The 72,089-nt window shown below is 44.0% G+C and overlaps 2 protein-coding genes and 1 pseudogene across 2 annotated transcripts; 2 read left to right on the top strand and 1 right to left on the bottom strand.

The window, feature by feature from the left end:
* Positions 1-15,696: 15,696 nt before the first annotated feature.
* On the bottom strand, positions 15,697-16,435 carry LOC123428711 (annotated as a pseudogene).
* A 6,684-nt stretch (positions 16,436-23,119) lies between these two features.
* LOC123428709 (40S ribosomal protein S25-like) lies at positions 23,120-24,857 on the top strand. The gene is made up of 4 exons (XM_045112886.1): positions 23,120-23,317; positions 24,291-24,380; positions 24,492-24,626; positions 24,735-24,857. Exons 1-4 carry the CDS (start codon positions 23,120-23,122, stop codon positions 24,855-24,857), a joined length of 546 nt encoding a protein of 181 aa, XP_044968821.1.
* A 12,877-nt stretch (positions 24,858-37,734) lies between these two features.
* On the top strand, positions 37,735-39,049 carry LOC123428708 (DJ-1 protein homolog E-like). The gene is made up of 2 exons (XM_045112885.1): positions 37,735-38,400; positions 38,495-39,049. Exons 1-2 carry the CDS (start codon positions 37,735-37,737, stop codon positions 39,047-39,049), a joined length of 1,221 nt encoding a protein of 406 aa, XP_044968820.1.
* The last annotated feature ends 33,040 nt before the right edge of the window (positions 39,050-72,089 follow it).

Here is a 72,089-nt window from a genome sequence, read left to right as displayed (position 1 = left end):
GAGGGCACAAAAAACAATCTATCTTGCACCTAACTTGTAACAGAGAACACTTATTGTTCGATAAGCACGTGAAAACAGTGAAACTGACAAAGTTAAGCCCAGCAGTCAGGCTGACATGGCGAAGACCAAAAAATGTTGACCCAATGATGTGACAAATGAAAAGTGGACCCCACCTGTTAATGACTAGAAGGTCTTCTTCTTCCTCAAGTCTTTTTATGTGACAAACAAACGTTACACACATAGTCCTTTTGGCTATAACAAACAAAATATGGATTTGTTTGTCCATGTTACGTGTGATTTTATCATTTTCGTACAAACAACCTAACATGCAGGCCTATTTGGCTAAAAAGGAGTTGTTTTTCTACATCACTGAAGTTGCCTCCGTTGCATACAAAATTGCCTAAGTTTTTTTTATCAAAACATATTCATATGAGATCTAGTTTTGAAGCATTCGTTCGAGAAACCCAACTACGAAAACGGATCTCAATTTTGATACTTGATTCAAAAGGAGGAAAAGTAATTAAATGTGTTGGAGGAGAAAACTAGCACTAGTGGGGACGGGGCCTTTAGCCCCGGCCCGTAAGGGGCTTTAGTCCCGGTTCACCAACCGGGACTAAAGGGGCGGGACTAAAGGCCTAACCTTTAGTCCCGGCCCTGTTATAAGCCGGGACTAATGGTGCTCCACGTGGGCGCCTCGTAGCGCCCCAGGGGCAGGACCTTTAGTCCCGGTTCGTTACATGGACCGGGACTAAAGAGTTTCAGATTTTGCTTATTTTTGGGTTTTATTTTGAATGAAATTATTTTTGGGTTTTAGGGTTTTAGGGTTTAGGTGTTCGGGAGATTAACGTGATGCCTCGTTTGGTGTTCGGGAATTAGTTTTCATATAATTTAAATAGAAATAATTATGCATATATATATAAGATTAACTTATCTTACAAGCGAGCATATATATACAATTATATGGAGATCTAAATTATCGGGACTAGAGCCCGTCTATTCGATTACATGGACGAACATCAGCAATGGCCCCTAGTTACACTAAATCGTCCTTTGTCATCTATAGCTTCCGTCCTCAGAAATCCCGCAAGCTCCTCTGCAACAGCAATCGCGCGTTGCTCCGGTAGGACCTTCGTCCTCATGGCCATGTGCTATATAAGAAGAGGAGATGAATATGAATATCAATCATGATAACAAAGAATGACGGGTAAAAATAGAGGTGTGAATGTTCATTGCTTACGTCGAATCTGTGATCCTTGTGCTCAGAGGTAAACGTGCGAATGGTCTCCCAAACATAGTATCCGCATAGATGCGTTCCCCGTGGCTGCTGGTCGCACTTTACGAGAATAGAATATACATAATCAAAATAATAATCTAGCATCATAAATGTATTGAAAATAGAAGTATATCATACTACTACTTACCTGAGCCGCTCTAAAGGTCAGCTTCTCAGGAAAGTTACCGGGAGTCACGCACTTGAACCGCTCCAAACCGTGCCCGACAAGGATAATGATTTGCTAAGTTTTTCATTAATTTATATATCAGAAAATCATCGAAAGAGACCGATAGAGTGCAAGAATGATTGAAATTACCCTTGGAGCATGTCCTGGAGGCTTTGGAACTGTTCCAAGGCTCTCGATAATGGGTCGAAGGCATCAACTCTTCCCTTATCAATTTGAATGTCCAACAGAATCCAGTGGAAGCTGCACATGTATATATATATATATATGTGTGTGTGTGTCAGTAACTTATCAATTACACTTATAAGTGAATGGACACAACAGAGTAAAGACCCTCACCTGAAGTTGTATGGAAACAGTATGTGGTCACAGAAATTTTGATCTATTAGAAACCTTAGAAGGTTTTCCTCCGTTTCCTTGGGTTTATCAGTTAGCGTCGCTATATGTATTTTATCTGGGTCAATAAACCCAATATTTAGGATGTTCTTACTTTTACAATCCAGAATCTTCATTTTGCATAATAGAGTACAAGTTATATATAGACAATGAATTGAAATAACTAAACAAGTTATATGTAGACAACGAATTGAAAAACTTACAGACAATAGCAACTCATAAGCGATTTCTCGAGGGCGTCGCCATTGTACATCTGGAAGAGTTCATCAAAGTCGATATGGATTTCTTTGGGGCGGCCGTAGTACTCCCGTGGGACACTCAGCACGATCATCCTTCTCCCATTCTTTGATTCACTTAAGTACCATTGATGCAAGTAACGCATATTTGTTGGGAGATCATCTTTGCTGACCAAAGGCTCTCCCATGACAAACTATGGCTTAGGGGCTACCACAGCCTTGGGTATCCTGTCGTCTTGGGAAGCCAGCAAACCTTCAACCGAGATTACACATTCAGCCACCCACTCCTTTGCTATTTCAAAAGCTTGCCCCTGCACCGGAGGGGGAACATTCTTGGTTAACACCTTGAGGGGTGGGATCTACTGTTTGTCCTGTTGTCCAAGCCGAGGAACGTCTGATTTTTTCTTGCTTGTAGTTGAACTTGATTTGCTCCCACTTGCACTTGCACGTGATCTGCTCTTTTTCAATTCCTTCTGCAATGTGCGTGTATAGTCATCAGGCTTATGGTGTAAGTCATACTGTGATGGAAGGGTCATGAAGTCTTTTGCCCATGCTATTTGCTTCTCGGTGTATTCCGGGCGGGGCTCGGGTTCCTTCTTTTTCATCTGCGCATCATGATGTTCCTTTGCTATCCTGGCGTTTTCCATGGGGGTACGATCATAAGGTCTGATAGGAAGATTAGCATGAGGTACCTTTGGGAGGGGCGACCGTTTGCGCTTTGGGGGGCTCCGTCGCTTAGGAATCGTCGGCGGAGCGTTCTTGGTGGCACGCTTCCGCTTAGTATCCTGTGCGGGCAGCGGCGGAGACGGACGACCCAAGTACGGCGGCGGTGATCGAGATGGACTCGTGTTTGCTGGCCGACGTCATGTGGAGGGCTTGGAGGTAATGGAGGTGTAGGTGACCTGCGACGACTCGGAGGCGGTGTTGTCCTTGGGGCCGAGCCTAGAAGCTTGATGTAGTTCTTGTCCCATAGGATGACTCCACCTAGTACTTCTTCGAGTGTCCTCTCATCTTCGAGTCCAGCTATGTCGAGCTCCATATCATGAAACCCCGTCATGATTTCATCCACCCCGACTTTAGCAAAGCCAGCTGGAATCTCACGGCCATGCCAGCGTGCATCAAGGCCAGAAGGTAAAGCTTGTCCGACGGCCACCTTCATGGATATGTTCTTGAATTTCTGATGGAGTTCACATGATGTTGACTCCTTGATTCCATCCATGGGGTAGCCGGGACCGCCCTCTATCATTCTTCGTGCATCATCGGGCGGGGCCTCAGATTCAGCCACGCTGCTTTTCCGCTTAGATGGGGCGCCCGTAATATCAAGTGCAGGATCTTCCTGGCACGCTACTCCTCTAAGCTCATCAATCTGCTTCTGTTGCTCGTTAATCCTGGCAAGCAACTGGTTGAACTTGTCATTCTCCTCATCCTGCTGCCGCTTCTTTGCTCTCTCTCGGCTTCTGTAAGTGTCTTGGTCTCTGGCAAACCCAAGCCACCATGGGTAAGAAGGACCGAAGCCTCGCGTTCGTCCTCCATGTTCGTCATTGCCGAGGACCAGTGTGAGCAAATCTTTTTCTCTATGTGCAGTGAACTTTCTTTTTCCCTCCTTAATTTCTTTCACTATCCTTTTCCAACTCTCCCTCGTTATCCTAAGACCGTCACTGCAGATGAGGTCCCCTGTTTTTTCGTCGTACGACCCACCATGCGCAAGGAACCAATTTCTTGCTCTCAATTCCCACTCATCACGGAGTGGTTCAGGTACGATGCCTTTATCTAGTAGATCTTGCTCTTTCTTATCCCACTTTGGGATGGCAGTCTCATAGCCCCCTAGCCCCAGCTTGTGGTGATATTTCTTCTTGTCGGCATTTATCTTGTTCTTTTCTGATAATGCCTGGGCATCTTCTGACTCCTTGTACTCTTGAAATGCCTTCCAGTGATTCGCCTGCTTGGCTAGATACCCCTCGAATACTGGCACTTTCTTTGTCTTCAGATAGTTTTTCCATAGCTTCTTCTTCCAGCTACGGAACAGTTCGACCATCTTCTTTAGAGTCCACTGCTTGACTTTGGCCCTCAGTTTGTTTGCGGCGTCTTCATTCTCACATTCTGGCAGGTTGAAATGTGACATGAGATCATTCCAAAGATTATCTTTGTACCTTTCGGCGACATAGTCACTATCGGCTGCCCCTTTGCGCTTGTTCCACTCCCGAACGCTGATTGGGACATGATCCCTAACGAGAACTCCGCATTGCTTCTTGAATGTGTCAGCAGCATTCTTAGGAAGCTTGGGTTCGCCCGTAGGCAATATCACCTCAAAGGTGTAATGCGTCCGTGCATCCAACTTTCTAGTCGGGCCTCGTTTCGTAGCTTTGCTCGATGTGGAGGCCTAAGAGGGAGAAACATTCGTCAAATCAATGTATATGTATACAATATAGAGCTATCTCCAATATTTTTTACATATTACAAGTGATTGTCTAACTTCATATGTATACCTCGCCGGACTTTATTATTTCTTCACCGGCTTCTCCATCAGTGGAGCTATCACCTTCTCCGTCATTGGACCTATCTCCTGCCCCATCGGCTTCATCTTCGTGTCGCTCGACCTCCATTCCATATCCGGAGGGGTTTAGATATGACAACGGAGATTCAGCTGGTTCAACGTTGGGGCCGTCTTTGATTATATCTTCGAGAAGTTCTTCCTCTTCGAGGTTCCTGATATGTGGATCCATAGTTCTGCAAAAAACGGACATTTGATCAGGAACTCCATTCCAAAACAACTTTAGTCTCGGGTCGTGGCTCCACCCGGGACTCCTAGATTTCTACATAGTATTCAAAGTAGGAATACTTTTCCAATCTGAGCATTCAATAAGCAAAACCAAATCGTAAAATAAAGTAGTATTCAAATTAGCATGCATTCAATTATAAGGAAATACATCATCTCTTTTGTCCGTACATCGTGGAATATTATCACTAATACTCCTCGAATACTATCATACATATAGCATCACTGATACATCTAGAACCGTAGCGCCTGACGGGTATCGGCGCGGGTGGTGGACACCCAAAGAGAAGGAACCATCACAGGATCATAGCTCAAGTGAGATCCCCGAAGAACCTGCCAGGTATGCTCGAACCTGCCCTCCAACGCAACCATGTAGCGACGGACGTGCTCATCCTCCTCGCTGACACGGTGACGTACCACCTCCGCGGTGTCCGGAAGCCTCGGCACCCTCACTGGCCCACGCGACCGCCACCAAACAAGGATCGGGTCAACGACGGGCTGGCTCCTCACCAACCTACGCCCCTCGGAAGGTAGCACCTCCCAATACCAACCGGGCAGAGCCCAGTCCCGGGCAGGGCCCCTCTCATCAAGCAGGTGTCCTCCGTCGAGTCGACGACGAGGATGCGGGATAGGCATCGTAAAATGAACTAAAAAAATAAACTAGTTCTAATAATTTTCTTGCTAAAAATAAACTATTAACACTTAAGCATATACAATAGAAAAATTAAACTATTAACACTTAAGCATATACAATAGCAAAATTAAGCAATAATCTAAGAAACACTATTAACACTTAAGCATATACACTATACAATATTTCTTCTTCTTGTAACCCTAAACTAATTTTTCCTCTTCTTCTATTTCTCCTCTTCTTCTACTTCTTCTTCTACTTCTACTTCTCCTCTTCTTCTACTACTTCTCCTCTTCTCTTCTTCTACTTCTCCTCTCCTCCTCTTCTAATTTTTTCTCTTCTTCTACTTCTCCTCTTCTTCTATTTTTCCTCTTCTTCTCCTCTCCTCCTCTTCTTATTCTCCTTTTTCTTCTTTTATTCTCCTCCTCTTCTTATTTTCCTTTTTCCTAATTCTAAATATTACTAACCCTAATAATCTAGCACAAACCTAATAACAATAGGAATTAAATGACAAAAAAATTCTTTTTCTTCTTTTCTTCCCTTTTTTCTTCCTTTCTTCTCCTTTTTCTTCCTTTCTTCTCCTTTTTCTTCTTTTCTTCTACTTTTTCTTCTTTTCTTCTCCTTTTTCTTCTTTTCTTCTCCTTTTTCTTCTGTTCTTCTACTGGCCGGAGTGTTGAGGAGGAGGGGGCGGGGGGCTTACTGGCGGGATGTGTCGACGGCGCGCGGCGAGGAGGACGGCGGTGCGCGGCGAGGAGGGCGGCACGCGGCGAGGAGGACGGCGGCGGCGAGGAGGACGACGGCGACGGCAGGCGGCGGCGAGGAGGACGACGGCGACGGCAGGCGGCGGCGAGCAGGACGGCGGGCAGCCTGACGGCGTCGTCGAGTTCGTCGCTGTGCCGCAACGGGCAGGAGAACGAGAGGAAGAAGAAGAGAAATGGACGATTTGGGTTGGAATTTTTCGAAGTCCCGCTTATATAGGTGGATCTTTAGTCCCGGTGCGTGGCTCGAACCGGGACTAAAGACCCCCTTTAGTCCCGGATGGAGCCACGACCCGGGACTAAAGGCCCTTTTTCGGGCAGACCAGAAGGCGGGAAGGAGGGGCCTCTAGTCCCCGTGCGTGGCTCCACCCGGGACTAAAAGGGGTCTTTAGTCCCGGGGCGTGGGTCCACCCGGGACTAAAGCCCCTCCTCGGCTGCACGATAAGTTTAGTCCCACCTCGCCCAGCGAGGGGAACTAACACTTGTTTATAAGCCCAGTCGCAGCTTCTCCATCGAGCTCCTCTCTAAAGCAGGCTTACGGGCCTAAACTCACTGAAAAATTGAAACTATATTCGAAATTATGGAGAAAATTCAACCTGAATTCAAAGTGAGTTCACTTTGAATTTAGGTTGAATTTTCTCTATAAATTCTCATATAGTTTCAATTTTTTTCTGTTTTCAAAATTCATTATTTTGACTATCCAAACTATTATCTATTTTGTTATTTTCAATTAAAAACTATGTTTATTAAAAATTCTTTTAGCATATTTGAGAATTTGACAAAACTATGATAATGAAAAGTGTTTGAAATTGAATAAATAATTCAAAACTATTTTCTATTTTCAAAAGTAATTATTTTGACTATCCAAACTATTAACTATTTTGTTATTTTCAATTAAAAACTATGTTTATAAAAATTCTTTTTGCATATTTGAGAATTTGACAAAACTATGATAATGAAAAGTGTTTGAAATTGAATAAATAATTCAAAACTATTTTCTATTTTCAAAATTAATTATTTTGACTATCCAAACTATTATCTATTTTGTTATTTTCAATTAAAAACTATGTTTATTAAAAATTCTTTTTGCATATTTGAGAATTTGACAAAACTATGATAATGAAAAGTGTTTGAAATTGAATAAATAATTCAAAACTATTTTTTATTTTCAAAAGTAATTATTTTTACTATCCAAACTATTAACTATTTTGTTATTTTCAATTAAAAACTATGTTTATTAAAATTCTTTTTGCATATTTGAGAATTTGACAAAACTATGATAATGAAAAGTGTTTGAAATTGAATAAATAATTCAAAACTATTTTCTATTTTCAAAAGTAATTATTTCGACTATCCAAACTATTAACTATTTTGTTATTTTCAATTAAAAACTATGTTTATAAAAATTATTTTTGCATATTTGAGAATTTGACAAAACTATGATAACGAAAAATGTTTGAAATTGAATAAATAATGCAAAACTATTTTCTACTTTCAAAAGTAATTATTTTGACTATCCAAACTATTAACTATTTTGTTATTTTCAATTAAAAACTATGTTTATTAAAATTCTTTTTGCATATTTGAGAATTTGACAAAACTATGATAATGAAAAGTGTTTGAAATTGAATAAATAATTCAAAACTATTTTCTATTTTCAAAATTAATTATTTTGACTATCCAAACTATTAACTATTTTGTTATTTTCAATTAAAAACTATGTGTATTAAAATTCTTTTTGCATATTTGAGAATTTGACAAAACTATGATAATGAAAAGTGTTTGAAATTGAATAAATAATGCAAAATTATTTTCTATTTTCAAAAGTAATTATTTTGACTATCCAAACTATTAACTATTTTGCTCTTTTCAATTAAAAACTATGTTTATTAAAATTCTTTTTGCATATTTGAGAATTTGACAAAACTATGATAATGAAAAGTGTTTGAAATTGAATAAATAATGCAAAACTATTTTCAATTTTCAAAAGTAATTATTTTGACTATCCAAACTATTAATTGTTTTTTGAGTTAGTTGACCCTGAAATTGAAAAGCACTGGAATTGTCCTACGCATCTTCCCCCACCACAATTGTCCTCCGCATCTTCCCCCAACACAAAAACTGGATGCACTTCGTGTATAAAACGGACAATCTCTCTCAAAGTATCACCGTTTCGAACGAGAACTCATCTCTTACAAAGGGATTTCATTTTTTTGAACTTATTTGAACTCCATAATTTTTGTGTGTTCAAAATGCACCATTCAAATGCACATCACAAAATTTCAACAATTTCTGACTTCATTTGGTATTCTTCGTGCATCTACTTATTTTTTTTGAGCTAGTTGACCCTGAAATTGAAAAGCACTACAAATGAACTCTGAAAATGTTGAAAGTTGGCATGCTATCATCATTTCACCCACATAGCATGTGTTAAAAAGTTGAGAGGTCTACGACAAAAACTGGATGCACTTCGTGTACAAAACGGACAATCTCTCTCGAAGTATCAGCGTTTCGAACGAGAACTCATCTCTTACAAAGGGATTTCATTTTTTTGAACTTATTTGAACTCCATACTTTTTGTGTGTTCAAAATGCACCATTCAAAGGCACATCACAAAATTTTAACAATTTCTGACTTCATTTGGTATTCTTCGTGCATTTACTTATTTTTTTGAGCTAGTTGACCCTGAAATTGAAAAGCACTATAAATGAACTCTGAAAATGTTGAAAGTTGGCATGCTATCATCATTTCACCCACATAGAATGTGTTAAAAAGTTGAGAGGGCTACGACAAAAACTGGATGCACTTCGTGTACAAAACGGACAATCTCTCTCGAAGTATCAGCGTTTCGAACGAGAACTCATCTCTTACAAAGGGATTTCATTTTTTGAACTTATTTGAACTCCATACTTTTTGTGTGTTCAAAATTCACCATTCAAAGGCACAACACAAAATTTCAACAATTTCTCACTTCATTTGGTATTCTTCGTGCATTTACTTATTTTTTTTTTGAGCTAGTTGACCCTGAAATTGAAAAGCACTACAAATGAACTCTGAAAATGTTGAAAGTTGGCATGCTATCATCATTTCACCCACATAGCATGTGTTAAAAAGTTGAGAGGGATACGACAAAAACTGGATGCACTTCGTGTACAAAACGGACAATCTCTCTCGAAGTATCAGCGTTTCGAACGAGAACTCATCTCTTACAAAGGGATTTCATTTTTTTGAATTATTTGAACTCCATACTTTTTGTGTGTTCAAAATGCACCATTCAAAGGCACATCACAAAATTTTAACAATTTCTGACTTCATTTGGTATTCTTCGTGCATTTACTTATTTTTTTGAGCTAGTTGACCCTGAATTGAAAAGCACTATAAATGAACTCTGAAAATGTTGAAAGTTGGCATGCTATCATCATTTCACCCACATAGAATGTGTTAAAAAGTTGAGAGGGCTACGACAAAAACTGGATGCACTTCGTGTACAAAACGGACAATCTCTCTCGAAGTATCAGCCTTTCGAACGAGAACTCATCTCTTACAAAGGGATTTCATTTTTTGAACTTATTTGAACTCCATACTTTTTGTGTGTTCAAAATGCACCATTCAAAGGCACATCACAAAATTTCAACAATTTCTCACTTCATTTGGTATTCTTCGTGCATTTTTTTTTTGAGCTAGTTGACCCTGAAATTGAAAAGCACTACAAATGAACTCTGAAAATGTTGAAAGTTGGCATGCTATCATAATTTCACCCACATAGCATGTGTTAAAAAGTTGAGAGGGCTACGACAAAAACTGGATGCACTTCGGGTACAAAACGGACAATCTCTCTCGAAGGATCAGCGTTTCGAACGAGAACTCATCTCTTACAAAGGGATTTCATTTTTTGAACTTATTTGAACTCCATAATTTTTGTGTGTTCAAAATGCACCATTCAAAGGCACATCACAAAATCTCAGCAATTTCTGACTTCATTTGGTATTCTTCGTGCATTTACTTATTTTTTTGAGCTAGTTGACCCTGAAATTAAAAAGCACTACAAATGAACTCTGAAAATGTTGAAAGTTGGCATGCTATCATCATTTCACCCACATAGCATGTGTTGAAAAGTTGAGAGGGCTACGACAAAAACTGGATGCACTTCGTGTATAAAACGGACAATCTCTCTCGAAGTATCAGGGTTTCGAACGAGAACTCATCTCTTACAAAGGGATTTCATTTTTTTGAACTTATTTGAACTCCATACTTTTTGTGTGTTAAAAATGCACCATTCAAAGGCACATCACAAAATTTCAACAATTTCTGACTTCATTTGGTATTCTTCGTGCATTTACTTATTTTTTTGAGCTAGTTGACCCTGAAATTGAAAAGCACTACAAATGAACTCTGAAAATATTGAAAGTTGGCATGTATCATCATTTCACCCACATAGCATGTGTTAAAAAGTTGAGAGGGCTACAACAAAAACTGGATGCACTTCGTGTACAAAACGGACAATCTCTCTCGAAGTATCAGCGTTTCGAACGAGAACTCATCTCTTACAAAGGGATTTCATTTTTTTGAACTTATTTGAAATCCATATTTTTTGTGTGTTCAAAATTCACCATTCAAAGGCACATCACAAAATTTTAGCAATTTCTGACTTCATTTGGTATTCTTCGTGCATTTACTTATTTTTTTGAGCTAGTTGACCCTGAAATTGAAAAGGAGTACAAATGAACTCTGAAAATGTTGAAAGTTGGCATGCTATCATCATTCCACCCACATAGAATGTGTTAAAAAGTTGAGAGGGCTACGACAAAAACTGGATGCACTTCGTGTACAAAATGGACAATCTCTCTCGAAGTAGAAGCGACCCCCACAATAAGAGACGACATTCTTCTTCTCTCATATATGGTGGACACTAGCTCACCTGATTTTTCAACCATCGATGATGGTCGCTACTCCTACTTCCCCTAGTGCATAACCAATATCTAGCACAAGGAGAAGAAGGAGAAACGACCCCTCACAGCAACAGTCGACATTCTTCTTCTCTCATGTATGGTGGACACTCCCTCACCTGATTTTTCGACCGTCGATGATGGTCGCTACTCCTTCTTCCCCTAGTGCATAACAAATATCTAGCACAAAGAGAAGAAGGAGAAGCAACCCCCACAACAACAGTCGGCATTCTTCTTCTCTCATGTATGGTGGACACTCCCTCACCTGATTTTTTGACCGTCGATGATGGTCGCTATTCCTTCTTTCCCTAATGCATAACAAATATCTAGCACAAGGAGAAGAAGGAAAAGCGACCCCCACAACAAAAGTGGTTCCGCGGCACGCCACGTGGTTCCGCTGCACGCCACGTGGTTCCGCTGCACGCCACGTGGGACTAATGGTCTTTCATTTTTAAATAACTGTTTTAATAAAAAACAGATTTGTTACAAAAGGGATTTCATTTTTTGAACTTATTTGAACTGAAGACTTTTTGTATATGTATATGGTCGAAATGCATGATACCATGAAGTTAGAAAGGGCTAAACCATTCAAAAGTAGCAAATGAAGTTAGAAAGGGCTAAACCATTTAAATTTGGAAACTATGATGGCACAAACAGAAACTAGACATATATAAATTGGTCCAAGCAGTACATGATACTAGTCCAAACAGTACATAATAATAGCTACCATAGATATATATACAAGTGTTCGATGTTGAGAACACTACTCGTCTGAATCGTCTGAATTAGAATGTCCACCTTCCTCGAGGTGACGCTGGCCATAGTTGACGACTCGAATCTTGCGGCACAACTCGTATCAAACGTATGCATCTTTTGCTGCATACTCAATGTTGATACGATCAAGTGGGGCCTTCTCCCAAAGTTTGTGCTGAGACTTTGGGAAACTGGTCTTCATATCACCATATTCCTCGTCGATCAAGGCAACTGCCATATGAGCCATCGAAGTCCTGACATGTCGAAGCCTGAATACCTTTTGGAGATCAATGAGGTAACCAGTTGGTATCTCAATACCGAAGCTGTGCCTCATCTTCAGCTTGTCGTTCCTTATGTCAACGGTAGCAAAAGTGATGTCGCTGCGAAGGAAGTCCATGAGTTCTGGACAATGCTTGTCACTACTGCAACAGAAACAAATTAAAATGGAACAAATGTTACATACTGCTGCAATAAGGAAACATGTTTCACTACAACTAAAGAGAAAATTATCTTTAGGATTCAAATAGAACATATGCAATGGAACCTAGAGAGATCACTATAGCTATCCAGTGGAACCTAGAGAGATCACTAGCTATATGCAATTTTCATGACTATGACATATCATATTGCTATCCAATGGAACCTAGAGAGATCACTAGCTATATGCAATTTTCATAACCTTGGATCAAAGAACACCGCATAAAATTGTATCACTACAACTATGATTTCAATGGAACACATTGAACCAATCAGATTTTTCAGATTGTGGAACACTATTCCAATCAGATTGTGTTCCCTTCAACTAATCAAAATTGTTTCACTACAACTATTTGAAGCGAACCAACTATGACTCCAATGGAACATATTAAACACTAGTTGATTCTAATACGATTTTTCAGATTATGGAACACTATTTCAATCAGATTGTGTTCCCCTTCAACTAATCAAAATTGTATCACTACAACTATTTGAACGGAACCAACTATGATTCCAATGGAACATATTAAACACTAGTTGATTTTAATACGATTTTTCAGATTATGGCACACTATTCTAATTAGATTGTGTTCCCCTTCAACTAATCAAAATTGTTTCACTACAACTATTCGAAGGGAACCAACTATGATTGAAACAAATAAACTTACAATGTCATTATCTTGGATCAAAGAAAGCCTCAAAACTTACCTCGCCCATTGGAAGATCAAGACATGGTGTGCGAAGCATAGTTGGATGACGGCAACACCGCGTTGATCGGCCGTGTACTCCAGATCAAGCCCCAAGAACTTCTCATGATCCATTGCGGCGCCAAGCCATCGTTCCTTCAACTGTTCAAGAAAAAAACGGCATCTCCCTGCTCTCGTTCGTGTACACGACATCGAGCATGGTCGTGCCATGTGCGAGCACCTCTTCAAAGCGAGTTGGCATGGTGGAAGAAGAGAAGGGAAGAACAGAGGAGAAGAACAGAGAGCGAGAGCGAGAGATAAGAAGAAACAGAGAAATGGCGACTCTCCTTCGGTTCGTGCTTTTCATCGCCCGAAACGACGCGGGATGCAAACCGTTTGGGCTTTTAGTCCCGGGTTGAGCCACCAACCGAGACTAAAGGGGGATACGAACGGTTGCCACCACTACGACAGGCCACGTGTTAGGCCTTTAGTCCCGGGTTCAGTCACCAACCGGGACTAAAGGGGATACGAACGGTTGCCACCACCACTGCCCACCGCGTAGCCCTTTAATCCCGGTTTGGGACACGAACCGGGACTAAAGGCTCCTTACGGGCCGGGACTAAAGCCTCGAGGGAGGCATTGAGAATTGGGGCAACGTGGCCGGGCCTTTAGTCCCGGCCCAGAGGCAGGGCGGGACTAAAGGGTCCCGGCCAAAGGCCCGTTTTTCACTAGTGTAGTCGCGTGCGGATTTCTTTTTGGGTTCACGTCCCCTGCGCTCGCGACAGCTAAAAAGTTTAGCTACAGTTATTAACATTTGTCAACAAAAAGATTTACCAAACCGAACATGGCAAATTTTTATCGAACTGAATGCTGCATATAAGAGGATGAAGCGCGCGGTTCAGGAACCAAGTTGCTAGGTCCGCCGACTAATCAAGACGTTTCAGTTATTCTGAGAAAATAAAACCATACGTTGGAATGCAAACGGAATTGATATAAAAATAATCATACGAGGTTTCAGGTATTCTGAGGCAAACATAACCTCTAGAACTCAGATGGAATCGACACACGTAGCCAAAGAGAAATGAAATATTCTTCCGCTACATTCTTCTGGCGATGACCCAACAACTCGAGCGATTCATCGACCCATGCATGTCAAAATTAGCTACGTGGACATATATACCATTAAATCATGCATGACATCCATGAATAATACTCCATCCGTTCTTAAATATAAGATCTTTTAAAAATTATACTATGAACTATATAAGAATATATGTAGTCATATTTTAGGATGTCGATTCACTAATTTTGCTCCGTATCTAGTTCATAATGAAATATCTAAAAGATCTTATATTTAGAAACGGAGGTAGTAGTACTGTATACCTTTATTAATCTCTTGCCCTTATCCCGCCTTGGGAGCCTAGCGAGAAAAGGCACATGGGTCAAAATACACAGTCCATCTCGTACAGCACAGGGGTGGAAGAATAACACATTCTTCCAGATATACCACTACACCAAGTACTAGTACAATGGGTCCATCTCTTATACTTGGTCGCGTGACGTCTTGATTTCTTTTCCTTGAACTCGACCGCCAGTCTTTCCTTACTCCTGAGGTCGATAGTGAAGAAATGGCGACCCTGCTGGACAAGCAAAGCGCCTCTTTTCTCTGCGAAGAAGACGAGGTTTATTCTCTTGTTGTTACCCAAATCCGCCAACTCAGAGCGTAGCCAGCCACCCTCACGGCCATGGTCAGCATGGCTACCGGCATCTTCTTCTTGCTTGGTCCAGAGCTCCAGCATGCCATGCTCCCGTATATTGACAAACGAGATACTCCCGCCTCCGACAGTGCATAGCAATGGAGGCTGTAGACCGTCATGGCGGAATTCGATTGGTATCTTGGTCAAAGAGGCATGTGCCGTGGCGCTGCTTACGCCGAGTGCGTAGAAACTTGCGCTGTCGCTGTACAGCCAATACGCAGTGCCGCCGTGGGTGACGACGCCGGCACGCGGCCCACACCTTGTAAGGCCTTCCCTAAGGCCTTCCGTAATGGTAGTATCTTGGCACAATATCATATGCAAAATGCTGACGTGACACTATATTTATTGAGGAAAGAGGAGGTTGTTGTATCTTATTTAGGATACGGCTCTTGCACGGTATTATAGGCAAAATAACTTGTTAGGCCAATCACATATTAGTATGAGATCAAAATCATTAAATACATGCTTACTAAGATACAACACTTAACATACAATACATTAGGATGGTTGTATCTAAAGGTCGTATACTACCTAGGATACCGCACTAAGAGACAATGCATTACGAAAGGCCTAATGCTTGTATCTTGACACGGTATCATAGGCATATTGCTGATGTGGCACCATATTAATTGAAGAAAGAGAGTGGTGCCGTATCTTATTTAGTATACGGCTCTTGCACGACATCATAGGCAAAAAATATGACTAGACCAATCAAATACATGAATGAGGTCAAATTCATTAAATACTAGCTCACTAAGATACAACACTTAAGAAACCATGCATTAGGCTGGTTGTATCTTATAATGCAACGGTACCTAGGATATCACGCTACGGAAGGCCTAAGATGTGAAGCTCGGCAACACTCGGTAGGCGCGCTCCAAATACGTGGAAGAGGAGTAGGAGCATGTGTACATGACCCCGTCATCATCCGTGTAGATGAGAAGCACTTGGAACGTAGATTGGCGCCGGTCGTCCGAACATGCATAGGCATAGCCATCGTCGCCATTGTCTGCGCTTCTGAGAATCGCCCAGCCTGTGTCTCTGTTCAGGGAGCTAGGGCTCAGGTCAAAAGGAGGCTCTGGGAGAAGATGCGTGTCCCGCCTGTCGACCAGAGGGCGGCACACGGCTAGACGGAGCTTCTCAGGTTCAGGCAGCACGGCGCGCGCTAGGAGGAAACCGCGGCGCGACGCCACTGGCCTCGCGAGGTTGAAGACCCCGTCGTCGTCGTCGACGAACGAGTTGAACGTGAGGTGCGCGCCGCCGGCCCCAAGGCTTACGAACTGCGGAGGGTTAGACGGTTTCCTCTTCAAGGGCTGGACCGGTGCTCCGCTCTCGAGACTCTGGGAGAATATCCCGACGAGGACGGACGGGCGGCGCGCCGTCTCCGGCCAGAGGCCGACATACCGAAGAAAGGCCGGGTCCGTGATGAGGCGGAACCATCGCTTGCACGTCGCCGCGCACCGGAGAAGGTCCTGGTAGCCCGGCAGGCGCGCGAAGACGTCGCGGAGGACGTCGTCGGCGATTGCGGCGCCGGCGCGGCGGCGTACGCGTGACCTGCCCATGCTGGTTCGCTAGGTCAGATCTCGATCTGCAGATCGCGACATTCACCCGACCGATCGACCCATCCTATGTAGAATGGCCCGTGTCGTGGGCCGGCACGTACGGCCCCTCTACCCGCTAGGTTAGGTCGTATAGTTCGGAATGCCATCCGAGATTACAACAAAAACGAAATCCGGAGGAATCCCCAACCAAACCTTACACAATTCGTCACCAACACCTTCCGAATTTATGCGCAGCGATATTAACAAACCTATGAACCCAAGATAAGTTGAAACCTGCAAAGGATTGCAACATTGTCTTTATATCTTCCACCTATGGACCAGTAACACCCAAACTCCTCGTAGGCTGGTTGAGCATCTGTGACACATTGGCTATCCATCTCAACGTTTACTCTCTCGGTTTTGATGTCACCTGATTTAATTTTTTGAATTTCAAACAATTATCAAAATAAACAACAATAATTAATCTTAAAACTTTAAAAAACTTCAAAAAGGCAAACAATTAAAAAACAATTCAAATAATTCTTAATAAGCATAAAAAACAAAAACAAATCTAAAATAACTAAAAAGTTAAAAAATAAAATAAGTAATAATATTAATATTGAATTTCAATGAAAATCAAATAAGTAATAATATTATTTTATTCATTTTTTAGCCATTTATTCATTTAATAGGGCATAATTAATATCTTTAAATGTATAAATCAAAATTCGACAAATAATATATCCATTATTACTAAGAAAATGTGAGGAACCCAAATATGACACCCTTTTTTTAAATAAAATTAGAAACATCTAACATAGCAATAAAGTAATACTAACTAATTACAAAAACAAAATTATCGTCAAACAACAGAAACTAAAGTTAATTCTACCAAGTAAAGTGCCAACTTTCAACCTTTTCAGTGTTTATTTGTATTGTTTTTCAATTTCAGGTTCATTTAGCTCGAAAGACCATTAAATGCATGAAATGTGGCAAGTGAAGTTAGAAAGGGTTGAAATTTGAAGATGTCGCTTAGAATGATGCATATTGAATGCACAAAAAGTCTGTAGTTAAAATAAGTTTTAAAAAATGAAATGTCTTTGTAACAGATGAGTTTTCGTCCGAAACCCTCATACTTTGAAGGAGATGGTCCATTTTTTACATGAAGTGCATCCACTTTTTGGTGTAATCCTCTCAACTTTTTAGCAAATGATATGCGGTCGAAATGATGATACCATGCCAGGTTTCAACCTTTTCAGTGTTCATTTGTATTGCTTTCTAATTTCAGGGTCATTTAGCTAAAAAAATCATTAAATGCATGAAAACTAGCAAATGAAGTTATAAAGGATTGAAATTTGAAGATGTGGCTTAAAATGGTGCATAGTGAATGCACAAAAAGTCTGGAGTTGAAATAAGTTAAAAATTGAAACCCACCGGACCACACCCGCGCTACCTATTACCAAGGACATTGCGGTGCCTCACCGAACGAGGCTGTCGCCCAGGATTTCGCTGCCCCCCCCCCCCCCTGATGGAGAAGCAGAGCTGCAAAGGTCCCGTCGCCACCATCCTTGCAACGCCCCGGGCTTGCCGACGAATACCTCTGGCGGCGACGAGGAGGGAGGGGTGGAAGGGGGAGGCGCCGAGTGCTAAGGTTATCGCCCTCGAGCCGCCCAAGGTGTCTAAAAGAAATATTAGGTTTTTCCCTAGTGAAAGTACTAATGGGTTAGCTCGGCGTGCATGGAGATGGGAGAACGTTTTTTTTCTAACTGATTGACCGCAAAACCTATATCTAAATACCCATCCATCTTAGACGTCAAATCGACATGCAGCTGATCAAATCAATAGACCGTATACTAAAATATCTCACACGAGGTACAAAATACCGGTCTACTCCACCATACTAGTATTTGGTAGGAAAATTTATATGTCGCCATAACTTCTAAATAAATTGTGCAAATTTGAATTGGTTTATGTATTTGAGTTTCTCATGGCTAGCTCTACGAAACAAGTCCAGTATCGATATATTTCTAACAAAGTTTCATACACTTTTCATCAAAGTTCACACAAATTGTCTATAAAGTTCTTCGGTTTCAAATACATTTCTATGTAAGTTCTTTAATATTTTTAATAAAGTGCAGACCCGCTATTGAGATAGTTCTTCATCTCCTGATCTTCCTTATTTAGCACTTTGCAGTGAAAATAAATTGTTCTTCATTATGCCCATCAAAGTTCTTAACGGAAAACACCGCTAATCTTCTAAAACTCCATATTTTAATTGTAGTTAACAAAAAATTTGTTTAAAAGTTATCCATGATTGATCTTGTTTTAAAGATCTTAGCACCAGAAGTTCAGATGTATATGAAAACCATCTAAACTGTCAAAAAACAAATAAAAGTAATGAAATTTGAGGAGAGAGGAAAGGTAACTTAGGCATGCATGTGTTACTATATACATGCATGTGTCAACCGGTTTGCACGAAAAGATAAAAAGAGGGCACATGCAAAAGGGATCGGATCCATATGTTAGAGCAGTGGCTGTGACGCACGTGCAACAAATTAGGAATAGTCATATTCGTGGAGTTGGACGTGTGCATGTTGGGCCATAGTGCTCTAGTACAGTCATGCATGCATGTTTATCTTTGATATGTACAGTACGTGTGAAGTTCACGCCCACACATCTTTTCTTGCTCGTTTCTTTTGTCACCGTCCAGACTCAGATCGTGGGAGGACACCATCAAATCGAGCTGCGCTAGGTCGGTTAGTTATGCATGTAACAGTGAGCTATATTGCCTCTCAGGGATAAGTAGGAGGAGAAAAAAGAAAAGCCGAAAGTAGTTACGCGGCACAAAAATCTCCTGTGTTAGTTTCGGTGTGCTTTACAGGTGCGATCCAACAACCAGCCCTCCTGGACGGATCGGAACTCAGAGCATCATCGACGACGGCACAAAAAAGACAACTAAACTGTACGAGTTGGATCAAATTGTTATGACAAAGAAGAAAGAAATCCACCCGGCCGTGTGGTGCGCCTCAGTAGAGGTGTAGAGATTATAGTTATCATGTCGCCAGTGGAAGGAAGATGATCATGCGGCACATGCATCCAACTAAATCGAAACGATAAATCAGAACGAAATGCATCTAGATAGCGCCTCAGATGAAGAAATTAATTAATTGCTATCACTTGTGCTTAGCACATGTGCAAATGTATGCATCCTCATCGGCGGATGTATGGACGCAAGAAACACACCGAGACCATTCCGAACGAAAAGACACGTAATAGAAGAAGTCTTGGAGCTCATCTCCACGCCCGTACGTCGTCTTGCCGGCCGGTAAAAGAAAGTTGAAACGTACGCAAGAGCACCACAAGAACAGAGAAAGAAGAAGGATAGGGGTGAGTGACTCAAACCAGCAGATCTTGCACCAAGTGCTCATCGATCACCCACACGAGGCTTCTGATCTGATCTGGAGAGAGGTTCCAAGAGAAAAAAAAACCGTACTGCAAGAGCAATGAAAACCTGGCTCGGCACTCGAGCTACGATCAGATCGGGTCCGCACGCGCATGCAACTCTCCTCCGGCGCATCAAGAATCACAAAGGAGAATATTCAGTTGAAGAACATCACAACAGCAGAACCAAAGAATCAAAACGAAACGAAATAGCAGATGGAGTTGCTGCTACTACCTCGCATCGCATCTAAAGTGGGAGAATCAGGCGGTTGGTTTGGCTTTGGGGTGGTAAGAAGGAAGCTGCTTGCTAGGGCGAGGGGGGGGGGGTCTATAAATAGCGCAGCGGACGGCCCCGATCAACCCAGTACAGCTGCTTTTTTCTCTCTCTCTTTGTTTAACGGTTTTGATGGTAGAAAGAGGACCTGATTCGGCTGGGCCATTAATCTGGGTTCACGAACCGGAACTAATTCTAGCCCCGGTTCAGCCTCAAACCGGGGCTAATAACCTTTCACGTGGCGGGGCTGGAAGCGAGGGGATGGGTATTAGTCCCGGTTCGTATTACGAACCGGGGCTATTTCTTTGCTATTTTTTTAGCACTTTTTAGGGTTTAGGGTTTTGCACTAAATTGGATGCGGTTATTTTGTTGTCCCCTATTTTTCTATTTATTTGTTTTAGGCACTTTTTAATTTTTATTTTGCACTAAATTGGATGGTACATACACAACAACAAAGGAACAACTATATTACACATCATCGTCATGAATATATTACACCATCTCATCCGTCGTGCTTTGTCAAACATATTACAAAATGTAGACACGAGTTACATGCACATATATGCATCTTTTTTACACTATATCATTTCATATCAATTGCATCGACGGGCAATAGTATTCTCCCTTGACATCTAGGACCTCTGCATCTAATAATTCGGCAATTTTCTCTTGAATTGCTCGTACACGTTCCTGTGATAGAAGACCGCCCCGCAACCGTTCGATCTAATTTAAAGAAGGGGTCAATATATATATCAATGAAACCGAACACAATTCACGGTAATAAAATAAAGTTGTGAGTATTGTTTATCTTACTTCAATTTTTTTTATGTCCCGGATTTTGCCCGTCTCGTGGGTCGTGTGGCGAATGGACTCATAAACATAGTATCCACATAAATTGTTTCCCTTTTCCTACCTCAAACACTTTACGAGAACAAAGTTCAATGAAAAACATAATCAAGAATTATAATGGTATTGAAATTAGAATAAAGAGATGCGCGGATCTAGCTAGTACTTACTTACATCTATTTGTTTAAATGTAAGCTCTGACTTCCAAACACCCCGAACCTTGGCGGTGAACCGTTGCCAAGCCCTGTCAAGAAAAGGAAATGAATAAAGGAATTCTATATTAATTCCTTTCTATCAGAAAATGAACGAGAAGTTGCCGATATAGTTCCATAATGATTGAAATTACCTCTCGAGGCATTCCTGCATGTTCGCCCATTCAGTGAGGGGTGTGCATTTCGGGTCCATGACTATTACTTTTCCCTCGTCAGGTACAATGCTTAACAAAATAAAGTGAAAACTACACACGCATAACGAGTCAATTATACACTGATAATAACATCGAGTAAGTGAAAATAGAATGTGTGTAGTAACACTCACTTGAAGTTGTAAGAAAATAGTATTTCTCTTTTGGTACCAGAAAACCTTAACCCTTGCACCAAGTTATTCTCTGTCTCGCGGGGATTCGTTGCGAGACTTTGGTGATGAATGTAATATGGGTTAATGAACCCAGTGTCATAGATTTTTCCTCTTTTGCATTCAAGAATCTTCATTCTGCAAAATTAATATAGTGATGAGTAAGATTATACATGCAAGAACGAGCTGAGTAAGACTTAATGACATAAATTAATAATACTTACAAACAATAGGCAGTGATGATAGATTTATCGAGGGCGTCTTGGTGGTATAACTGAAATAATTCGTCAAATTCAATCATTAGCACGCCTTGTCTAGTCCCGAAATGCTCGTCTTTATATGCAAGGTAGATCCAGTTTCGCTGTTCAGCACATGCTTGCATGTACCAGTCATGCAATCTTCGCATTTTTGTTGCTAGCTCGTTGACTAACTCAGGTTTCACGAGAGGAGCCCCGTACCGGTACATGTATTTTATGTCAGCGAAATACTGCAAATGGTTTAAGTACTCATCAATAGACATGCCTTGAGCCTTGGCCGCTTCTCTGTATATTGCAACAAACTTCAGATCGATACCAGCCGTTTCATCATCCCTCTGCTCAACCACAGCTCCGCTCGAGCACACCTTGTATCGAAATACACTTTGAACGGGGGGCAAGATTGGGTTTTCTGTTGTTCGAGTTGGGCAACTGATTTCCCACTGGACTGGTACATGACTCAGTCATAGAGGGAATAAGTAGATAGAGAACTCGGATTGGCATATTGTTAGACTGCTACTGTGGTGGTCTCAGGTATTCAATTCAATCTATTTTATAGGATAAGAGGGAACTGTATTTTGTAGAATGAATTTGTCTTGATATCCTTGCCAGCTTTTTCTTTGTCATAGTATCCTAGAGGGTTGAGCAACTAGTGATAAAATTGTAGATTGTAACTTGTAAGAAGAGAAATTGTAAACTATAACTAGTGATAAAATTGTAAACTGTAATTTTGACAGTAAACTTCATATAAGGTAAACAGATTCAGAAATGCTAACTCCTCAACAATCGTATGGTCAAGATTGTTTTGCTGATTATTGAAAGGTAAACAGATTCAGAAATGCTAACTCCTCAACAAAACAGGGTGGAAAACGTGAAGGCAATAGATTATTTTGTGTGCAATGTGTGGAAGTAAAATAATTGAATGAATTTTCCTGGATCATAAGGCGCTGCACATTTATTCATTTTTCATATTTATTTCTTGTGCGGCTTCATACACTACACTAATGGCAATGCCCATTTTCCTTGTTCTTGCTGTACACGCTAATGGTATAAATAACTGCAGAAACGAATTTATGTTGGCCGTGGGCAACATATTCTCTTTTTATTGAACTAACATGTGCCTCTGAGTGCATCAACTGTAACCAGAATTGGAGCATTGTCCAGCCAGGAGGTAGTACTTGTTACACACACACACATGAAGCTGAAGTAGCAAAATCAACATTAAAAGACCTGAAGCTGAATGTGGGCATTCGGAGACTGACGGAGCACAATCAACATAAGTAGTACTTGTTACCTGCTGACGGGATTTGCTGGCTCATGGTCGCCGCGGGGAGCACCATCGCGCGGGGAGCTCCGGTGGCCCGTGGATGCGGTCGTCAGCGCAGGGAGTGGCGAGGAGGGAGCAGCCAAGAGGAAGTGGCTAGGAGCTACCTTGGCTGGTGGAATAGTTCGTCGGTAGGAGGGAGTGGCGAGGAAGGTCAGTCGCCGGAGTCACAGCTCGAGGCCGTCACCATGGTTGCCGATGGTCGGCCGCCGCCGCTGTTCCTGCGTGAGAGAATATGACGGGAGTGAGGATAGGGTTTGGCTGAAGAGGAGGATTTGGGGTATTCTAGTTGGTAGGCATGGGCTTCGGCCCGCGTAGGAATTCAATTTTGGACCAAAATTTTCAGGCCAAAGACGCGGGACGCTACGCTAGAGGTCCAATCTCAGCGCTAAATGGCCTCTAGCGCTCTATTAGCACGCTAATTAATCCGTTGTAGCTAAAATCCAGCTTCGCGCGCGTATAGCGGCGCTATAGCGCGCTATTTAAAATTTTGCTTATAGCCCCTTTTTTGGGCCTCTAATCCCTCTATGCGATTATGCTGAAAAGGCCCATAATTCACGTATTTTCTCTGGCCCAAATTGGTAATAACGGTCCAAATATCTGCAAAAAATCACAGCTAAAGCTGGCTAATAGCCGCATTTTGCGGTTCAGTTTGCATAGCGTCATAAGCGGCAGTGGCGTTGCCCCAAGCTTACCTGGTCGCTATTGCCGGCAAATAGCGCCGCAATTTAAAACTTTGATTAAGAGTATTTGCTGTTGCAACTGCGGGTAGGACGATGTAGAGGCCTGGTTAATGCGGAGGGGGCGGCCCATTGTCAATGTGCGAACCGTGACGGACGAGAGCTGTCGATTGATCGATTTCCTCATCATGGTGGAAGTCCTTAATTTGGTCGTATAGCAGTCTGACTTGACTCCGTGTCCGTGTGGGCCTGCATGTATGAGGAGCATTGCCCGTAGGTTATAATAAGAATCCATAGAACCAGGACAACTCGAAACCCTAGAAACCTGTCGTTCTTGCGAAGCGTTCGATTTCTCGTAAGCACTTTTTGTTCGGTCGTTTTCTCGCCGTCCAGCACCTCTCGATCGGCAGCAATGGTAAACTCTTCTTCCCCCCGACTATAATGAAGCTCGTGTAGATAAGTACTGACCGATTCGCACACGCAGGCCGGGAAGAAGGACAACAAGTCGGCGGCACCCTCGTCTTCGGCGAAGGCTGCCAAGACCGGCAGCGGGAAGCAGCAGCAGAAGAAGAAGGTATAAGCTAGTCCTAGTGATCTATGGTTAATTCGCTTTTGTCACCTCTGGATCACTGGATCTATCATGAATCTGCTTTGGCTTTTAATAATTTGGTCCGTGCGTATGCAGAAGTGGAGCAAGGGAAAGCAAAAGGAGAAGCTCAACAACGCTGTGCTGTTCGACCAGCCCACCTACGACAAGATGCTGTCCGAGGCGCCCAAGTACAAGCTCATCACGCCCTCGGTCCTCTCCGAACGCCTCAAGGTACGCAAACGATCCGATCGATCGTATGGAACCTAGATACAATACACAGCTTACACAGAACAATTATATATATATCCGATGATCTCACCTAGCATTATGTTCCTGCAGATTAATGTGTCCCTGGCTAAGAGGGGCATCAAGGACCTCATGGCAAGGGGGCTCGTAAGGGAGGTGTCGCTTCATTCCAGCCAGCAGATTTTCACCAGGGCAACAAACACATCGTCGAGTTAACTATGTTTGCCAGTGGCGTCTTTTCTAGTCCTGGAGTAGTCTAAAAAGTTTGTACCCTTGTTGATTAAGATTAGTTTTCAGTCGGTAGTAGGAATAGTACAATCTTCTGAATTATCTAAATACCTTTTATATGATTGAGCTTTGTTCGTGGAGCTGTGCATGTCGTAATCGCCAAATTTAAGTTGTGGACATACACCTTGTCTGGCCGTGCCATTGCTCTTGTTGGTTCTTCACTATTGAATTTGTCCATAAGAGATATTTCAATTTCATCTTGATGTGAGGTGGACAAACCCCTCACGTCGCCAACAAGGGGGCGACTCGGGCGCCCTAGCCGGCGCCGCCCTCGACCTCCCTCCTCCCCTGCTTCCCCGTCGTCGCCGGAGGAGGCCGGCGAGCGGAGCTCGCCCGGCGGACGGCGGGCCTTCCTCCCTTCTTCACGAGGGGATCCTCTGGCTGAAATGCGACGGCGCCCCTGGACGTACGGTATGGAGGCGGAGTTGACGCGCTCGGAAGGCGGGCCGATGGGATCACGGCGGCGCTGCGGGGGCCTGGCGGCGACGGATCTGGGGGATCTGGGGTTCCCGATCCAAGATCGGTTCTCCTCCGGATGGTTCGGCTCGGGCGCCGTCCGACGGCCCTAAGCGGTGGTGGGCGCACGCGTTGACTATGCTCCTTCACAATGTGATTGGGGGCAGCAGGAGGCGTTGGCATGCTGCTGGATCTGAATAAGGTGGTGGCGCCATCCCCTTCGTCAGGGATGACAGCTAGGTGGTGGGTCCTTGTGGCGTCACTAGTGGCGGCGGAACCTGGGATCCCGCCCCCGGGGACGGCGCAGGATGTGCTGGCCCATGCAGAAGAGATGGGTTCTTCGAACAGATCTAGGTGAAAGCTTGCTTTCGGCTACTTGCCAAGGCCGGCGATGGCGGCGCTGTCTAGGTCGTTCCCTTCCTGAAGGCATCACCGAGGAGAAGTTCAAGGTCACTCTCTACTACCTCCGGGGGAAACCCTAGATCAGTAGATCGGATGACGGCGACGCTCTGGTGTCGTTTCCCCCTTGGGGGCGTCATTCATGGAGATACACGCGGGCTCGAGGGACCATTGGTCGGCATCTATGGTGGAGCAAGGCGCGGCAAAGTCTCAGCGACGGATGTGTGATGATGAGCGTGCATAGGGGGGAGGCGTTGTCTGGCGCTATGGGGGCATCGACGATAGGCCTTGCAAGGTCGATGTTGAGTAACTGTTCTAAAGATGGATTGATGGAAGGCGACGGCGACGACCTACGAGGGTAAGACGGATAGGTTTGTGCCCCTTACCCGGTATGTGGCTCGGTCGGGTCCTCCGGCTTTAGATGTTAGGCTAGGTGAGATGTCTGGGTATGTGACTCACACTTTCTCCACCCCTTCATCATTGGATATGAGTAGCGACAGATGTTGTCAAGAGGGCGGCTTCAGGCAAATTGATGTATTGCTTTGTAAAATCTTTTTGAATAATTAATAAAGTGATTGCATGCATCTTTGAGATACACAAACCGAGGTTCATCCTCCTTTTCTAAAAAAATGTTGACGCTAGTGGTGTTGTCAACGGCAGAAGGGTCTCACAAGATAATCACGCGTGAAGATGTGACGGTGAATGATGACGGCGATAAATTTTAGAGCGTGCGCATGTGGTGCACGCTGAGGCCCTGCTACACCGGTTGGTGCACCACACTAGCCGGCGGGCGGTCTGGTGAGGCCACCAGTTCTCATGGTGTGTGTTGGCAAAGAGGTGAGAACACATCATTAATCTTGTGAGTAGGGTGAGGGTTTTCATAAAAAAATGTGGCTTCGGATCTATTCATATATTTATTTTGTAAGACTTTGTTGAATAATATAATAAAGATTGTTGTATGCATCGTTCGATGTAAAGGCGGGGTATCCTCTTTTTCAAGAAAAAAACAAATTGTACTTTTAAAGCATCTATAGTTGGATCCCTCAAATGCGGCCTCTTAAACGTCAGCGGACGCGTCCAGGTGCGTCACTGACCGGACGCGCCTTATTTTTTGCCCTCCACATCCGCATGCCTCATATGCATACACCACTACATAAAACAAGAGATAAACATCTTCCATCCGATCGGATTGGTTCGCCAAACAAAGGATCATAGTTCATCGTCAAATTGGTACTAGAAACTAATTAATCATAATTAAAATATAAAAAAAAGGGAAAGGGTGGAGGAAATCACCATTTCCTTGCAGCCCCCTTCCCCTTCTGGTCGTCCACGCTGTTGTGACCATCCTCCGTGTAGGCGTCGGCGTCGTCATTGGAGCTGGACGTGGTGCAGACGTCGATGTCATCCTCGTTGGAGCTACATCGGATGACGGATAGCCTGCGGCGGTCCTGCTCCTTCGCATGGTGGGTTGCCTTCGCCTTCGCCGGCGCCTCTTTCGCTGCCTCGCGCTCCGTAACAGGATGGCCAGTCGGAGCGCCCCGGCATTCTTGCGGCGGAGGCGGCGCGCATCCGTCTCCGCCGTCGTCATCGACCGATCAAGGACGACCGCGAGGAGAGTGTCCTCGGGGTTCGATCCGTCGCAACCGGTGCAACGCGATGCGGAGGGCAACCTTCTCCACATCGACGTTCGATCCGTTGGAGTTGCTGCCATCGACGGCAATCGAATGAGAGAATGGGAAGAGGAAGTGGAGTGGACGGAGAGTGAACTGCCGGATGTCTAGGGTTTTCCCGATAAAGGTATTTAGTGGGGTCGGTGGAGGGCCGGGCAGAATTGACGGTGGGATAGATGGTGGGCCGGGCTGACATGGTGGTGGGATGGATGGTGGGGCGAGCTGACTTGGCGGTGGGATCGGTGGTGGGCCAGGTAGTCAGGCGGGTGTGCCCGGGCGTGCCCAGACTCCCTTTATCTGCCTCATATTTAGACTGGATATGAGGGGGTGTTTGAGGCCCGTTTAGAAAGACTGTTTGGGTCGATTTTCACTGTTTGGGTCGATTCTTCATGAACGGACAGTCACCGAACCGAACGACGTGTTCGTACGTATGAAATGGATGTAAAGGGTTTTGTTGTAGATGCTTTTAGGCGAACGGTTCCATCTAGCACCGTTGTCCTTTTCACACAATCCGTCTGTTTGACATGTACGCGCCTAAGCACATATAGCAGCACCGTTGTCCGTTTCATACGATCCATCTCTCAAGTAAAATGAAAACAGGCAAGTCATATACACAATGCGACACTACATTGCTCAATACACAGTTGTCCGATTAAAAGGTATGGATTCATCAACACCACCACAGAATCGGACTAGTATTTTATAGTAAAAGAGTAAAATGGACAGAGGTGTAAAACAAATCCCGCACAGGGCATGGATTCATCAGTAGAATCGGAGTATTGGTACTCCCCCGTCCCAAAATAACCGTTTCAAACTTAGTACAACTTTATACTAGAGCTAATACAAAGTTGAAACACTTATTTTAGGACGGAGGGAGTATTTTATATAGTGAAGGGGCAAAATGGACAGAGGTGAAACAAATCCCGCACAGTGCGAGGGTATGTTCGGTACGCAGGAGATTGTAACAATAAAGAGCAAATTCTCCCTTGTCTCTCCGTACGCAGAAGGAAAAGCAGAACGCAAGAGCTCAATATGGAAGGGTCCCCGGTGGCGTCGGAAGAGAGGACGCGAGGCGAGAGAGAAAAGGGGAAGTTCCCCTAAAAAAGAAAAGAGAGAGAGAGAAAGAGAAAAGGGGGAAGCCGAGGATCACGTCTCCTACTGTGAACCAAATTACCCTCTTGAGTAAGTAAAAATAGTATCAAAACTCGGTAATGATCAGATCAATTGCATGGGCATTTTGGGTATTATCATTACCGAGTTTTGATATTATCTTCCCTAATAATAAAGCGCTGAGCGCTTCTTGTTGGAAATATGCCCTAGAGGCAATAATAAATTAGTTATTATTATATTTCTTAGTTCATGATAATCGTTTATTATCCATGCTATAATTGTATTGATTGGAAACACAATACTTGTGTGGATACATAGACAAAACACTGTCCCTAGTAAGCCTCTAGTTGACTAGCTCGTTGATCAAAGATGGTCAAGGTTTCCTGGCCATAGGCAAGTGTTGTCACTTGATAACGGGATCACATCATTAGGAGAATTATGTGATGGACTAGGCCCAAACTAATAGACGTAGCATGTTGATCGTGTCATTTTGTTGCTACTGTTTTCTGCGTGTCAAGTATTTGTTCCTATGACCATGAGATCATATAACTCACGGACACCGGAGGAATGCTTTGTGTGTATCAAACGTCGCAACGTAACTGGGTGACTATAAAGATGCTCTACAGGTATCTCCGAAGGTGTTCGTTGAGTTAGTATAGATCGAGACTGGGATTTGTCACTCCGTGTGACGGAGAGGTATCTCGGGGCCCACTCGGTAATACAACATCACACACAAGCCTTGCAAGCAATGTAACTTAATGTAAGTTGCGGGATCTTGTATTACGGAACGAGTAAAGAGACTTGCCGGTAAACGAGATTGAAATAGGTATGCGGATACTAACGATCGAATCTCGGGCAAGTAACATACCGAAGGACAAAGGGAATGACATATGGGATTATATGAATCCTTGGCACTGAGGTTCAAACGATAAGATCTTCGTAGAATATGTAGGATCCAATATGGGCATCCAGGTCCCTCTATTGGATATTGACCGAGGAGTCTCTCGGGTCATGTCTACATAGTTCTCGAACCCGCAGGGTCTGCACACTTAAGGTTCGACGTTGTTTTATGCGTATTTGAGTTATATGGTTGGTTGCCGAATGTTGTTCGGAGTCCCGGATGAGATCACGGACGTCACGAGGGTTTCCGGAATGGTCCAGAAACGAAGATTGATATATAGGATGACCTCATTTGATTACCGGAAGGTTTTCGGAGTTACCGGGAATGTACCGGGAATGACGAATGGGTTCCGGGAGTTCACCAGGGGGGGCAACCCACCCCGAGGAAGCCCATAGGCTTTGGGGAGACACACCAGCCCTTAGTGGGCTGGTGGGACAGCCCCAAGGGGGCCTATGCGCCAAGAAAAAGAAATCAAAGGAAAAGAAAAAAAAAAGAGGGAGGAAGTGGGAAGGGAGGGGGACTCCTCCCACCAAACCAAGTCCAACTCGGTTTGGGGGGGAGTCCTCCCCCCCTTGGCTCGGCCGACCCCTTGAGGGTCCCTTGGACCCCAAGGCAAGGTCCCCCTCCCTCCTCCTATATATATGGAGCTTTTAGGGCAGATTTGAGACGACTTTCTCACGGCTGCCCGACCACATACCTCCATAGCTTTTCCTCTAGATCGCGTTTCTGCGGAGCTCGGGCGGAGCCCTGCTGAGACAAGATCATCACCAACCTCCGGAGCGCCGTCACGCTGCCGGAGAACTCTTCTACCTCTCCGTCTCTCTTGCTGGATCAAGAAGGCCGAGATCATCGTCGAGCTGTACGTGTGCTGAACGCGGAGGTGCCATCCGTTCGGTACTAGATCGTGGGACTGATCGCGGGATTGTTCGCGGGGCGGATCGAGGGACGTGAGGACGTTCCACTACATCAACCGCGTTCTCTAACGCTTCTGTTGTACGATCTACAAGGGTACGTAGATCACTCATCCCCACTCGTAGATGGACATCACCATGATAGGTCTTCGTGCGCGTAGGAAATTTTTTGTTTCCCATGCGACGTTCCCCAACAGTGGCATCATGAGCTAGGTTCATGCGTAGATGTCTTCTCGAGTAGAACACAAAAGTTTTTGTGGGCGGTGATGTGCATTTTTCTGCCCTCCTTAGTCTTTTCTTGATTCCGCGGTATTGTTGGATTGAAGCGGCTTGGACCGACATTACTCGTACGCTTACGAGAGACTGGTTTCATCGCTACAGTAACCCCGTTGCTCAAAGATGACTGGCAAGTGTCGGTTTCTCCAACTTTAGTTGAATCGGATTTGACCGAGGAGGTCCTTGGATGAGGTTAAATAGCAACTCATATATCTCCGTTGTGGTGTTTGCGTAAGTAAGATGCGATCCTACTAGATACCCATGGTCACCATGTAAAACATGCAACAACAAAATTAGAGGACGTCTAACTTGTTTTTGCAGGGTATGCTTGTGATGTGATATGGCCAACGATGTGATGTGATATATTGGATGTATGAGATGATCATGTTGTAATAGATAATATCGACTTGCACGTCGATGGTACGGCAACCGGCAGGAGCCATAGGGTTGTCTTTATAACTAACGTTTGTGCTTGCAAATGCGTTTACTATTTTGCTAGGACGTAGCTTTAGTAGTAATAGCATGAGTAGCATGACAACCCCGATGGCGACACGTTGATGGAGATCATGATGTCTTTATAACTAACGTTTGTGCTTGCAGATGCGTTTACTATTTTGCTAGGACGTAGCTTTAGTAGTAATAGCATGAGTAGCATGACAACCCCGGTGGCGACACGTTGATGGAGATCATGATGATGGAGATCATGGTGTGACGCCGGTGACAAGAAGATCGTGCCGGTGCTTTGGTGATGGAGATCAAGAAGCACGTGATGATGGCCATATCATGTCACTTATAAATTGCATGTGATGTTAATCCTTTTATGCACCTTATTTTGCTTACAACGACGGTAGCATTATGAGGTGATCTCTCACTAAAATTTCAAGACGAAATTGTGTTCTCCCCGACTGTGCACCGTTGCTACAGTTCGTCGTTTCGAGACACCACGTGATGATCGGGTGTGATAGACTCAACGTTCACATACAACGGGTGCAAAACAGTTGCGCACGCGGAACACTCGGGTTAAGCTTGACGAGCCTAGCATGTGCAGACATGGCCTCGGAACACATGAGACCGAAAGGTCGAGCATGAATCGTATAGTTGATATGATTAGCATAGAGATGCTTACCACTGAAACTATTCTCGACTCACGTGATGATCGGACTTGAGATAGTGGATTTGGATCATGTACCACTCAAATGACTAGAGAGATGTACTTTTTGAGTGGGAGTTCTTAAGTAATGTGATTAATTGAACTAATTTTCATGAACATAGTCTAATGGTCTTTGCGAATTCCGATGTAGCTTGCGCTATAGCTCTACTGTTTTATATGTTCCTAGAGAAAATTTAGTTGAAAGTTGATAGTAGCAAACTTTGCAGACTGAGTCTGTAAAACCGAGGATTGTCCTCGTTGCTGCACAGAAGGCTTATGTCCTTAATGCACCACTCGGTGTGCTGCACCTCGAGCGTCGTCTGTGGATGCTGTGAACATCCGACATACACGTTTCTGATGACTACACGATAGTTCAGTACAAAAATACTTAATGGCTTAGAAGCAAGGCGCCGAAAACGTTGTAAAACGTCACGGAACATAAGTGATGTTCTAAAGAGATGAAATTGTGATTTCATGCTTGTGCCCTTGTTAAGAGGTACGAGACCTCCGACAAGATTCTTTGTCCACAAAGCACAGGAGAAAAGGCTCAATCGTTGAGCATGTGCTCAGATTGTCTGAGTACGACAATCGCTTGAATCAAGTGGGAGTTAATCTTCCAGATGAGATAGTGATAGTTCTCCAAAGTCACTGCCACCAAGCTGTGAGAGCTTCGTGATGAACTATAACATATCAAGGATACATACAATGATCCTTGAGCGATTCGCGATGTTTGACACTGCGAAAGTAGAAATCAAGAAGGAGCATCAATAGTTGATGGTTTGTAAAACCACTAAGTTTCAAGAAAGGCAAGGGCTAGAAGGGATACTTCGTGAAACGGCAAAACAATTGTTGCACTAATGAAGAGACCCAAGATTAAACCCAAACCCGAGACTAAGTGCTTCTGTAATGAGGGGAACAATCACTGAGGCGGAGCAACTCAAGATACTTGGTAGATAAGAAGGCTGGCAAAAGTCAAGACAAGTATATTAGATATACATGATGTTGATGTGTACTTTACTAGTACTCCTAGTAGCACGAGGGTATTGGATACCGGTTCGGTTGCTAAGTGATTGGTGACGCGAAATGAAAGCTACGGCATAAACGGAGACTAGCTAAAGGCGAGGTGACGATACGTGTTGGAAGTGTTTCCAAGATTGATATGATCAAACGTCGCACGCTCCCTCTACCATCGGGATTGGTGTTAAACCTAAATAATTGTTATTTGGTGCTTGCGTTAAGCATGAACATGATTGGATCGTGTTTATTGCAATATGTTTATTCATTTAAAGAGAATAATGGTTACTCTATTTTCTTGAATAATCACCTTCAATGATTTATTGAATCTCGATCGTAGTGTTACACATGTTCATGATATTGGTGCCAAAAGATACGAGTTGATGATGATAGTACCACTTACTTGTGGCACTGCCGCTTGAGTCATGTTAGTATAAATTGCATGAAGAGGCTCCATGCTGATGGATCTTTGTACTCACCTGATTTGGAATCACTAGTGACATGCGAATCATACCACATGAGCAAGGCCTTGTTTTCATTGAGATGAAATAAGATAGTAACTTGTTGGAAGTGATACATTTTAATGTATGCAGTCCAATGGGTGCTGAGGCACGTAGTGGATATCATTATGTTCTTACTTCACTCACGATTTGAGTAGATACAGGAGTATTTACTTAATGAATCACAAGTCTAAAATGTTGAAAAGTTCAATTCTGTTTCTGAGTGAAGTTCGTCGTAACAAGAGGATAAACTGTCTACGATATGATCATGGAAATGAATATCTGAGTTACGAGTTTTGGTACACAGTTAAGACAATGTGGAAATTGTTTCGCAGTTCATGCCACCTGGAACATCATAGTGTGATGATGTGTCTGAACGTCATAGCCACGCACTATCTGGTATGGTGCATACTATGATGTCTCTTATCGAATTACCACTATCGTTTATGGGTTATGCATTAGAGACAACCGCACTCACTTTAAATAGGGCACCGCGTATTTCCGTTGAGATGACACAGTATAGACTGAGGTTTAGAGAAATCTAAACTGTCGTTTCTTGAAAGTTTGGGGTTTCGACACTTATGTGAAAAAGTTTCAGTCTGATAAGCTCGAACCCAAAGCGGATAAATGCATCTTCATAGGATATCCAAAACAGTTGGGTACATCTCCTATCTCAGATCCGAAAGCAAAGTGTTTGTTTCTAGAAATGGATCCTTTCTCGAGGAAAGGTTTCTCTCGAAAGAATTGAGTGGGAGGGTAGTAGAACTTCATGAGGTTATTGAACCATCACTTCAACCAGTGTGTAGCAGGGCGCAGGAAGTTGTTCATGTGGCGCCTACACCAATTGAAGTGGAAGCTGATGATGATGATCATTGAGCTTCGAATCAAGTTACTACAAACCTCGTAGGTCGACAAGGTCGCGTACTGCTGCAGAGTAGTACGGTAACCCTGTCTTGGAGGTCATGTTGTTGAGCAACAGTGAACCTACGAGTTATGGAGAAAGCGATGGTGGGCCCATATTCTGACAAATGGCTGGAAGCCATGAAATCCAAGAGAGGATCCATGTGTGAAAACAAAGTGTAGACTTTGGTAGAACTACTTGATCGTCATAGGACTATTGAGTAAAAATGGATCTTTAAAAGAAGACAGACGATGATGGTGATAAGTCACTATTAAGAAAAGCTCGACTTGTCGCAAAGATGTTTTCGATAAGATCAAACAGTTGACTATGATGAGACTTTCTCACTCGTAGCGATGCTAAAAGTCTGTTAGAATTATGTTAGTTGTTGATGCATTATTTATGAAATATTGCACGTAGGATGTCAAAACATTGTTTTCTCAATGGTTTCCTTGAGCAAACATTGTATGTGATACAACCAGAAGGTTTTGTCGATCCTAAAGATACTAGCAAGTATGCAAGCTCCAATGATCCTTCAATGGACTGGTGCAAGCATCTCGGAGTTGGAATATACACTTTGATGAGATGATCAAAGATTTTGGGTTTGTACAAGGTTTATGAGAAACTTGTATTTCCAAAGAAGTGAGTGGGAGCACTATAGAATTTCTGATAGGTATATGTGGTTGACATATTGTGGATCAGAAGTAATGTAGAATTTCTGTAAAGCATACAAGGTTGTTTGAAAGAAGTTTTCAAAGGAGTACCTGGATTACGCTACTTGAACGTTGAGCATCAAAGATCTATGGAGATAGATCGAAAGCGCTTAATAGAAGTTTCAACAAGATGCATGCCTTGACAAGTTTTTGAAAGAGTTCAAAATAGACCAGCAAAGAAGGAGTTCTTGGTTGCGTTGTGAGGTGTGAATTTGAGTAAGACTCAAAACCCGACCACGGCAGAATAAAGAGAATAGACGAAGGTCGTCTTCTATGCCTTAGCCGTAGAATCTAAAGTATGCCATGCTGTGTACCGCACCTGAAGTGTGCCTTGACTCAAAGTATGTTGAGAGGTACAGAGAGTGATCCATGATTGAATCACTAGCAGCGGTCGAAATTTATCCTTAGTAACTAATGGACTAAGGAATTTTTCTCGATTATGGAGGTGGTTAAAGAGTTTGTCGTAAAGGGTTACGTCAATGCAAGCTTTGACACTAATCCGGATAACTATGAGTAGTGAAACGGATTCGTATAGTAGAGTAGATATTTGGAGCATTTCCGAATAGCACGTAGTAGCAGCATCTATAAGATGACATAAAGATTTGTAAAGAACGCACGAATCTGAAAGTTTCAGAACCGTTGACTAAAACCTCTCTCACGAGCAAGACGTGATCAGACCCCATAACTATATGGGTGTTGGATTCGTTGGAATCACATGGTGATGTGAACTAGATTATTGACTCTAGTGCAAGTGGGAGACTGTTGGAAATATGCCCTAGAGGCAATAATAAATTAGTTATTATTATATTTCTTAGTTCATGATAATCGTTTATTTTCCATGCTATAATTGTATTGATTGGAAACACAATACTTGTGTGGATACATAGACAAAACACTGTCCCTAGTAAGCCTCTAGTTGACTAGCTCGTTGATCAAAGATGGTCAAGGTTTCCTGGCCATAGGCAAGTGTTGTCACTTGATAACGGGATCACATCATTAGGAGAATCATGTGATGGACTAGGCCCAAACTAATAGACGTAGCATGTTGATCGTGTCATTTTGTTGCTACTGTTTTCTGCGTGTCAAGTATTTGTTCCTATGACCATGAGATCATATAACTCACGGACACCGGAGGAATGCTTTTTGTGTATCAAACGTCGCAACGTAACTGGGTGACTATAAAGATGCTCTACAGGTATCTCCGAAGGTGTTCGTTGAGTTAGTATAGATCGAGACTGGGATTTGTCACTCCGTGTGACGGAGAGGTATCTCGGGGCCCACTCGGTAATACAACATCACACACAAGCCTTGCAAGCAATGTAACTTAATGTAAGTTGCGGGATCTTGTATTACGGAACGAGTAAAGAGACTTGCCGGTAAACGAGATTGAAATAGGTATGCGGATACTAACGATCGAATCTCGGGCAAGTAACATACCGAAGGACAAAGGGAATGACATATGGGATTATATGAATCCTTGGCACTGAGGTTCAAACGATAAGATCTTCGTAGAATATGTAGGATCCAATATGGGCATCCAGGTCCCTCTATTGGATATTGACCGAGGAGTCTCTCGGGTCATGTCTACATAGTTCTCGAACCCGCAGGGTCTGCACACTTAAGGTTCGACGTTGTTTTATGCGTATTTGAGTTATATGGTTGGTTGCCGAATGTTGTTCGGAGTCCCGGATGAGATCACGGACATCACGAGGGTTTCCGGAATGGTCCGGAAACGAAGATTGATATATAGGATGACCTCATTTGATTACCGGAAGGTTTTCGGAGTTACCGGGAATGTACCGGGAATGACGAATGGGTTCCGGGAGTTCACCGGGGGGGGGGGGGGGCAACCCACCCCGGGGAAGCCCATAGGCTTTGGGGAGACACACCAGCCCTTAGTGGGCTGGTGGGACAGCCCCAAGGGGGCCTATGCGCCAAGAAAAAGAAATCAAAGGAAAAGAAAAAAAAAAGAGGGAGGAAGTGGGAAGGGAGGGGGACTCCTCCCACCAAACCAAGTCCAACTCGGTTTGGGGGGGGGGAGTCCTCCCCCCCTTGGCTCGGCCGACCCCTTGAGGGTCCCTTGGACCCCAAGGCAAGGTCCCCCTCCCTCCTCCTATATATATGGAGCTTTTAGGGCAGATTTGAGACGACTTTCTCACGGCTGCCCGACCACATACCTCCATAGCTTTTCCTCTAGATCGCGTTTCTGCGGAGCTCGGGCGGAGCCCTGCTGAGACAAGATCATCACCAACCTCCGGAGCGCCGTCACGCTGCCGGAGAACTCTTCTACCTCTCCGTCTCTCTTGCTGGATCAAGAAGGCCGAGATCATCGTCGAGCTGTACGTGTGCTGAACGCGGAGGTGCCGTCCGTTCGGTACTAGATCGTGGGACTGATCGCGGGATTGTTCGCGGGGCGGATCGAGGGACGTGAGGACGTTCCACTACATCAACCGCGTTCTCTAACGCTTCTGCTGTACGATCTACAAGGGTACGTAGATCACTCATCCCCACTCGTAGATGGACATCACCATGATAGGTCTTCGTGCGCGTAGGAAAATTTTTGTTTCCCATGCGACGTTCCCCAACACTTCTGTCGTCCGTCGCTGGCGTTTTTGCAGAAAAGTCTTTATATTTTTTTAAAATCAACCCGCAATCCTATAGTAATTGAAAAAACGTTTCGGGTCGTGGCACGGATCTCGGTGGAGAACGGTTGCAGCTCTGGCCGAGCTAGGCCATGGAGAGGGCGGCGGCGCGCGGATCTCGACGGGGAACGGCTGCAGAGGTTGCAGCTCTAGCCGAGCTAGGCCATGGGGAGGGCGGCGGCTCGCGGATCTCGGCGGGCGACGGGCGGCGCGACGGCTGGGCGCGGGGGCTTCGGCCCTCGGGGCTTCGGTCTGATTACAGACGAGGAGATCTTCAAAGACTACGAGGCGGCCGTGCCCTTCTATGCGCTGGCCGGCCTGGGCGTCGCCGTCCACTGCATCCCGCTGGGCAAGGCACCCGGCGACCCCTGCCCCACCACCGTGCATGACTTCCTCGGCGACGAGCTCTACACGGAGCTCCCCGACCACCGCTTCCGCGTCACCGCCGACTTCGTCGCCGCGGCGGCCGACCCGTCCTCATACGACGCGCTCGTCGTCCCGGGCGGCCGCTTCGTGGAGCAGCTCAGCATTGACCCCGAGGCGGTCGCGCTCGTCGGGGCATTCGCGGGCGAGCTGCGCAGGCCGGTCGTGCTCACGTGCCACAGCCAAGTCCTGCTCGCCGCCGCGGGCGCCATGGGCGGCGTCCGGTGCACCGCCTTCTTCAGCCTGCGGCCCGTGGCGGAGCTAGCCAGTGGGACCTGGGTCGAGCCCGATCCCTTCGGCCTCCGCGTCGCCGATGGCCACGTCCTGACCGCCATCGCGCGGCTCCTGTCTGCCATGGGCGCGCGAGTCCACGGCGGGCGCGGCCAGGGCGTCCTCTTCCTCTACGCCGTGAGCTAGCCACATCTCCCCCTTCCCTCCCTCCGTTCTTGAAACATCTGGAATTACTAATTGTGGTGTGATGAACTGATGATCGGCACAACAGGACTACGTGGACGACTACGAGGCGAACGTGCCCTTCCGCGCGCTGGACGCCATGGGATGCCGCGTGGAGGCGGCGTGCCCGACGAAGCGCAAGGGCGAGGCGTGCGTCACGGCGATCTACGAAGACGTCGCCGGCGCAGCCCCCGACACGGTCAGCGACGAGAAGCACGAGGATAACTTCGCGATGACCGTGGACTGGGCCAACATCGACGTCGACGACTACGAGTGCTTGGTCGTGCCCGGCGGCCGGTTGCCGGAGCTGCTGGTGACCAAAGAGGAGGTGGTGGCGCTGGTGGCGAAGTTCGCCGCCAAGGGGAAGGTGGTCGGCAGCATCGACCAGGGCCACCTCGTCCTCGCCGCGGCGGGGCTCCTCAAGGGCAAGAGGTGCATGGGCAGAGTGCCCATGAGGGTGATCTCCAATCTCACCGGCGCGGTGGGTGTGGAGCCCGAAGGGGCGGTCACCGATGGGAAGCTCGTGACGGCGGCGAGCTGGCCGGACCTTGCCGAGTTCATAGCTCACCTCATGGATCTCTTGGGCATCACAGTCTCCTTCTGAATCTGAAGATGCAATGCATCTTCTCCTCCGTCTGTTATAACTTGAGTGTGAACACTGATCACTGTCACACTCTGCAGAGTTCAGATATTGTCCACGAGCTGTTATTAATGACGCGAATGGCCATATGGTTCCTGTTAATGAACTCGTTTTGCTTGCGGCAATTCTATTTGGAAAAGATCCCCAATCTAAACTGCAAGATCTTTAGTTGGCTAGCACCACAATAACGCATATGGATTTGATCACCAGGAAAGGACTACAAGATCAGTTTTTTGATTTGATGTCTCTGTCACGAGGAGGGAAATACAACAGAGGCAAGTTTACAATAATGTGCATATTTCCTTTGGTGTAGATGTCCTTGAAGAGTGATGGATCGGATATAGGAGCATTCTGCAGTAAAATATACGGAGTGGTTTTGATTCCCTGTGTGTGCTAACTGTATGAAGGTTATAGAAGCAAAGAAACACCAGGGTGTTCGCTAACGCCAACCAACAGAGAAAGAAAGAGGAACTGAACTCTCGAATTAGTTCTGACTTGCAACTTTGATCATTGGCTGGAGGAGCAGGTGTTGTATCCATTTTTTCTATTCTATATGATACTGGAATCACAATTGTTATCCAATTCCTTTTCTTGGCTGTTGTGCAAAAATTCAGAGAAAAATGATTGTTGGATGAAAAACCGGTGTAGTTTGTGGCAAATGTCTATGTTGTAGCTGTAGTCATAAGACATGTAACAATGTCTTCCGTTGCAACGCACGGGCTTTTGTGCTAGTTTTTACTTACTCCCCTGCGGCACTAGTAAAATGTACCGTAAAATCTTCCTAATTTATAATGTCAGCTAGCGACATATAGACAATAATCTTTGATGATCTCCACATATGGAGTACACAGGGAACACAAAGTTATTGTGGCACATCTTACTATACCTGGCCAAACGGGCCGGCCCGACCCGCCGTAATCGTGCCCGGCACGGCACGGCCTGCCCTGGGCCCGATTAATATACGAGTCGTGTCGTGTCGGCCCGCGTGCTGGCCTCCCAGGCCCAAGCATGGCACGTGGCCTAATCGGGCCAGCCCGCGACACGGTAGGCCCACGGCACGCTGGCCGATTTAATTGAAATTTTTTTTTGCCCAGATCACGCTGTCCCGCCCCTCTCCCGTCGAGATCCCTCCCAGATCCTGCCAATTGGCCGCTCCCCCCGTCCAAATCCCCCTTTTCCCGCTCCTTCCCCGCCCAAATTCCCGCCTGCCCGCCAGTTGGCCGCTCCCCCCGCCCAAATCCCCCTTTTCCCGCCCGCCCCACAAGATCCCGCCAGTCGCTCGCTCCCCCGGTCCCCCTGCTGGCCCGCTCCCCCCCATCGCCTCCCTAATCGTGTCGGGTCGTGCTGGCACGCGGGCTCGGGGAGGCCGCCCGGGCACGGCCCACGGCATGCCTCGTGCCTGACCCGAGCACGATTAGCCCGTGCCGCGCCCGGCCCGTGTCGTGCCTAGCCTGCGGGCAGTCGGGCCAGCCCGGCAGGCACGACCCGTTTGGCCAGGTATGCATCTTACATTCTAAAAGTTGGCCACAATTCTTTTAACATGCAAAATGTCCACATCATTTTCCCACTAATTAAGCACCCATTATTTCAACATGCGTCTCTACCATGTCAGCATACATGTCACGCCACGACTTGGACTCCTGCAAGGTTATTTTCTCCACAACACACCGACAGAGTTAATTTCCATCGTTTTTTTTGCGGAACCATTTCCATTGTTATTGCTCTCACTCTTCCACTCACGCAAAATTATCGAAGGGCCGTGGTTGTGGAAGAAGGTCCTCTTCTGGGGTCAATAGCTCCTGTGCGACACATTTGATGCGAATTGGATCATGTGCGACACATTTGATGCGAATTGGATCCTGTGCGACGTTTCTCTGGCCCAAATAGCCAAAGGCCCACTCGGGCGATTAAAATGGTCGTCAACGGGAGTGAGGTTATGTTTAAAACATGTGGGTCCTACTTGGCAGATCGTCAACTTACGACCCCACTTGACAGTGCATCTACTAACGGGCCCCACTTGGCAGTGCATCGGGTGAGACGTGTCCCCGTGCCTGGCCTGTCTGTCTGAACCGCCCGTCTGAAGCTATGTTGCTCCCGGCGGTGAGCCGAAGACGGCGGCGACGCTTTTGTTGCAGCGTCGGACCTTTCGATCTCGGCGGCGGCTGTGGTGAGTGAATCTGGAACCCATGTCCAGCCCGTTCCCTTCTGTGTCGAGTTAGATATCACTTCAGCTCTTGTTTCCCTCCTGTGTTTTTTGATCGGTTTGATCCAGATTTTGGTGGGCGGAGGGGGGCTAAAGGTGATGGAGCCGCCAGAGACAACAACAACGTTGACTAGGTAATCTGTGCATCCTTTCCATCCTATGCGATGCCTCGTCTGCTTCCGCTAGCTCACAGTGCGCGCCATTGAAAAACAGGGCCGATGATGCTCGGACATTTGAATTCACTATCGAATTCTTTCCTTCTAAGGCGAAGCTAGGTGATGGTAGCTTGCGGGACATAGAGGGAGATACTATTGTGAAATGGGAGGTTGAATTATCAGAGATTGATCCACAAGAACTACAGAGCATGGAAGAGAAGGCCGTGAGGAATGTGGTGGCAAAAATTGGGGAGAGCATTTTTTCGGGTCCAGAGCAAGAGGTAGCATTGTTATGGTTTGATAATTGGAAAGGAGAGTATGTGAGAATTGAGGATGGCGAAGAGATGGTTGATGAAATCGATCGACAAAATGGCTGGACAACCAAACAAACTACGTTTCGTGCAGAGCTGGTTGATCTGAAATCAGATTCTAAGGTTGGATATGTTTCCTTAAAATTGGCTGCACAAATGGTAGATGATGATTGGGCTTCAGAGAGGCAGATAATGCCCATGTGTACGGGTGAGGTGACAGTATTACATGAGGGGGCTGATGCAGATGCACAAGAGGGCTCTGATGGTGTTGCAAGGGTTCTTTCTGTTGATTGGAATTCGGTTGAATTAAATGAACCAACTGATTTAGTCATTGCACCAATGGATGACACTGAGATGGCCAAAAAATTTGGCATTCCAGTACCTGATGAAGATAAGGAAGAGAATGATGAAACTACTAACCCGCTTACTGATACTCAAAGAGATATATGTGAAGATGTGGATGGACAACTGATGGAAGATGCTGCAGATGATGTTGATGATGCACATGATGATGAGTTGGTAAATGTCTATGACAAGGAAAACCCTGTTATTGCAGTAGGGAAGTTGTTCCCAAACATGGATGAATTTAGAATGTGTTTCAATACTTATGCCATCAAACATGAGTTTGATGCCAAGACAAAGTGGACTGACAGAAAAAAGTTTTATGCAAGATGCAGAGGTTTTGATGGAAGTGTCAAGCCTTGAAGTGGTACATATCTCCTAGACGCCAACCTGATGGAAGTACCATTAGGGTCAATCAAATCCCACACCTACATACATGTATTACAAGTTCACACAGAGTATCAACCATGACATCACAGCTTTGGATTGCAGAAAAGATCACTTCTATTTTAGCCAAGAAACCAAATACTACTCCAAAGAAACTTAAAGTAGACTTGGAAAAGCAGTACCCAATTAAGGTGAAGTATAACACAGTGTGGAAGGCAAAACAAAGGGCAATGAAAGAATTATATGGTGACTGGGCAAATACATTTAGGATGCTTTATAATTTCAAAGCAAAGGTGGAGAAGAGGTCACCTGGCAGTGTTGTGGAGATAGATACTGAGGTAACAGAGGAAGGAAGAGTCCTTTTCTCAAAGTTTTTTTATGGCTTTAAAGCCTTGCATCGATGGCTTTAAGGCAGGTTGTCGTCCATATTTGAGCATAGACTCATCGTTTTTGACCGGCAAGTGGAATGGTCAATTGGTAGCTTCCAATGCTTTAGATGGACACAACTGGATGTTCCCTGTTGCTATTGGCTTGTTTCAGTCAGAAACAGGGGTCTCATGGACATGGTTCATGATGCAGTTGAAGAGATGCATAGGTCCAGTGTCACCTTTGGCAGTCCACACAGATGCATGCAAAGGGCTAGAAAATGCAGTCAAGAATGTGTTCCCCCATTGTGAGCAGAGAGAGTGCTTCGGCCATATGTGGATGAATTTGATCAAAAAGTTCAGAGGGGAAGAATTTGGTCGCATGTGGCCAGCAGCAAGATCTTACACTACACAGACATATTCATATCATCTTGGTAAGATAATGACAACATGCCCTGAATTGGTCCATGGGTGAACACCTACCATTCTCTATTATGGTATAGGTCAGGATTTAACACTGCCATCAAGTGTGATCATATCAACAACAACTTGGCACAAAGTTTTAACAACAAGGTGAAGCAGTTGAAAAACCTGCGTGTGCATGACATGGTTGACCAAATCAGGATCATGATCATGCGCTTGTGGGAATTGAGAAGAAGGATTGGTGATTGTCTGCAAGGGGACAAGCTTCCTGCAGGGGTACAACAGGTGGTCAACAGGAGCAGAAATCTTACACATTGATCTGTTGAAAAATCTTCTGTGTGGGGTGCTGAAGTTAGAGATACCAAAAGTGGTAGAAGGCATGTTGTTAACACTGAAATGCATGAGTGCACTTGTTTGGAGTGGCAACACACTGGGAAACCATGTGATCATGCCATACTTTTCTTGGCCTCCCGACCAAAGATAAACATGCATCCTTATTTGCACGAATATTACTCAGTAGCAAAATTCAAGGCTGCATATGCAAACTCCAATTCCAGCACTTACAGATCAGTCTCAGTGGCCTGAAGTGGACATAGAATTTTCCATGTGTCCTCCCCTAACAAAAAGAAAGGCTGGTAGGCCTAAAGAGAGCAGATTCAAGGCATGGTTTGAGAGAGGTGGGAGTAGTAAAAAAGGGAAGGGAAAGAAGGATGGAAAACCAAAAAGGTAACAAAAATAGATGCAAGTTGTGCCAGGACTTTGGGCACCGAGTTGGATCTTCCAAGTGTTGTTACACTCCTAAAAGGCCAAAGTATGTGTGCTAATGTTTTTTATGTTTACTATTTGGCTACATTTTTCAACTACAAACCAATTGACATGCTTAAATTTTTTAGGAGGAAGTGTGCAGCTAAGCCCCTTGTTGTTGAAGATTGTTGGCCAAAGAAAAAGAAAAGAGGCAATGGTTGTAGAAAAAAGAGAAGTTATGGTGAAACAATGCAAACTGAGCAAAATGAGCAAGACTTGGATGTGCTGCAAAATGAGCAACAAGACTTGGATGTGTTCCAAAATGAAGATGTGGTCCAAAATGAGCAAGACTTGGATGTGCTGCAAAATCAAGATGTGGTGCAAAATGAGCAAGATATGGATCTGGTGCCAAATAATTATCTTCGAGGTGATGTTGTGCAAGTTGAGCCTATATTAGAAGTTGTGTTGCCTAACCCTCTTTTTCCAGAAGATGTGGTGCAAAATGAGCAAGATATAGATCTGGTGCCAAATGATTATCTTCCAGCTGATGTTGTGCAAGCTGAGCCTATATTAGAAGTTGTGTTGCCTAACCCTGTTTTTCCACAAGATGTGGTGCCAACTAAGCCTATATTGGAAGATCTGTTGCCAACTGAGCTTGATGATATTCCAGCTGATGCAGTGATGAAAACCAAGAGCTTGAGTGAACTGGGTATAGTGGTAAAGAGAAGCACTGATAAAAAGAAGAAGAAGAAGCTGAAGTGAAGTGAACTGGGTGTTGTACTATGCTATAGAATAAAACTTTGCGTGAAATTGTATTTTTCGTATGAAATTGTATTTGTGTGATACTGTTCAAGTTTGAGACAAATTTCCACTTTGACACAAAATTCAAATTTGAGCCAAAATTCAAATTTGAAGTTATTTGGTATGTGGTATGGTGTTGTATTTTTCATATGAAATGTATTTGTGTAATACTATTCAAGTTTGAGACAAATTTCAAGTTTGAGACAAAATTCAAATTTGAGCTAAAATTCAAATTTGAAGTTATTTGTTATGTCATATGGTGTTACAATGATTTATATACTATTACACATGTTAGGTGATTAATAGGAGAACTTTTATTATGTGAAACTTTGGACATGAAAAATGTGCTCCAAATGAGCTCCAAAACCCCCTCCAAGCCCCCCTTGCAAAGCCCCATTTGTAAGCAAGTTTTTTTTGACCTTCTCCAAATCAGCCAAAAAATGAAACTTGACATATTAGTCATATAGAAAGATGATTGGCACAAGTTTTATATTTTTTTGATTTTTTTGAATTAGTTATAGCCAACCCTAACTTTTGAAAAACGTACAACCTCATACGTGATAGCCACTTTTGTGAAGGGTTTTTCATGAAAAACTTCATAGTCCAAGTTTATTATTTTTCCTAGCAACCTAGTCATATAGAAAGATGATTGGAACAAGTTTTATAGTTTTTTGATTTTTTTTGAATTAGTTATAGCCAATCCTAACTTTTGAAAATCATACAACCTCGTACCTGATAGCCACTTTTGTGAAGGGTTTTTCATGAAAAACTTCATAGTCCAAGTTTATTATTTTTCCTAGCAACCTAGTCATATAGAAAGATGATTGGCACAAGTTTTATATTTTTTTTTGAATTAGTTATAGCCAACCCTAACTTTTGAAAACCGTACAACCTCGTACGTGATAGCTACTTTTGTGAAGGGTTTTTCATTAAAAAACTTCATAGTCCAAGTTTATTATTTTTCCTAACAACCTAGTCACATATAATGATGATTGGAACAAGTTTTATATTTTTTTGATTTTTTAATTAGTTATGCTCTACCCTAACCCTTAAAAAACGTACAACCTCGTACGTGATAGCCACTTTTGTAAAGGGTTTTTCATGAAAAACTTCATAGTCTAAGTTTATTATTTTTCCTAGCAACCTAGTCACATATAATGATGATTGGCACAAGTTTTATATTTTTTTTAATTTTTTTGAATTAGTTATGCTCTACCCTAGCCCTTGAAAACCTCTCAAAACCCCATCAAAACCCCTCAAAACCCCGTCCAAACCTCTCAAAACCCAGCACCCCATCGGACTGGATCGCCGTGAATGAACGGTCTGGATCGCGCATTAGGGCTACGTCAGCAGCGATCCGTGGCCTTCACTCTGATTGGCTGGCCTTTTTAGCCCTCTTTTTTATTGCTGGACGAGAAGACGCGTGCATGCGTTGTTGGGCTTAATTAAAGGCGGCCCACCCTTTTATCCGTTGGACGAGAAGACGCGTACCAGCCTTGCATGCATGCGCGTAGCCCTGCCCCCCTCGCTCGCCCGTAGCCCTGCCTCCCCTCGCTCGCCCGTTGGACCGACACTGCATGCATGCGCATCGATCGAGCGGGAGCACGCCCGACGCCATAAAGAGCAGCAACCCGACCGACGCAGCAAAGGCACGCAGCGGCTCAGCCATGCAGAAGCTCGTCGCCCAACCCGACCGACGCAGGAGTCATCTTTCGGCTCGTTTTAATTGCTCATGTGCGACGTGTACCCTGTTTGAATTGACCCTGTGCTACGTGAGGTGTGTACACACTTGATGCCCCCTCGATGCCATGCGGTAGCCGTTTCACACTCGATGCACACCATGGCTAGCACCCCTATTTAAGCATGGGTTTTAAGCACCCCCTAACATCATCTTCTCCCACCCGGCCTTCTTCTTCATCTCCTAGTCCATCTTCTCCACCTCTCACGCCGGAAGATGAACTACAACGGGATGACCTACCGTGTGCCGCCCACCGTCCCCGAGATGCTCTACCCTCCCCATGTCCAGGTGGAGAACACCCTACGGGTGTGGGCGATCTCGAGGTGGAGGGGTGCAAGGGCGCTCACCGAGTTCTTCCTCTCCGCCGGCTACCGCCACCTCCCCAGGGGTTCTCCGATGATGTTCCACGTGGAGGAGCTGACCAACAATGGCTATCCTATCGGCCTCATTGTGAGGTTCAGCAACAGCATCGATGCTTACAACCTCCTCGGTCGTGTTTTTTTGGTGTGGATGCGAGTTTATCGCATTCACAACATACAACATCTTCACAGATCTGGACAACATCTTCCCCAACGGCAGCATGCACACTCTCCCGTACCGCACCGACGACGACGACGAGTGAAGGAGGAGGATTTTGCCTTGGAGCTTGGAGCACCCGGTGGTGCCATGGGGAGGAGGACGAGTTTATCTAGTTAGGGTTTAGGGTCTTATCTATCTATCTAATCGTACTATATATCTATGTCTTGCTTATTTATCTATGTAATGGTACTATATATGTCGTGTTCATATATGTTCTATATATCTATGTCGTGCTTATTTATCTATGTTCTATCTAGTTCATATATGTTCTATCTAGTGCATGCAACTGAATGCTCGCGTTCCCATAAAAAAATACTACTTCTGTATTTGGGTACCATCTGTATTTAGTGTTAGCGTGTTTTGCAAGCGGTGGCCGTTTCGGTTTCCGAGGCAGGCTGGTGTAAATGATGAAAAGACCACACACCCACCCACCGTCTCTTCGCACCACTCCCCCATCTCCTCCTACACAAAAACGGCCGCCATCCGTCTCTTCGCTCTCCCCCATCTCCTCTCTCCCACATGACGCAACCACCGGTGCCATGGACCAGAGCATTGCCTGGCAGAAGGCCGTGCAAGATCTCATCGGCGACAACCAAGAGATCCGTGAGCAGCTTTGTGAAATCACGGGCTGGTTCCCAAGAATCGAGATGATGCGGAACCATGCTCGTGGCCTGATCAAGGTGATGCGAGAGGACGAGAAGCTCCGTGCCTTCCCCCCGGCTACTGCGTCCCACCTTCCTATGTCATCCTTTGGGCGATGAGGGAGGTGCAGCGTACCACCGACCCGACGCAGTGCGCAAGGTGGTGGATGTACCGCTCATCCAGGATGACGGCACCGCACGAGGAGCCGGCGCTGCTGCCGACGGTGCTCCTGACGGTCTTGCTCTATGATCAGACGAGGGGGAGGGGCGAGGTCCTGCGTGTGCTCGCGCGTGTAGACGTTCTGGAAGTTCATATGCGCGCGAGGCCGCCCTAGCCGGCACGCCGCCGCGTCGAACGCGCCGGCGGCCTCGTGCACGGTCTCGAACATGCCGAGGTCGAGGTGGACGTCGCCGGACCGGATCTCAGCGTAGTAGGTGCCGGAGGGGCGCTCACGGACGCCGCGGTAGCCTGATGATGAACGGCGGCGCGGCGACATGGTGGCAGAGGGAGCGGCGAGGGAGAGGCACAGGAAGAGGCGAGGGAGCGGCGAGGGAGAGGCGTGTGGCTGTGGGCAGCCGCGTGGCGGGCCCGACATTTTATAGCACGCTGAAAGCGGTGCGCCAAATCTGGCGCGCGGCCGCCCGCTTTCTCCCCCGCACGCGCGTTTTTACCGCATCCGCTGGAGCGCGCAAATTCGTCGCGCGCGCGTTAAAAGTCGTGTTTACCGCGCACGCACTTTTTGCGGCCATTGTTGGAGATGCTCTTATATGGGCAGTTTTTTGAGGCAGTATACATATATAGTTCAACCCATAAGCTGGTCCTCATCGGAGCAAACACGTCGCCGCGAAACTGACCAGAATATACCTGAAACTCACTGGAATCCGTCACCGCATGTCGAGAGAAGCCGCCCCACGCCAGAATTTGTCGTCGCTCCGAATTGAGGCCAGCTCGACCTCCACTGCCGAGGCGAGACCGTTCACGGCCAGGATGAGCAAGCCTCCAACGGCCTAAATCAGGGCAAGGCGGCACTGTAGAAGAGCGGGGCATGGTGAGGGACTCGCGGCGGCAGGCAATGTCAAGCTCAATCGGGGGACGGGCACATGCAAGGCTCCTCCACTGCATGCATGACCGGGAACAGCCGACGCCAAGACGAGGCGGGAGCGAGGCGGGTGGCGTCGAGACGAGCCGGGGCAGCAGGGCGAGGCAGTGGCCGGAGATGGACTCATCAGGGACGAGAGGAGAAAAAAAAAAGAAAAAAAGCTATAGTGGGATACAATTTTGTTTACGGGGTCTGTCTAGGAAATTTCACACCATAAAAACGATTTAGAGTGCTTCTTCTACGCGTTTTTAAAGATCGGTTTTTAGAAGATCTGTTACACCATAAAAACAATTTTGTTTACGGGTTAATCATCACAACTCCAGCTTTCTCACAAAAAAACATCACAACTCCACTACAGCAATTTAGAGCGTATATTTGACTTTAATAATTAGACAATAGATTGTTTCTACCCAACTGGTTCAATTTTTGCGACAGAAATTTGCTAGGTCTTTCGTTAACCGTGGCTTGCATTATGGTATCTCTGTTTTACACTAGCGTAGTACGGAAAGTTCCTAACAAGAACTTTTCATAAATTCACGAGCCAAATCCATGAACTTTTCTTCAAATTCTTGATTTTTTTTTTCTGAATCCACGTATTTTTTATTATTCTGCATTTTTTCCAAATTTTGTGATTGTCTAAAACTCACATGAACTTGTTCTCAAATCCATTATTTTTTTAGTATGTGATTTGTTTTATATTCAATGACATTTTTAAATTGTTCTATTTTTTCTCTTTTTTATTAATTCATTTCTCCTTTTTGTTCTTTATTATTCCTTTAAAACTTATTTAATAAATTGAAAATTCGTTAAGAGTACCAAATAATAGTTTAAATAATAATTAATCAAATTTTCAAATAACAGTTCATCAATTTTATAAATTCATTCAAGAAAAGTTCGCCTATTTGAGAAATAAGACACTATTCAAAGTTAGCTGTTATTTGAAAAAAAATTCATTCAAGACACTATTCAAAGTTAAGAGTTGTCTATTAAAATAAAAAACGTATGTAGCATGTGAGGTTGTGTCGCCTAGTTGGTTAGTGCGGTTGTGCTAACTTTGAATAGTGTCTTATTTCCAACTTCATATAACCCAATTGATAAGGTTATTAGTACAATTTCTAATTGTCCGATCACTGGCCCGTTGGCATGAGAAAAAACAAAATAAATTTACTAATGAAGGAATAAGAAAATTTGAAGATGCCTCAAATCTAGTTTTTAATTTCATAGGACCAACTGAGAGGCCCGTATAAAATATCGTGATGAGAATATATAGATCATTGGCATCGGATTAACTCAAGAGGCACTAGCACGGCAAAGGGAAGAACAGATTGCCCACGGCCTCAGCAATCTAAAGTTTACAACACATGTGTGTCAGATATTTTACTCATAAGACATCATCGGCCAAACACCAGTGCAGCAAAAGGAAATAATTAAGCATACATCCAATCAGAGAAGGAAGGAAAATAATTATTCGCAACCAAAAGAGAGACGTGAGCAAAGTTCAGTGAAAGAATGACTCGGAAAACAAACTGCTCACTTGCTCGATAGAAATCAGCCTCAGGGACGCATGCATCATATGTATCAGCGTTGTAATTTTTCACTTCATGCAACAGCTCACTCGGCGTTGAGAGTTATAAGTGAATCCCGGTATATACTCCTTTCCATCACAGGCCTATTAAATTAATCCGTCCCTAATAAAGAAGCGAATGAGCAAGATGCTCCTGCTACAAGTTGACTGGCAGAGGCCAAATGTGTGCAAAGAAACTGGATACAAAGCAGAGAAGAAGAAAAACTGCGGGTGCAAATGAAACTACTGCTACTAACCAAACTGGATACAAAGCAGAGAAGAAAAACTGGACAGTGAGTGCCTCAGCGATGTTAAAGGTTTCCGCATGGAGCGGTCAGAGTATTTTACTTATTCATGTATTTTCAGCATCATTGGCACGGATGATTTCTTGGCGCGTACGGCAGCAGGCGGGCAGGCATCAAGGCTGCCACCCTGACATCTTTTCTTTAGCAGAGAAGGTAGCTACCAACCAAAGAAGAGAGAAATGCGACGCACGCACGAAGGAATGCTTCTCAGCTGTTGCGAATGAGAGGGAATCAGGCGGTCAGAGCATCACTGAGGTAAGGGAGAGATGGTACAAGAAAAGGTGACGGAAAAGTGGAAGGAACTCCAAAGCAAAAGAAGAAGACGTCGCATGTCAGGGCTCTACCAAACCAAAAAAACAGAAGAAGAAGAAGAAAGAGAATAAAGCATGGACAGAGCACAGCTAGCACAGGTTGATCTTCTGATCCACTCTGATCGCATTGACAAGGCCCAGACAAAATTTAAAGAAGCCTGCCTCTCAGCTTCTGTTTGACCAGATCCTCAAGGACCCAGAGAGCATCATCGAGCACGGCACAACAAAGATAACGAAATTGTCTGGAAGAACTTGTTAATCTCTAACATCCACCCGGCCGTGTGGTGTGCCTCAGCAGAGGTGTAGAAATTTTAGTCATCATGTTGCCAGCGGAGAGAAGAAACCCTCCTCTGCTTGTTCAAACTAGAAGATCACATCATCGGCACATCCAAACTAATCCAAACGAAAAATATCAGAACGCATGCAGCACAAGTTGACCTTCTCGGGGAGCCCAACCACAAACGAAAGGACGGAAAACAGGGCTGCGTACGTCCAGCGCCTCAGATGAAGAAATCGATTGCTATCACTTGTGCGCGGCACATATGCAAATGCCTGTATCGTCATGGCGGATGTACGGTCGAAAGAGACACGAATTGAGCGCTGAGCGGAGAGAAGAGACGAACATGCGTGTTGAGAAACGACAGCGCCTCAGATTGGGAAATTGGTTGCCATCACTTGGGCGTAGCACACATGCAAACATATATATGCATCCTCATCGGCGGACGGTCAAGAGAAAAGAAACGGGACAAAAGAGCCGCGGATGAGCGCAGCACTCCGGAGCACGGACACAAAAAAGCTCAAGAAAAACACAGAGCAAACGATGGAGCGTACAGGGTTTTGAACACAATACGGATCTGGGGCAGAACGCAAGAGGTTTCAGCAAATCCAACAAGAGCGGTGAACAAGAAGGCAACAGAGATGCATCAACGGCCATCGAAACCAAAAACAATTGATGGACGCAATAAAAAGAAGTCTGGATGTCTCAGGTATGTCATTTCATTTGCACATACTACAAGTGTAGTAAAGCTTTCCGCATGGGGCGGTCGGAGTATTTTACTTATTCATGTAGTAAAGCATCATTGGCCACAGTCAAGGAACATTAAATCGACCGAATGGTAGACAGCAAGAAAAACAGAGATGTGAAAGAAAGTGCAGGTAGATCGTTTCTGGTACATGCTTTCCCGGGCCTGTTGTGTTCCCAACCAACAAGCAACAGCTCAGATCATTTCTTTTTTTTTTTGGAATCAATCGATGCATCAGATCATTTCTTGGCGCGTAAGGCAACAGGCGTCACTCAAGGCTGCCACCTTTAGCAGAGAAGGTAGACAAAGAATCTTGAGCAATTAACCAACCAAAAGAAATGCATCTCAGCTCTTGTGAAATTAATTAATCTCGCCGCGAATCAAAGGTGGTCAGAGCATCAGGTCGGTCTACAACAGTTATTTTACATCACTGAGGCTATTGAAGGACAGACGATATCGTCCAAGCAAAAAAGCGAACGGAACGGAACCACTATACTCGATCAAAGCAAAAGAAGAGGCTAATGCCACCGTCTTCCTCTGACAAGTTTGCATGCATGTCAGGACAGAGAACCAATAACCAAAAAACGGAAGAAGAGAGACACCAGCACGGAGATGTCAGGGTGGCAGACCACCATGAAAAAAATTGATGCACGGAGAGGCAAGGGAAATCGGCCAGAAAAAAAGAGAATAAAGCATGGAGAGAGCACTGCTAGCACTGGTTGATCTTCTCTGATCCCAATGAGAAGGTGAAGACAAACTTTCAAAGAAGCCTGCCTCTCTGCTGCTGTGTGACCGGATCGTCGCAGATGGGGAGTCAGAGCATCATCGAACACGGTAGAAAAAGGAGAAGAAAATTGTACGAGTTAAAACAACTTGTTATCACGAGCAAGAAAGAAATCCACCAGCGTGTGGTGTGCCTCAGTAGAGGTGTAGAGATTTTAGTTATCATGTTGCCAGTGGAGAGGAGAAGATCATCTCCCGCTGGTTCAAACCACTTGTTCACATCACCGGCACATCCAAACTAATCCAAACGAACGAAACGATCAGTTGCATAACGAGAGCGCCTCGGATGAAGAAATTGATTGCTATCACTTGTGCGTATAGCACATCTGCAAATATATGTATCGTCATCGGCGTATACATATGGTCGCAAGAAACACGAATTCAGCAGCCGGAGAAAAGAAACGAACATGCATGTTGAAAAACGACGGCGCCTCAGATTGGGAAATTGATTGCTATCACTTGTGCGTAGCACATATGCAAACATATGCATCATCATCGGCGGACGGTCGCGAGAAAAGAAGCGGGACAAAAGAGCCGCGGGTGAGCGGCAGCTCTCCGGAGTGCGGACGCAAAAAAACTCAAGAAAAACACAGAGCAAACGATGGAGCATACATGGTTTTGAACAGCATACGGATCTGGAACACGGGCCGCGCGCGCGGACGTACGTACGTGTAGACGAACCGGTTCTTGGACCTCGTCTCCACGCACGCACGTCCTCTTGCCAGCAGAAGAAGGTCCAAACGCAAGAGCGCCACAAGAACTGGGGAAGAAGAAGAGAATCATGCATATCGGAAGAGAGTTTCCCAGCCAAAAAAGTGAATCCGAGAAGAAAGAAAACCTGCCTCAGGCATTCGAGGTACGATCTGCGGCCTAATGGACCCGGCGCGCACGCATGCAACTCTCCAAGATTATTTTCCAACGGAGCTCGATCTTGCCCTTCACCGGCGCATCAAGAAACACAAAGGAAAGAACATTCGGCTCAAGAAAAACAACCAGCGCATGCAAGAGAAACATCACAACCGACGAACCAAAAGCAAGGAAAACGAAACGATGTAGCAGATGGAACTGCTGCTACTCGCTCGCGTACGTGATCGCGTCTGCCAAAAGCAAAAAAAAGAAAGTGGGAGAAGCAGACGGTTGTGGTGGGAAGAAGGAGGCTGCTTGTGGTGGTGTGGTAGGAGGGCAGGGGTGGGGGGTCTATAAATAGCGCAGCGGACACGGAGCGGACGTCCCCGATCAACCCAGTACAGCTGCTTTATTTCGAATCAATGGCTTTGATCGCCTCCGGTGCTGCGGGCCTGTGGTCTTCTTTTTCTTTTGCTGGAAGGTGCTGGGGTGTACGGGCATTGACAGGTGGGTCATCGACAGGTGTACGCTCGGCAGTGGCTGGTACTGCTATGGGCCGTGGAGTGAAGGTGCGTGCTCACATAGCATACGCTCCGAGGCAACGAGCAAGAGAAAAAAATATTCTTATGAAGTTATTTTAATATGTTTGTCTCAGACAATCTGGTATTTATTTGGAGTTTATTATAATTTGTTTGCCTTTTCCGTAAGCTTATTTTCCAGAACTCAAACCTTTTTTTTCCTTTGAAATGAGGATAACCTCTACTTTGCATCAACCGATGCATACAAACATCTTTATCATATTATTCAACAGTGACAAAATAAATACATGGATTAATCTAAAACCGCCTTCGTGACGATCAATGTCGCTACACCTATTATTTTAATGATGTGTCTTGACGACGCATCAACATGCATCGTCTAATCCCGTGGACTCACCAAGCCGCCCGCTAGCAAGCCGAGGTCACCAACCGGTCTAGCAATCTCTCAGCACACTGTATGCGCATGCTCCATAATCCGCTGCTGCCAACTTTCGCTGTCCCAACTTCAAAAAATATCAACGCATTGATCTTGCCAGGTCAAACTACCGTGGGTGCCACCATGATGCCACTCAACTCCACCACCCTGCACGTGTCTATCAATACACGTCCAACACTGAGACTCGTCGCCGCCTACGTAGTAGATGCCACACAACGCACCACCTCCTGATCCATGATCGTCGCCACACCAATCCAACGATGTCCACAAGCCACCTACCTCCCAAGTGTTGCCTTCAAGAAGGGAACGACACCGAAGATATTCATCTTAGTTAGGGTTTTCACACGGGAGGCAAATGATGTGATGGAGGTAGTAGTAGATGAGACGAACATCTTGATGACCCACAAGTATAAGGGGTCAATCGTAGTCCTTTTGATAAGTAAGAGTGTCGAACCCAACGAGAAGCAGAAGGAAATGTCAAGCAGTTTTCAGCAATGTATTCTCTCCTAGTGTTGTGAGCAACCGTGGTAGATAGTTTTGTAGTAAGATAATTTGTAACAAGTAACAAGTAGTAATAGTAGTAAGTGTGCAACAAAGGTGATCCAATCCTTTTTATAGCAAAGGGCAAGTTTGGAAGTTCTCTTATATAAAGTAAATCACTCTCGAAGACACATGGGAATATATTGTCGTGTAGTCATATTCATCATGTTGAGTTGATTCACGTTCGTTACTTTGATAATTTAATATGTGGGTGGACCTATGCTTAGGTATTGTTTTTACTTGAACAAGCAACCTACTTATAATTATCCCCTCTCGCACGCATCCGCAACTATGGATGAAGAATTATGATAAATCTAACACTTACACTTGCGAGATCCATTTTTCTGAAAGAGGGCCACCTACTCGTGTGTTGAGATCAAGAGTTTCCATTCCAACCATTTGAACCCGTATTTCTAGCCTCCTCAAGTTGCTTTCCACAAGATCAATATCTCCTACCCATGCCAAATTTGAGAGAGTGATTGAGTGTTGAGGAGTCTATCTTTAGATGCACAAGAGCAAGGAGTTCATTGGTCTACCACATATATTACCTTTTGAAGGGTGGTGTCTCCTAGATTGGCTAGGTGACGCTTGGGACCCTCTTACTTCGTGTTATGGAGTTGAACCAAGATGTTTGTAAGGGCAAGGAGATCGCCTACTTCGTGAAGATCTACCATGAGTGAGGCTAGTCCTGTGTGGACGGAAGCCGTGGTGGAATAGACAAGGTCCCTTATTCGTGGACCCCTTGCGGTTGGAGCCCTTCGTGGACTCTCGCAGCCATTACCCTTCGTGGGTTGAAGTCTCCACTAACATGGACGTACGATAGCACCACCTATCGGAACCATGTCAAAAATCACTGTGTCAACTTCTTCGCGTTTGATCTTCCTAAACTCTACTCCTTACTACATGTGCAAAGTTTTTACTTTTCGCTGCCATATTTGTTGACTAGCATGTCTAGGGTGCACTAGACTTGTTAGAATCGCTAAAATCTGTCAACCATTAAATGGAGAAAAGGCTAGGATTTTAATTCATGCAAGTAGTCTATTCACCCCTCCCTCTAGACACCTCTTCTATTGATCTCACAAGAAACCACAATTATCAGCCTAATTGATCTATTATTTATAACCCATTTAGTAATCAAATTAACATTTCATATCAAGCACACAATATATTTCTTATATGTATTACGGCAACATCTTCTATCGATCTCACAATTGGTATCAGAGCAAGGTCTCCAAAACCTTGTCTTAAACACCATTGGAGGAAGATGGATGTGCCTAGTTGGGGGAATATTAGTTGTAGAGTGCCTATTCTTGATGGGTAATATTTTAGACAATGGAAATATGAAATGCTTGACATATATTATGAATTCCATTTGCGCAAATATGTTGAATATCCCTATGAGCCTCCTATTGATCCTTTGCATCCTTCTCATGATGAAGAACTTAATACGCTTGGTAATCACAAAACTGTAAATCTAATCATTAGAGGACTGCCAAAGAAATGTGCTTAATCAATTGCAAAATTTTGAGTGTGCTCACACTTTGTGGAAAGACTTAAAGAAAAGATATCCCAACTATTCACGGAAAAATCTTGAGATCATTTTCCATAAATGCATTGCCTTTCACAAAATGAAGCCAACCGATCCTAATTTTGATAAATGCCTTTTTGAGCTTCGTGACCTCATGCGTGCTAAAGGAGATGTCATTACCATTAACAATGTCATTGTTGAAGCCATTCGGATGCATAAAAATGAACATTGTCATAGTCAAAATTCTGATGAAATTCTTGTTTCTTATGATGAGGATATATCGTCCGACGACGACAATGTGAAGCATGGCTACTATGATGGAGATGAAGAATTTTACATTTAATATGAGAATACCATGAGGAACCTTAGTCTTATGGCGAACCTTAGAGACTACATGGCGGGAGGAAAGGAGTGGGTTCTCGACAGTGGATGCACCGATCACATGATCGGTGATAAAGACATTTTCCATGAGATCACACCAAACTGTGGACCTCGAAGGTATGTGACATTTGGAGACAACTCCACGAGCATGGTACTTGGTCTTGTAAGGTGGCCATATCTCATGATAGTTCCATTCAAAATGCCATGCTTGTTGAATCTCTTGGCTACAATCCGATTTCCATATCTAGACTAGCAGACATTGGTTTCAATGTGCTATTTACGAAAGTTGACTGCCAAGTGTTTCGTAGTGAAAATCATAACATGGTCTTTACTGGTATCCGTAGAGGTGATCTATACATTGTCGATTTCACTAAAAAATCCAAACCCCGTACATGTCTTATTGCTAAATCTTCTAAAGGTTGGTTATGACATAGAATGTTAGGACATGTAGGTATGCGTAACCTTGACATGCTTATCAAAGGTGATCATATTCTTGGTGATAGAGATGTCATATTTGACAAAGATAGACTTTTAGTGCTTGTTAAGCAGGAAAGCAAGTTGGTGGAAGTCATCCTGTGAAGAACATCGTGACTACAAGAAGGCCACTCGAGCTGCTTCACATGGATATTTTTGGTCCCAATGCTTACAAGAGCCTTGATGGAAATTCTTATCGTCTAGTTATTGTTGATGATTTTTCCAGATTTACGTGGGTATTCTATCTTGATGATAAGTCGCACGTACAAAAGATCTTCAAGAACTTTGCTCGGAAAGCTCAAAATCAATTCGAAGTGAAGATCAGGAAAGTTCAGAGCGACAATGGAATGGAGTTCAAGAACATTAATGTTGACAATTTTCTTGACAAAGAAGGTATCTCATCACATGAGTTCTCGGCGACATACACACCTCAAAAAATTGGAGTTGTTGAGAGGAAGAATCGGACTCTTATAGAGATGGCCAGAACGATGCTTGATGAATACAAGACGCCAAGACACTTTTCGGCACAAGCCGTAGAAACATCTTGCCATGTCATAAATTGACTCTACTTACACAATCTTCTCGGTAAAACGGCATACGAGCTACTCACTGGTAACAAACCACAAGTTGGATACTTTCGAGCATTCGACTATAAGTGCTACATTCTTGATAAGCATTGTCACGCTATATTTGCTCCTAAATCTCATGAAGGTTTCCTACTTGGTTACGGATCAAACTCTCACACTTACATGTCTACAACATCTTCACTCGAAAAGTTGAAGAGACGGTAGATGTGAAGTTTGATGAATCTAACTGTTCACAAGTCGAAGAATTGCCAAATGATGTAGGAGATAAGGAACCTTCGGAAGCCATCCAAAATCTACCTATGTGCAAGATTCGTCCCATGGAGGTGAAGTCAATACTTCATCAACTCAAGTGGAAGCTCCTACTTCGCGTCAAGGAGAACCACACAATGACATGGAGGCATCCACGAGCGGTGCACGACATGATGAAGAAGAGGAAGAAGTACATCGTGATGATCCACCTCAACCTTCCTCACCACCACCTCAAGGAGTTGACACTGTCAATGACAACATGCAAGATGATGATGATGATGAAGCTCCACCATCCAAGAGGAAGAAATGTCACGAGTTCGAGCAAGAGTGGATCAAGATCATCCGCTGAATCAAATCTTCGATGACATACAAACCGGGAGAATCACCCGCTCTAAATCTTGTTCAACTAACTTTTGCGACCATTATTTTTTCATCTCTAGCATTGAGCCTTTGAAGGTAGAAAAAGCCCTTCAAGACCCGGATTGGGTGAATGCCATGCATGAAGAGCTACACAACTTCGAGAGGAATCAAGTGTGGACACTTGTTGAAAAGCCCGAAGGCAAGCAAAACATCATTGGTACAAGATGGCTGTTTCGGAACAAGCAAGATGAAGATGCTCAATTTGTACGCAACAAGACGCATCTCATAGCCCAAGGATACATGCAATTGAAGGTATGGACTATGGTGAGACTTATGCCCCCGTTGCTGGACTTGAAGCTATTCACATTCTTATCGCTTATGCCAATCACCATGATATTACTCTTTACCAAATGGATATCAAAAGTGCTTTTATGAATGGTGAAATTGAGGAGGAGGTTTATGTCAAACAACCTCCCGGCTTTGTGAACCCCAAGAAACCTAATCATGTTTACAAACTTCGTAAATCTTTATATGGTCTTAAACAAGCCCCTAGAGCTTGGTACAAATGCCTAACGAGGTTTCTCATAGAAAAGGGTTTTGAGATTGGTAAAACTCACACAACCTTATTCACTAGAAGAGTCAATGGTGAACTATTTGTGTGCCAAATATATGTGTATGATATTATCTTTGGTTCTACTAACCCACATTTTAGTAAGAAATTTGGAAAGTTGATGTCAGAGAAATATGAAATGTCAATGATGTGCGAGTTGAAACTCTTCCTTGGATTGCAAATCAAATAATCAAGAGAAGGTACATTTATCTCTCATACCATGTACACCAAGGACTTAATCAGGAAGTTCAATATGCAAGAATGCAAAGGTATGAGAACCCCCATGCCTACTAGTGGACATATTGACCTCACTAAGGAGGACAAATCGGTTGATCAAAGATTTTAGCGATCAATGATTGGTTCATTTCTATATCTATGTGCCTCCCGTCCTGATATCATGTTGAGTGTTTGCATGTGTGCTTGATACCAAGAGGCACCTAAAGAGTGTCATCTATTGGCTGCAAAAAGAATCATGAGATACCTAATACATACACCAAACTTTGGCATATGGTATCCCAAGGGATTTTCTTTTGATCTTGTTGGCTATTCCTACTCGGACTATGTGGGAGATAAGGTTGATAGAAAATCCACCTCGGATAGATGTCTAATTCCTGGGAGATCTCTTGTGTCTTGGTCATCCAAGAAACAAAACTCGGTATCTTTATCCACTGCCGAAGCTGAATATATAGCCGCCGGATCATGCTATGCGCAATTACTATGGATGACTCAAACTCTTAAGGATTATGGCATTCATGTTAGAAATGTTCCATTGTTGTGTGACAATGAAAGTGTTGTTAAAATTTCCTATAATCATGTGCAACATTCTCCAACAAAACATATTCAAGTGCGGCATCATTTCATTCGTGATCATGTTGGTAAAGGAGATATAGGTCTTAAGCATGTTCGTACCAACAAACAATTAGTTGATATGTTTACCAAACCACTTTATGAGAAAGTATTTTGTCATTTGAGGAGTGAGTTGAACATCATTGATGCTTCAAAATTGAGCTAGACTCACTCGGATGCATGCAAGGGCGTGAGCTTGATTGATAATTCCATGATGTTATTGATGTGACACTATCTTATATCTTTGAAACTATGATCCCTTGTATTGCATCTAACCATTTGTAGGTACTTGGAAGAAATACACTTCACAAGATTGCCATCAACTCACATCAAAAGCAATCTTGACATAGCCAAGTATCAACAACCCCTTCTTCGGAGATGGAGGAAGAAGGCAACAAATTCATATCCTTGACAATTATATGATGATGAAATTCACTCATGTCATTTGGATATATTATGTTCTTACTTGCATGACTAACCATTGTAGGTGTAAAGTGAACCAAAACGACAAGGATAGATCTCAACTCAAGATGATCATCATCAACGTTGAGCATCCGCGACAAGTTCATATACATGCCATGTCATCAACATCATTCGAAGGTATGTACTCATATCCTTGATAAAGCTTTTGCAACAAGTCATGAGGTAAAGCAACTCAAGTGATATGAAGACATTAATAAGCTTAAGCACAAAATGGGTCGATTAACGATGCGTATGACCTATGATCAAGCATTATTGCTTGAATCCTCAAGTCAAATACTCTAATATATGTGACCTAGTCACCGCACTATATCTATATGAAGTTTCCCATATGGTTCACATTTTTCATTGCATGCTTCCTTGGGACCATTCAACTCTCATCTATATGTATGTATATTTCAAAAAACTTATTATTTGGTGTTGTTTTATGTTTTCTTTCACATTTGGTATCTTATAACAATCTTTGATTATTATCTTCCTATTTTCAGTTAAGGAGTTGATTTTCAATGCAACTCGGTTTCACCCATCTGGGAAGCTCGGTCCAACCGATTTCTCCCAGAGGCTTGCTATTATTCTCGGTTCTACCAAACCGTATTGCCTCGGTAACTCCAAAAATTATCACTGCCTTTTATTTTTAGATTTTTTTTATGTTTTACCTTAGGGGAGCAAGATTATCAATGATCCCAAGTTTCATAACCTTCTAAGATTTTACTGAAGATTTTTGGAAACAAAATCCGTTTACAGTATTTTCTATGGGGAGAAAACTTCTCTAGGTGGAGAAAACTTCAGGGATCCCACACAATATAAGAAGGAGAATCATCGAGGATCCCTGACTCAGGGGGAGATAGTTCAAGGAACTCTTATCCATATTAAAGGGGTAGGACATTCAATGAACCCTTACCTACTATCTAAGGGGGAGAAAAGTCAAATTCAAGGAACCCTTACCTACTATCTAAGGGGGAGAAAAGTCAAATTCAAGGAACCCTTATCAAAGAGAGAAGTATCCAGGATCCCTTTCTCTTAGTGAGCCCTTACCCTCTCACCTTTTTGGCAATTAATGTCGAAGGGGGAGAAATATCAAAGCTTCCAATAAATCTATATGAAGGGGGAGAAATATCACCAAGAAGCTTACACAAAAGAGGGAGAAATATCCAAAGGGGGAGATATATGTTCCTAAAGGAAGGTCTACCTAAGGGGAGATCTACCTCACGGGATATGTATCAAACCTTACACCATTAAGGGGGAGAGAGATAAAATTGATTCATATATCACTTTCTTTCACTATATTTCGATCGAACTTGTCTTACCCTACCTACTCCCAATATCTACATGCTATGATGGGTAATCTTACTTATTCATTCTTAAGGGAGAAAGTTCTACATTTTCTTGGAAACATATCTATCATCAAATCCTATTTTCAATACGTCTTCAATATCTTGGTACTTTTGAATCTCCTTGCATCTTTACAATAGAGTACTCTTGTGTTATCTAACATTTGTTTTCCCAAGTGTACTCCTACTACTAAGACGCTCATGAACCTCAAGGTAAGTATAATCATCATGTCCTTGTTCATGATGATCTCTTGTCTCTTGCACGTATTGTTTGCAAGAGTGAGTCTTTAACATGGAAGTTCTTCATTCACATATGTTTGATGCATATAGACAAGATCTATATGACTTGTCTTGTCCTTATACCTTGTGTGTGCCCATGCAGTCCAAAGCAACTATCCTCTAAAAGGGATTGCACACATTTAGAGGGAGCTTGTACTCGTCATGTTTCTTTCAAAGCTGTCATATTCTTATGCCTATCTTTATTTGAAGATTTGATTGTATGTTGTCATCAATTAACAAAAAGGGGGAAATTGAAAGCACATATGATCCCTTGGTGGTTTTGATAATTCATGACAACATACATTGTCTCTTGGACTAACACTTTTACCTAGTATATTTCAGTTATAGTCCACACAGAGCTTTGGCTATAGGATTGTGAGGAGAAGCCCCTTGATGAAGGAAGGAATAGGATTGGCTCAAGCTTCAAGAAATAAGACTCTAGATTGTACATTTGTGAGAAATAACTTTGAGTCCATAGGAAAGCCAATACTATTAGAAGGGGATGACGTATTATGATGAATTGGTTTCTCAAGTGCTTAGAGATAGCCACCAAAAATACTTAGTCATTTTCGCACAAAATATATATGCCGCAAGCCAAATATGCAAAATTGGTGCCACCAACATTTCCTACTCGACTATACCAATTTTAAACTTAGACATATCGTATGCCAATCCCACCATCTCGGTACAACCAACATTTCTATCGGTGCCACCGAGATTGGGTGACCAACTTTCGGTTAAGATAATTTCAAGTTTCGGAATTTCTGAGTTTGTAGTCGGTCTCACCGAGTTTTGAAAACTAGTCTAGGTCATCTATCGGTCTCACCGAGAATTCAAAGTTACCACATTTAGTGCACCTCAGTACCACCGAGATTAACATTTTGGTGTCACCGAGTTGGGCAATAAAGTTGTAACGGTTGGATTTTGGGGGATGTCTGTATATACCCCTCCACCTACTTATCATTCGTAGAGGAAGCACTCAGAACACACTTACACTTGTGAGATCCATTTTTCTGAGAGAGAGCCACCTACTCATGTGTTGAGATCAAGAGTTTACATTCCAACCATTTGAACCTATATTTGTAGCCTCCCCAAGTTGCTTTCCACAAGATCAATCTCTCCTACCCATGCCAAATCTGAGAGAGAGTGATTGAGTGTTGAGGAGTCTATCTTTAGAAGCACAAGAGCAAGGACTTCATCGTTCTACCACATATATTACCTTTTGAAGGGTGGTGCATCCTAGAATGGTTAGGTGTCGCTTGGGAGCCTCCTACTTTGTGTTGTGGAGTTGAACCAAGATGTTTGTAAGGGCAAGGAGATCGCCTACTTCATGAAGATCTATCGTGAGTGAGGCTACTCATGTGTGGACAGAAGCCGTGGTGGAATAGACAAGGCCGCTTCTTCGTGGACCCCTTGTGGGTGAAGCCCTCCATGGACTCTCGCAGCCGTTACCCTCCATGGGTTGAATTCTCCACTAATATGAACGTACGATAGCGCCACTTATCAGAACCATGCCAAAAATTGTCGTGTCAACTTCTTTGCGTTTGATCTTCCTAAACTCTACTCCATACTACATGTGCAAAGACTTTACTTTCCGCTGCCATATTTGTTGACTAGCATGTGTGAGGTGCACTAGACTTATTAGAGTCACTAACTTTGCCAACCATGAAATTGGGAAAAGACTAGGATTTTAATTATGCAAGTAGTCTATTTACCCCCCCCCCCTCTAGACACCTCTTCTATCGATCTCTCGGGATCCAACAAATTAATTCGAGCCACATGGAAAAGCTAGTTATCTAAACCAAGTGTGGTAAGAACTAGGAAATATATATAGCAATTGTATATGTTTCACATGTATTTAGTACACCTAAATTTGATTTATTTCTCACATGCATAACAATACAAAATTGTACTAACAACAATCAAACATCACATTGCGGAGTTGAACTAAATAGTTAAGTGATCACCACAAGAACTCAACGAAACAATTAACTAAGTACCACATTGCACAATAGAACATATACTAGAAGGGCATATTGCAAGTAGAATTACATTGGGCATTTCACTTAGATTTCTAAATGAAAGGAAGATGCAACACAAGCAACAAGTAAATCAAACATGCTTAACTGATGTAGCTAGCTCAGCATTTGTTCTTAGTGATAAAGTTAAGAAAACAGTCTATGCCTCATCATCGGATATATCGATGATGATGGGCTCCTACAACTTGGAAGAGGTCCAGGCTTCCACACCGTGGGTGCACCCTTCGTAGTGGTGAGTGTCTTTATCCTTCCCCGACACCAACATGTCGACTTTGGAGCTGAGGTAAGCATGGGCACACTGAGAAAATACATCATATTTTTCGTCGAACGCATCGGCGGTGCCCTAGAGAATAGACCACGAGCTATCATTTATATCAGCCAACTGCAAGGTAGCGTCCGCAGGTGAGGTGTTGATAGTGGCCTCAACGGCGAGGTGCTCTTCCAAGATCTGGGGGTCAACACGCATGGCAGCCATCGTTGCCTCATTCGCGCATGCAACCGCGATTTTCTTTTTCGTTGCCAAATGCTCCTTGAGATCCTTGCTATACTGCGTGCACCATAGATTTTAGTGGTGATTATTTGGAGGATGGGGTGGTGATTTTGGTGGAAGGTGTCGCGCAAGAGGTCTAACGAAAGAGGGATATAATTGAGCACTGTTTTTATTTAGCACTAAAGATGAGGTCGGGACAATGTTAGGGGGAAAATGTAAATGTCCTTAGGTTTAATCTTGCGGTGTCCTCACTCTTTGAGAGGAGGAGTAGCAAGGAACATATTTGTATTGTTGGGTAAAATGACGGGGTTTGAACATATTAATTGGTCGTCTTGTCTACATTATGTCATCAAGCTCGAGGCATTACTCTATTTGTTATGGACTTAATACCATATGTGCATGCTGGATAGCGGTTAATTGGTGCAGTAATAGTAGTTGATACAGAATTGTTTTAGACTGTTTGTCACACACGTAGTGTCTATATATTAATCATGCCATGAATACCATCATAATTATTTGCTTTTTTATCAATTGCCTAACAATAATTTGTTTACACACCATTACCGTGCTCATGAGAGAGATGCCTCTTGTGAATGCTATGGCCCCTTGATCCATTCACATATTATACTTATCTAGAACATAAAAATATACTTGTTGTAATTTATTGTCTTTTATTCATAACTATTTATCCTACACTATTAGAATTAATCTTGAAATTAATGAGTACAAGGGGATTTACAACCATCTTGCACGTATTGGGTGCAAGTATTTATTTGCGTGTGTCGGTACTATTGACCGTTCGTTTGTGTAGTTTCCTATTGATTCGATAAACCTTGGTTCTTAACTGAGGTAAATACTTATTGCTACTTTACTATATCACCCTTCCTCTTTGGGGAAAATATCAACACCATCACAAGTAGCACGCCATCGATTGCGATATGCGCAGCCCCACAGTGGGTGCCAACTGTCTTGGGGGTAAATCTGACAACACAAAATATGTGTACGAATAAGACTGGATCTAGCTACAACGCTGGTGTGACACAAGTATTTTGCAAATTGAGGGCCCTCTCTTAAGACATAATGACCCTGCATCTCGAGTTCTGGGAGTCTTTTTTGGTGTTTCATCTCGATGATTAAAAAGTAAATGCGGACCCCTGTCCACGGGCTATGGAGTGGCTTATATAGAGTGTGCCAAGTCCCCTAGCTAGGGCTGTTACATGGAGTGTAAGAATATAACGTTGATGTGAACCACTATAGATGATAAATGTTGGAGTAAATACTAGTAACGTATGAAGTTATGTGCTTCCTGGCATTCCGGATCCCCTCGCTAACTGTTCTCCCCTCGTTTGAGTATCTTGTATGGCCATATGATTCTAGCGTGTACGAGTGGATGAGGCATTGAATGTCGTTCGAGTGGTGGAGGCCTTTAATTTTGTCCTAGTATATCACATATGGTTTGATATTTAGGCTAGGATGGCATGTCTTGTGGGCCCTCATGTTTAGAATAATAGGCTCTTTATGGGCCTACCTATTATGGGTATTCCAAAACCGCCCCTAGGAGGAGCCAACCTGGTGGTCGTACTTCCTGGACAACCACATGTTTAACATTGCGTCACTGGTGGGTGGGTGGGTAGGATATTTGTTGATAGCGGTGGGAGCAAAGTGGGGGAATTGATTGGGCGCGTATGGGTGACACTCCATAGGGGAGGAATTTGAAAGGACCATTAGTTTGTCATTGGGTGGGTGCTACATGGGTCAAAGGCAGATGCACGAGCCATCCAACTCTTGGCCATGGAGACGCAAATCCAGTCCAAATTTAGGTTCGAATGGATGCTCGCGGGCACAGAATGGACACAAACACAAAATGTGCCGCTGCATTGGGCTATGGTTTCCGTCCCATACATAAATGGAAGTGAACTGACGAAGTACATCTATGCAGTTGAGACTTATAGTTTCCGTAAATGATGGTGCATTCACTGACGTGCCCTATCCGGCCGCTGCCAGATCAAATGGTTTCAGTTAACTTGATCGTGGTTAACCTTGTGACATGGCATGGAGAGATGACTGACAATGAAGGTTTCATGGAGGTAAGATGCCAATATGCCATCTCGGCATTGATAACCCACAAGTGTAGGGGATCGCGACAGTCTTCATGGGTAGTATTTCACCCTAATTTATTGATTCGACACATGGGGAGCCAAAGAATATTTATTGGCCATAATAGTTAAGTTGTCAATTAAACAACACTCGAGATATTCTTCTGCAGAAAATATTTAGTAGTACAACAAGTGATAGTAGTAACAGTAACAGGGATAACAACAACTTTGGTAACAGTAGTAGGAGTAGAAATTTAGTAGCAGGTGTGACAGTAGCAGCAACAATAGTAACTTAGCAAGATTCAATATATGTAACGCGTAGGCACGTGGATCAGCAGCGAATAATGGTTTAGATGACATTGATCATATAAGAGTTACACACTAGGGCGACTAAGAACTTGCTCCAATTCATCAATATAATGTAGGCATGTATTCCGTATATAGTCATACATGCTTACGATAAGAACTTGCATGACATCTTTTATCCTACCCTCTCATGGTACTGGGGACCTATTGCAAATTAAGGGATATTAAGGCATCCTTTTAATAGAGAACCGGAACAAAGCATTAACACATAGTGAATACATGAACTCCTCAAACTACGACAATCACCGGAAAGAATCCCAATTATTGTCACCTTGGGGTATGCGGATCAAGACTCGTAATAGGTAATTTCAACTTGCAAGATAGGATCCAAATCACTCTTATATTCATGAAACCATAATAGTTTCAGATCTTAAATCATGCCACTTGGGCCCTAGTGACAAGCATTAAGCATAGCAAAGTCATAGTAACATCAATTTTGGAACATAGTGGATAATAGGGATCGAGCCCTATAAAACTTAACTCGATCATGATCAGTCTTATCCAATTACATCGTTGTCCAGCAAGCCTACAAAGTAATTACTCACTCCCGGTGGTGAGCATCATGGTGGTGTTGATGGAGAAGGTGTTAGGGCATATTTCTCACTAAGTGGTTCCAGTGATCGATGACAATGCATGTGTGGACAAATCGTATGCACTGAGCATTTTAGATAATTCATGACCATGCACAAGACAATTCGGTGCCCCTTGGAGTCTTTCAAAGACGGTTTCTTTCTACATTTCTCTTTGGTGGATATGAGTCGTAGGAAAGCCGTACTATTAAGAGGGGGTTCGCTTCGGAAAGGTTTGGGTGGAATCAACACGTACAAAATTATATTGCACCACCTTTCCCTTGCTTCAATGGAGCTCTAACTTGTCTCTTCCCTGTCTGTGCAAAAGGGCCAGTGGTAGTACCGCTTTGCTCGGGCTGTGAGTGGGGGGTAATGTTTGATTCTTTCCCCCACAATATAAAGGCGTCTTCTTCCTCAAGAAGATTACCTCTTACCTCCCCAAGCTCCATTGTTGCTCGAAAGCTCATTACTGCCCGATCTCTCTCCCTAGCCAATCAAACTTGTTGATTTTCTAGGGATTGGTTGAGAAGGCCCTGATCTACACTTCCATCAAGAGATATTTGATTCCCCCCACTAATCCCTTGTGGATCTTGTTACTCTTGGGTGTTTGAGCACCCTAGACGGTTGAGGTCACCTCGGAGCCACATTCCATTGTGGTGAAGCTTCATGGTCTTATTTGGAGCCTCCAAGCTTTGTGTGGAGATTGCCCCAACCTTGTTTGTAAAGGTTCGGTCGCCGCCTTCAAGGGCACCAATAGTGGAATAACGACATCTCGCATTGTGTGAGGGCATGAGGAGAATACAGTGGCCTTAGTGGCTTCTTGGGGAGCATTGTGCATCCACACCGCTCCAACGGAGACGTACTTCCTGTCAAAGGGAAGGAACTTCGGAAAGACATCCTCGTCTCCACCGGTTCCACTTGCGGTTATCTCTTACCTTTACTTTGTACTTACTATTGTTGTGGTGTATTCCTTTCTTGCACTAGTTGTCTTTGTTGTTAGTATCATATAGGTTGCTCACCTAGTTGTTCATCTAGAGAACCTTTTGTTGCTAACCCTAATTTGTTAAGAATAGCTAAAAATTGGTAGTTGCCTATTCACCCCCCCCCTCTAGTCAACCATATCGATCCTTTCAATTGGTATCAGAGTCATGTCTCTTTATTAAGGGTTTCACCACCTGAAGAGTATGGTTGACGACGGTGAGGTTGGGCACGAAATGCCCGAGGCCGTGGAATTGATTTCGATCACACGGGAAGACTTGAATGAGGCTATGGCCTCACTCAATACGTCCGTGATGACCGAAGTCAAGTCCATGCTTAAAGAATTACTTGAGGGGATGAAGAATTCTCCCGAACCGTTGCTTGTGGCTAAACCCACCACATCGGAGTCGGGGGCCAATTCCAAAAAGGAAGCGGCTAAAGGTACTCAAACCTCTTCCCTTCTTGACAAGAATGGGACGGGAACCTTTTCCTCGGTTCTCCCCTCCCCCGGTGTATGGAGGACCGGTCCCTACACCGCATATTAATAACCTTGTTCCTCCTCCTAAACTTGTTAAAGGAGATTTTGCTAATTGGGTCTTTGCATCAAGTCTCATTTGAATCACAGCTCAACAAATATTTGGAGAATCATCGAACAAGGCTTCTATCGACATGATCCAAACAACCTCACTCCAAGAGAAGAGGCGGACAATCAATACAATCATTTCGCTTTGTTCATCCTTCAATCAACGGTTCCTCCTGAAGATCTATATCACTTGCGCCCCTTCACCCGTGCAAAGGATTGTTGGGAGCACATCATGATGTTGTACAAGGGGAGTTCAAGCATTCAACGGTCCAACTTTGAAGTGGTGATGGATGAGGCCAATGAGTTTGTGATGCTAGAATATGAGGACCCCCGTGATCTCTACCGAAGGGTGACTACTCTCGTCGTTGCTCTCCAAGATCATGGGAGCAGGGATACGGATGATACTTGGATCAAGCGCAAGTTTCTAAGGGCCATCATGCAATTCAACAAAGCCATGTCCTCCGTCATTCGTCAAAGGTCGGATTTCCACACCTTGACCTCAAGCGAAGTGTTGGATGAGTTCATTCCCATGAATATCATGAACAAGACCGCCGACAATGCTCTTGCTTGTGTCCGGTCGAAGATAGCCTCACCCAACCTTGCCTTGAGAGCCAAGGTCATTTCTGGTGCAAAAGAGAAGAGGAAGAAGATGGTTGCCCCGAAGACACAAAGTATGCTTATCACGAGCACATGGTTCTTGCATCAAGGCAATTTTGGGGCAACAAGAGAAACTCAGGGCCCAACTTATCCAAGAACAACTAAAGTGGGTCCAAGAACAAGCAACGAGTAAGGACATGCTACAATCGCGGCAAGCTCAATCGCAAAGACAAAGCCAAGTCTTTCCCAAGCAAGAACATCTTCACCAAGAAGACTCCTCCAAGGGGTTTGGTGGCCCATGAAGAGTACACCTCCCATGATGACGAAGATGATACAGACCGTGAGGGGATGACAACAGCTACCATGGCCATTGCCACTTCCTCCCACAAGGTATCTCTCTTTGGCGCCACCAACGAGAACCGCATCACCAAGTGCCTCGTGGCCAAAGGTATCAATAAGGTAACCCCCAACATCAAGACCGCTATCACTACTTCTCCTTCATTGTTAGACTGTGTTGATGATAGTGAAGTAGTAGAGCTTGATGAGAATGAGTTTGACAAATTCCTGTGTAAGATCAAAGGTGAAACCAAGAAGCACTTTGTTGCTCTTTTGGAAAAACTTGGTGAGGCCAATGATCTCATTGAGACTCATGAGGATACTATCTCCAAGTTGGAGGGACACAGTCGTGATTACGCCGATGAGATTGTGGAACTATCCATTGCTCTAGAAGAAGAGTGTGGTCTTCGTTTGGCTCTTGAGCAGTCACACAACGTTGATCATGCTAAAATGGAATAAGATCTTGATCATGCTATTGTTCTTACCCGTGTGCTTAATTCCGAGAGAGTTTCACTTGGGGTTGGCTATGGTAGACTCAAGGAAGAATTTGATGCACTTGACAAGGCCCACGAGGTCTTGAAAGGTGTTCATTCCTCTCTTAAGGAGTCTCATGAGCAACTCCAAGTAAAACTAACCAAGGAGATTTCTACTTGTCCTCCTTTTGTTCTAATTGATAATGCTTGTGCTACTAACCCCTATTGTGAGCATGTGCATCTTGTGGAGGAGAATGCTAAGTTGAAAGAACAACTCGAAAAGGGCCTTGTGTCATGCATCCAAGGCGACAAAAACCTAAATGACCTTTTGAGTAATCAAAAGGAAGTTGTAGGAAAGAAGGGCACCCAAGTTTAGGAATAAAAAGAAGAACAAGACCAAGCTATCTTACCCTCTCAAGGACATTTTAGTCAAAGAGGGTGAGAGTACTCATAAGAAGATGAAGAACAAGGAAGGGGTGATAATGCAAAGAAGGGAAACACCACCCCTACCAACAAAGCCGACGACTTTAACCCCTCTTTTGTTTTATGTTGTGCTTGTGATGGGCATGTTTATGCTAAATTTGTTGGCTCTTATTATGAGTACATTGAATGGGTATTTGGGTTCCTAAGACCCTTGTTTCTAACATCAAAGGACCCATTCAAGAATGGGTACCTAAATCCAAGCATTGATCTCTTGTAGGAGTTTTCTTCCAATGGACTATCATGGTTGCTCGACAGTGGAGCCACATATCATATGACCAGGAGAAAGGACTTGGTGGTGGATGTGCATCCAATTTCATCTATGCCCACCCATGTCCAATTTGTTGATGCCTCAACATCTAAGGTAATGGGATTTGGAAAGGTGGTCATCTCTCAAGATTTATCTATAGAGAAGGTCATGCTTGTTGAGTCCCTTGCATACAATTTGCTTTCCGTTCGTCAGTTTGCTATTATGGGCTTTTCCACATTCTTTAATATTGATACCGTGGACCTTTTGTGGAGCAAGACTCTTAAAGTAGCCTTTGTTGGACATGTCCAGAACAGTCTTTATGTGGTGAACTTTTCGGAGCGGCCTACTAAGATCGCGACTTGTCTAATGGCTAAAGTTGATGTGGGTTGGATTTGGCATCGTCGGCTATATCATGTCAATATGAGATATTTTCAAAGTATCCTCAAAGGGGACCATGTTCGTGGACTAACAAATGTGAGTTTTGCCA

The sequence above is a fragment of the Hordeum vulgare genome, chromosome 2H (assembly GCF_904849725.1).
Source record: "Hordeum vulgare subsp. vulgare chromosome 2H, MorexV3_pseudomolecules_assembly, whole genome shotgun sequence".
Lineage (NCBI taxonomy): Eukaryota > Viridiplantae > Streptophyta > Magnoliopsida > Poales > Poaceae > Hordeum > Hordeum vulgare.
The sequence above is the reverse complement of the archived record's forward strand: the minus strand, read 5'-3'. Positions and strand labels throughout refer to the sequence as shown.

Excerpts from the sequence above, each read along its gene's own strand:
- LOC123428709 (XM_045112886.1), top strand. The coding sequence starts at position 23,120 with ATGGTCGCCGCGGGGAGCACCATCGCGCGGGGAGCTCCGGTGGCCCGT. Across the intron at positions 23,318-24,290 it reads AGCTCGAGGCCGTCACCATG|GCCGGGAAGAAGGACAACAA; the intron begins GTTGCCGATGGT and ends TCGCACACGCAG. Across the intron at positions 24,381-24,491 it reads AGCAGCAGCAGAAGAAGAAG|AAGTGGAGCAAGGGAAAGCA; the intron begins GTATAAGCTAGT and ends GTGCGTATGCAG.
- LOC123428708 (XM_045112885.1), top strand. The coding sequence starts at position 37,735 with ATGGGGAGGGCGGCGGCTCGCGGATCTCGGCGGGCGACGGGCGGCGCG. Across the intron at positions 38,401-38,494 it reads GCGTCCTCTTCCTCTACGCC|GACTACGTGGACGACTACGA; the intron begins GTGAGCTAGCCA and ends TCGGCACAACAG.